Here is a 72089-nt window from a genome sequence, read left to right as displayed (position 1 = left end):
AATTCATTCCATGAGGTCAGCATTATTCTGATACCAAAACCAGATAAAGACACCAGAAAAAAAAAAAAAGGAAAGAAAAGAAAAGAAAACAGCAGGCTAATATCTCTGATGAATATCAGTTCAAAAAACTCAACAAAATTTCATAAAAACAAATTCAACAATATCTTAAATATCATTCACCACATTGAAGTGGGATTTATTCCAGGGATACAAGGATGGTTTGATACTTACAAAACAAAGTGATTTATCACATAAATGGAAAAAAAATTTAAAAAATCATATGATCATCTCAATAGATTCAGAAAAAGCAGTTGACAAAGTACAATATTCATTCATGATAAAAATTGACAAAAAAGTAGGTTTGAGGGAACATACCTTAGCATAATAAAGGCCATATATGAAAACTCATAATCAACATTATATTCAAGATGAAAAACTAAAAGCTTGCATTCTGGGATCAGGAACAAGACAAGGATACAATTCTCACCACTTTAACTCAACACAGTACTGAAAGTCCTAGCCATAAAAATATGACAAGAAAGAAAAGTCATCCAAAATGATAAGGAAGAAGTAAGCATGTCACTACTTGCAGATGACATGATACCACATACAGGAAACCCTAAAGTCTCCAACAAAAACCGCTAGGACTAATAAATGAATTCAGTAAAGTCACAGGATATGAGATCAATACACAGAAATATGTGACATTTCTATACACTAATAATGAAATAGCAGAAAGAGAAATTAAGAAAAACATCCCATTTACAATTGCACCAAAAAAAAAAAATCCACTAGGTATAAACTTAGCTAAGTAGTTAAAAAACCTGTACTCTCTGAAAACTACAAAATGTTAATAAAAATCACACAAAATATGGAAATATATGATGTGTTCATCAATTAGAAGACAATTATGTTTGAAATGTCCATACTACCCAAAGTAATCTACAGGTTTAATGCATGTCTCTCAACATGCCAACATTTTCACAGAACTAGAACAAATGATAATAACATCTGTGTTGGACTACAAAAGATTCCAAATACCTAAATCAATCTTGAACAAAATGAAGAAACATATTAAGATGGTGGAATAGTAGAGGACCTTTTGCTTCCCTTATCGCTCAAATACAGCTACATAAAAATCAAATCATTCTGAACAATGAATAAATCATTCTAAGGATTTTGATAAAATAAACTGCACATCTATAAATTGAAAAATGGCAATATTATGGAAGGAAGGAGCTCCAGAGGGTTGAATTATGGGATAAAAGATTTGTGGTTACTGTGGAGGGGAAGGATCCCTGATCATGGAGAAAGGAGAGAGCGGGAGAGAAAGAGGAAAACAACAATAACAACAACAACAACAACAAAACATGCAGGAGATTGCACAGGAAAAATATTTCCCCAAAATCAGAGACTAGGAAAAAGAGAGGGCTGATTATCAGAACTTTTTACAAGCAGGCTTAGCATTGCTCCTGTGAGGAAGATCGGAGGACTGGCCTCAGAAGAGTGTGAATCAGTGTGGAACTGTGCCATCCTGTGTCCCTAAAATCTGGAGTTCTGAAATTCAGTTGTGCGTCTAAATAAAGACATAGGACTCTCAAACAAAGGCTGTGGGAGTTCATCACCACTAGACCTGCCTGACAAGAAGAAAAGAGTTATTCATGCTGAAACAAAAGGACCCTAATAACTAATATGAAAGTATGACACACTGGAAGAGGTAAGTGCATAGTTAAATTCAGAATAATGTAATGTGATGCAGTAACATCATAATTCTAGTATAGAAATTAAAAGACAGAAGTATTAAAAATAACTAAAGCAACAATAATTTGTTAATGGACATGCTATATAGAGACATAAATTGTGACATCAAAAACAAAATTGTGGAAAGAGAAGTAAAAGGGCAGACTATTCATATGTGACTGAAGTTAAATTGTTATCAGCATAAAATAGACATATCTATAAGATGTTTTATGTAAGTCTCAAGGAAACCAAAAACCTGCCATATATATACAAAAGATATAAAGAAAAGAATCTAAGCCTACCACAATAGAAAGACAGCCATAAAAAAATAAAGGAAAAAGAAAACTACACAAAAGAGCTAGAAAACAATAAACAAGATGAGAATATTAAGTCCTTACTTATCAATAATTACTTTTAATATAAAAGACTTAAATTATCTAATCAAGAAGCATAGAGTGGCTGAATTGATTTTAAAAATTAGCTATATGCAACCCACAAGAAACTCATTTGAGGTTTAAGGGTATACAAGGCTCAAGTGAAATCTTTATATAATGTTAAAGGAACCAACTCATCAAGAGAATATAACAACTAAAAATAGATTCAGGTATCAAAGTAGCTCAATATATTAAGAAAAGTCTAATGATCCAAAAGGAGAAATAGACAATACAATAATAATAAATTACAGTATAGTATCTTATGTTTGATAATATGTGGATCATTGTACAGAAAATCAGTAATAGAACAAGATGGGACTGGGAGGGAGACAAACCATAAGTGACTCTTAATCTCACAAAACAAACTGTGGGTTGCTGGGGGGAGGGGGGTTGGGAGAAGGGGGGTGGGGTTACGGACCTTGGAGAGGGTATGTGCTTTGGTGAGTGCTGTGAAGTGTGTAAACCTGGCGATTCACAAACCTTTACCCCTGGGGATAAAAATATATGTTTATAAAAAATAAAAAAATTTAAAAAGAAAATTAGTAATAAAACTTTGAACTTAAACTATACTTTAGATAAAATAGGGCTAAAAGACATATACTATTTTTTTTTTCTTCTAACAGCAGCAGAAAAAAAATGTTTTCAAACAGACATGGAAAATTCTCCAGGTCTTCATTCATTGGGTCACAAACCAAATCCTAGCTATGTTAAGATTGAAATCATAGCAAGTATCTTTTCTGACCACAGTGGAATGAAACTAGAAATCAGTAATAAAAGGAAATTCACAAATATGTGGAAACTAACTGAATTTCTGAACAACCAATGGGTCAAACATAAAGTCAAAAGTGAAATTTAAAAAAAAATCTTAAAGAAGCTAAATCAGAAAGGATGAATATCCAACATTTGTATCAACATGGATGGGACTGACGGAGATTATGATAGTGAAATAGGCTGAGTGAAATAAGTCAAGCAGAGAAAGTCAATCATCATATGGTTTCACTTACTTGTGTAACATAAGGAATAACATGGAAGACATTAGAAGCATGAAAGGAAAAGTGAATTGAGGGAAACTGGAGGAGATGAACCATGAGTGACCATGGACTCTTGAGAAACTAACTGAGAGTTTTAGAAGGGAGGGGAGTACTGGGATGGATGAACCTCGTGGTGGGTATTAAGGAGGGCACATATTGCATGGAGGGCTGGGTGTGGTGCATAAACACTGAATCTTGGAACACTGAAAACATAAAATAAAATTTAAAAAAGAAATTGGGTTCCTGGGTCATTCAGATAGTTAAGTGTCTCTCTTTGGCTCAGGTCATAATCCTGGAGTCCTGGGATTGAGTCGGCATAGGGCTTCCTGCTTGGTGGGGAGCCTGCTTCTCCCTCTCCCTCTACTGCTCCCCCTGCTTGTGCTCTTTCTCTCTCTCTCTCTTTCTCAAATAAACAAAACCTTTAAAAAGATAAAAACATTTAAGAAAAGCTAAAATGGAAATACAACATACCAATTCTTAAGGGATATAGCAAAAGCAGTTCTAAGAGCAAAGTTTATAGTGATAAATGTGTATATTAAGAATGAAAAAAAGATCTCAAATAAGATGTGGAGAAAGGGGCACCCTCCTACACTGTTGGTGGGAATGCAAGCTGGTGCAGCCACTCTGGAAAACAGGATGGAGGTTCCTTAAAAAGTTGAAAATAGAGCTACCCTGTGACCCAGCAATCACACTACTAGGTATTTAGCCCAAAGATACAAATGTAGTGATACAAAGGGGCATGTGCACCCAAATGTTTATTGTAGCAATGTCCACAATAGCCAAAATATGGAAAGAACCTAGATATCCATAAAGAGATGAATGGATAAAGAAGAAGTGGTACATATCTACAATGGAATACTATGCAGCCATCAGAAGAAATAAAATCTTGCCATTTGCAATGACATGGATGGAATGAGAGAGTATTATGCTGAGTGAAATAAGTCCATCAGAGAAAGATAGTTATCATATGATCTCTCTGATAAAAGAATTTGAGAGGCAGGGCAGGGGGTTTGGGGGATAGGAAAGGAAAAAATGAAACAAGATGGGATCAGGAGGGAGGCAAACCATAAGGGACTCTTAATCTCACAAAACAAACTGTGATTACTGGGGGTAGGGGTATATGGAGAGGGTGGTTGGGTTATGGACATTGGGGAGGGTATGTGATATGGTGAGTGCTGTGAAATGTATAAGCCTGATGATTCACAGACCTGTACCGCTGGGGCAAATAATACATTATATGTTAATAAAAATAATAAAGTATAAAAAATATTTAAAAAAAAGAAAAAAGAAATATGATCTCAAATAAACAACCTAACTTTACACTTTCAGGGAACTGGCAAAAGAAGAACACACTGAGCCCAAAGTAGCAGAAGAAAAGAAATAACAAAGATCATAGAAAAAAAAAAAGTGGAATAGAAGCACAAGTGAAATAGAAATACAATAGAAAAGATCAATGAAACTAAGAACTGATTTTTTGAAATGATAAAATTGACAAAACATTATCTATATTAACTAAGAAACAAAAAGAAAAGACTCAGATAAAATCTGAAATGAAAGAGGAGACATATCTGATGTCATAGAAATACAAATCATCCCAAGAAACTAGTATAAACATTTAAATGCCAACAAGTTGGATAACCTAGAAGTAATGGATAAATTCCTAGAAACACACAACTGGCCACAGCTATATCATGGAAAAAAAAAAAAAAAGAAAATCTGAAAAGACCAATAGTGAATACGGAAATTGAACCAGTAATGAAAAACCTCCAACAAAGAAAAGCTCAGAATCAGATGATTCACTGGTGAATTCAACTAAACTTTTAAAGAAGAACTAATGTCAATCATTCTCAAATCCTGCCAAAAAATGAAGTACAAAACTGTCTCAAATTAATTTTATGAGACCAACATGACTTTGATACCAAAACTACATATGAACATACAAGAAAAGAAAGCTACATTCTTATAACCCTGGTGAGAGTAGTTGTGAAACTTATCAACAAAATACTAGCATACTGAATTCAACAGCACATTAAAAGGATCATGCAAACAATCAAGTGGGACTTGTATCTGGAATGTAAGGATGATTCAATAAATGAATATTAATAAATTTGATAAACCTCATTAATATAATGAAAGATAAATCATATGATCATCTGCATATATACAGAAAAATCATTCAACAAATTTCAACATATTTTAAGGGTAAAAACAATCATATAAGGAATGTAGTAAAACACAAAGGCTATATATGACAACACCACACCTAACATCATATTCAGTGATGAAATGTTGCCAGAGTTTTTTTTTTAATATTTTATTTATTTATTTGACAGGCAGAGATCACAAGTAGGCAGAGAGGCAGTTAGATAGAGAGAGAGGTGGAAGCAGGCTCCCTGCTGAGCAGAGAGCCTGATGAGGGGCTTGATCCCAGGACCCTGGGATCATGACATGAGCTGAAGGCAGAGGCTTAACCCACTGAGCCACCCAGGTGCCCCTGTTGCCAGAGTTTTATCTGAGATAGAGACAAGGATATATATGTGTAGATAGATAGATCGATCAACCAATTGAACTAGATCTATATCTATCTATATATCCAAATTGGAAATAAAGTAAACTTGTCATTGCTTGCAGATGACATGATCTTATATATAAAATCTTAAATTATTTACCAAGAAACTGTTAGATCTAATCAACAAATCTGGTAAAAATTCAGAATACAAAATCAATAAACAAGTAACTTAGCCAAGGAGGTTAAAAAGATGTTGATAAAGTAAGTGGAAAAAGGCACAAATAAATGGAAAGATTTTCAGTGTTCATGTTGTAGAAGAATATATATTGAAGTAATGTCAATAATAACCAAAACCATCTATAGATTCAATGCAATCCTTAACAATATTTTAATGGTATTTTTCAAACAAATTGAAAAAGACAGTCCTAAATTTTTTATGGAATTACAAAAATTCCCCAGTAGCTAAGGCAATATTGAGAAACAACAAAGCTAGATACTACACACACACACACACACACACATACATATTGGCTGTATATTTTACAAGGCAGCCAAAAACACTCAATTGAAAAGATAGTTCAGCAAATAGTACTGGGAAAACTGAAAAATCACATGAAAATAAATGGGTGCCCATCCTACACCAGTGACAAACTTTAGCTTAGAATGGATTAAATACTTAAATATAAGATCTGAAACCATAAACCAAATATAAGAAAACATAGGAGAAAATCTCCTTTGACATTGGACTCTTTCCAAATAATTTTTTGGATGTAAAACCAAAGCACAAACACAAAGCAAAATAAATAATTGGGACTACCTCAAACTAAAATGTTTCCACATAACAAAATTTTTTAAAAATACAGAACAAAAAGGCAACCTGTAGAATGGGAGAAAATATTGGCAACTGATATATCTAATACTAGGTAGATATTTAAAATATATAAAAAGCTCATACAGCTGTACAGTGACACTACAAATAATCTGATTACAAAATGGTTGAAAGACCTCAATGGAAAATTTTTGAAAGAGGATATACAAATGGTCAACAGGTACATGAAAAGATGCTCAGTGTCACCAATCATCAGAGGAATACAAATGAAAACCACAATGAGATATCTCACACCTATTAGAATGGCTGTTATCAAAAAAGACAAGAGATAACATGAGTTTATGAGGATGTGAATAAAATGAAACAATTGTGGGGTGCCTGGGAGGCTCAGTGAGATAAGCCTCTGCCTTCAGCTCAGGTCATGATCTCAGGGTCCTGGGATCAAGCCCTGCATCAGGCTTTCTGCTCAGTGGGGAGTCTGTTTCGCCTTCTCTCTCTACCTGCCTCTCTGCCTACTTGTGCTCTCTCTCTGTCAAACAAATAAATAAAACCTTAAAAAATAAAATGAAACATTTGTGTAAATTGGTATATCCATCATGGAAAATAATATGAAATTTTTCAAAAAGTTGTAAATGAAAGTAGCATATGTTTCAGCAATCCCACTTCTTTGTATATATCCAAAGAAATTGAAATCAGTATCTCATAGAGATATCTGCACTCTTATGTTCATTGCAACATTATTCACAAAGCCAATACATGAAAACAACTTAAGTATCCATTGATGAATGGATAAAGAAGATGTTATATATATATATATATATATATATATGATGTAGTATAAAGGATAAAGATGTTATATATACATATATATGCATATGTATATTATACATACATATTACATTTGTTTTCAAAACTTACTGCATTTTATATATAATTACATATAAATATATATAAATATAATCATATATAAATTTGTATATTATACCTATATGGTGATATTATTGAGCTAAAAAAACTCTTGCCTTTTGCAATGACATGAATGGCTCTGAGAGCATTATGCTAAGTAAAATAAGTATATGTGCTGCCGAAGCGAGCACTATGCTAAGTAAAATAAGACAGAGAAAGACAAATACTATATGATCTCACTTTTATGTGCAATCTAGAAAAATATAAACTCATAAAAACAGAGGGTAAAATGGTGATTTTGAGGAGCTAGAGGTTGGGGGAAATGGACAAATTTGGTCAAAGGGTACAAACATCCAATTATAAAATAAATAAGCTCTGGAAATCTAATATACATCCTGGTGACTATAATTAACAACATAGTACTGTGTATCTGAAAGTCGCTGAGATGGTAGATTTTAAATGTTCTCAGCACACACACACACACACACACACACGGTAATTTTGTAAGGTGATGGAGGCATTAACTAACCTTACTGGGGTGATCATTTTGAGATTTTATATATATATATATATATATATATATGCATCAAATCATGACATTATGTACTTACATTTTTTTAAAATCATTACATTATATACTGTAAAGGTATACAATGTTGTATGTCAATTATATGCCAATAAAGGTGGGGAGAAAATACATCATCACTGGTAATAATTCTGCTAATCTCCACTCACCAGATTAGTACTGGTGGATGTGAACATCCACCTAATTTCAAGTTAGGTTTGCCATGAGTCTATGATCATCAAGATTAATGACTGGATGCTCTTTCAAAGAAGAGATCAGCAGCTGAGACATCTCCTAAGCTTGACCTCATTCTTATGAGTAGAAATTTAAAAATCAAACTGGGGGTCTCTATATTAACAAGTTAACAGTAAATATTTCAGTCTGGATAATGGGATTGATAATGGTTTTATTTTGTCCTCTTGTTTGTCCATGTTTTCTAATTTTTTTGTAATAAAGGTAAATTACTTTAAAAGAGAAATATAGCATTTGATAAAACTCAACAATCATTTTTGGTAAGTCAAAAATGTTAGCAAAATGTGGCCTTAATTTCATAAAAGGCATCTATATAAAACCTACACCTCATTTATTTAATAATCCCATCTGAGATTTGAGGTGATAAATGGTACACACTGTTTCTACCTTCATTCAATGTTGTACTGAAAATCCTAAATAGTACACCATGACAAGGAAAAATATAATACAGTAAGTTTTGAAAATAAATATCTTCATATTTTATTTATAAATGCATAGAAAAACTGAAAGGATCTCCTCGCAACATGTTAGGATTAATTAGGATATATATTTTATATACAAAGTAAATAGAAAAAACTAATTTTATTTATATAAGCATAAAAAATACAAAATGAAGTTTAAAATTGATAGTAATTACATCATCAAAAACATCAAATATCCATAGGAGTGAATCTAATGATATCCAAAACCACTAGAAGAAAAAAAACTATACTGTAAAAACCATATTACTATATGTGATTTTAATCTCAATAAAGCTGTTTAAAAATAAGTAGTGCAGCCAAATTATTATGGATGTAGTTTAATCAAGAGTAATCACACTTTACCTCCTAAGTACAGAGGGGAACTCCATTTCCTTGAGAAGACTTTTTAACTACATTTATTCATAAACTCTTTAAGTCTGTTTATCCACTCCATCTTCAGGGAAGTGTAGTGATTCTTTTGATAAGTAAATTTGAGACTAATAATTAATAAGCATACTAGCTGGGATTAGATTTTCAAATGGACCAGATCATAGACAGCATTAGTTCTCTATGACTCCATGTCATCATACATAAAAAACAACTGTTTGAGTGGATGTCTTTCTAATATGGGATTTCATATTAGTAGTCACACTTGGCCAGAGGTATAATTAATCTGCCAACCTAGCCTCTATCAGTAATAAATGCTGAATTTTTATCTTTGTTTATTCTTTTTAAAATGTCTTTTTTTGGAGGGAGGAGTCAAGATGGCGGAGAAGTAGCAGGCTGAGACTACTTCAGCTAGCAGGAGATCAGCTAGAGAGCTTATCTAAGGTTGCAAACACCTGCAAATCCATCGGCAGATTGAAGAGAAGAAGAACAGCAATTCTAGAAATAGAAAAACAACCACTTTCTGAAAGGTAGGACTGGCGGAGAAGTGAATCCAAAGCGATGGGAAGATAGACCCCTGGGGGAGGGGCCGGCTCCCGGCAAGCGGCAGAGCAACGGAGCACAAAATCGGGACTTTTAAAAGTCTGTGCCGCTGAGAGACATCGCTCCAGAGGCTAAACCGGGGCGAAGCCCAGGCAGGGTCGGCGTGGCCTCGGGTCTTGCAGGGTCACAGAAGGATCGGGGGTGTCTGAATGTTGCAGAGCTTGCGAATATTGGAACGGGAAAGCTGGCTACAGAGACAGAGCCGACAGTAAGCTCGCAGCTCGGTGTTGCCTTGAACCGGCCGTAGGCTCGGTGAGCTCGGAGCGCGGCCGGAGGTCAGACAGACGGGAGTTACTGGGAGCTGTTCTCTGAGGGCGCACTGAGGAGAGGGGCCCCGGGCTCTCAACTCCTCTGGGCCGGAGACCAGGAGGCCGCCATTTGCATTCCCGTCCTCCGGAAATCTACGTAAAGCGCTCAGGGAACAAAAGCTCCTGAAAGCAAAGCCGAGCGGATCACTCAGCCCGGCCCCTGGTAAGGGCGGTGCAATTCCGCCTGGGGCAAAGACACTTGAGAATCACTACAACAGGCCCCTCCCCCAGAAGATCAACAAGAAATCCAGGCAAGACCAAGTTCACCTACCAAGGAGTGCAGTTTCAATACCAAGGAGAGCAGCAGAATTCCAGAAGAGGAGAAAACAATCCACGGAACTCATGGCTTTCTCCTGTGATTTTTTTGTCTTGCAGTTAATTTAATTTTTTTTTTCATTTTTTTTTCTCTTTTTCTGCTAAATTTTTTTTAAACTTTTACCCTTTTCTTTTTTAACGTTTTCTAACTAGTTTATCTAATATATATACATATATTTTTCTTTTTTATACTTTTCTTTATTCATTTTTTTAATTCTTTTTTCCTTTTTTTTCGTTCTTTCTTTTTGAACCTCTTTTTATCCCCAAATCAGAAGAGATCCTAATCTCTTCAATCTCTTTTTTTAATTCTTGATTGAATTTTTAATTCAATCTCTTTTTTTAATTCTTTTTTTTTCTTTTTTTTCTTTCTTTCTTTTTGAACCTCTTTTTATCCCCAAATCAGAAGAGATCCCAATCAGAAGAGATTGGGAGATCCCAATCAGAGGAGATCCCAATCAGAGGAGATCCCTCACCCAATCGTGAGGGGGGAGAAATCCCCCCTCACGATTTGGGATCTCTTCTGATTTGGTTAAAGCATATTTTCCTGGGATTGTTGCCACCCTTTTAGTATTTTACTTGCTCCTTCATATACTCTTAGCTGGACAAAATGACAAGGCGGAAAAATTCACAACAAAATAAAAGAACAAGAGGCAGTACCGAAGGCTAGGGACCTAATCAATGCAGACATTGGTAATATGTCAGATCTAGAGTTCAAAATGACAATTCTCAAGGTTCTAGCCGGGCTTGAAAAAAGCATGGAAGATATTAGAGAAACCCTCTCCAGAGATATAAAAGCCCTTTCTGGAGAAATAAAAGAACTAAAATCTAACCAAGTTGAAATCAAAAAAGCTATTAATGAGGTTCAATAAAAAATGGAGGCTCTCACTGCTAGGATAAATGAGGCAGAAGAAAGAATTAGTGATATAAAAGACCAAATGACAGAGAATAAAGAAGCTGAGCAAAAGAGGGACAAACAGCTAAAGGACCATGAGGGGAGAATTCGAGAGATAAGTGACACCATAAGATGAAACAACATTAGAATAATTGGGATTCTAGAAGAAGAAGAAAGAGAGAGGGGAGCAGAAGGTATACTGGAGAGAATTATTGGGGAGAATTTCCCCAATATGGCAAAGGGAACGAGCATCAAAATTCAGGAGGTTCAGAGAATGCCCCTCAAAAACAATAAGAATAGGCCCAAACCCCGTCACTTAATAGTAAAATTTACAAGCCTTAGTGACAAAGAGCAAATCCTGAAAGCAGCCCAGGAAAAGAAGTCTGTAACATACAATGGTAAAAGTATTAGATTGGCAGCTGACTTATCCACAGAGACCTGGCAGGCCAGAAAGAGCTGGCATGATATTTTCAGAACACTAAACGAGAAAAACATGCAGCCAAGAATACTATATCCAGCTAGGCTATCATTGAAAATAGAAGGAGAGATTAAAAGCTTCCAGGACAAACAAAAACTGAAAGAATTTGCAAACACCAAACCAGCTCTATAGGAAATACTGAAAGGGGTCACCTAAGCAAAGAGAGAGCCTACAAGTGGTACATCAGAAAGGAACAGAGACAATATACAGTAACAGTCACCTTACAGGCAATACAATGGCACTAAAATCATATCTCTCAATAGTTACCCTGAATGTTAATGGGCTAAATGCCCCAATCAAAAGATACAGGGTATCAGAATGGATAAAAAAACAAAACCCATCTATATGTTGCCTCCAAGAAACTCATTTTAAGCCAGAGGACACCTCCAGATTTAAAGTAAGGGGGTGGAAAAGAAGTTACCATGCTAATGGACATCAGAAAAAAGCAGGAGTGGCAATCCTTATATCAGATCAATTAGATTTTAAGCAAAAGACTATAATAAGAGATGAGGAAGGACACTATATCATACTCAAAGGGTGTTTCCAACAAGAAGATCTAACAATTTAAAATATCTATGCCCCCAACGTGGGAGCAGCCAACTATATAAACCAATTAATAACAAAATCAAAGAAACACATCAACAATAATACAATAATAGTAGGGGACTTTAACAACCCCCTCACTGAAATGGACAGATCATCCAAGCAAAAGATCAACAGGGAAATAAAGGCCTTAAATGATACACTGGATGAGATGGACATCACAGATATATTCAGAACATTTCATCCCAAAGCAACAGAATACACATTCTTCTCTAGTGCACATGGAACATTCTCCAGAATAGATCACATCCTCGGTCCTAAATCAGGACTCAACCGGTATCAAAAGATTGGGATCATTCCCTGCATATTTTCAGACCACAATGCTCTGAAGCTAGAACTCAACCACAAGAGGAAGTTTGGAAAGAACCCAAATACATGGAGACTAAACAGCATCCTTCTAAAGAATGAATGGGTCAACCGGGAAATTAAAGAAGAATTGAAAAAAAATCATGGAAACAAATGATAATGAAAATACAACGGTTCAAAATCTGTAGGACACAACAAAGGCAGTCCTGAGAGGAAAATATATAGCGGTACAAGCTTTTCTCAAGAAACAAGAAAGGTCTCAGGTACACAACCTAACCCTACACCTAAAGGAGCTGGAGATAGAACAAGAAAGAAACCCTAAGCCCAGCAGGAGAAGAGAAATCATAAAGATCAGCGCAGAAATCAATGAAATTGAAACCAAAAAAACAATAGAACAAATCAACGAAACTAGGAGCTGGTTCTTTGAAAGAATTAATAAAATTGATAAACCCCTAGCCAGACTTATCAAAGAGAAAAGAGAAAGGACCCAAATAAATAAAATCATGAATGAAAGAGCAGAGATCACAACGAACACCAAAGAAATACAAACTATTATAAGAACGTACTATGAGCAACTCTACGCCAACAAATTTGACAATCCAGAAGAAATGGATGCATTCCTAGAAACATATAAACTACCAAAATTGAACCAGGAAGAAATAGAAAGCCTGAACAGACCCATAACCAGTAAGGAGATTGAAACAGTCATTAAAAATCTCCAAACAAACAAAAGCCCAGGGCCAGATGGCTTCCCGGGGGAATTCTACCAAACATTTAAAGAAGAACTAATTCCTATTCTCCTGAAACTGTTCCAAAAAATAGAAATGGAAGGAAAACTTCCAAACTCATTTTATGAGGCCAACATCACCTGATCCCAAAACCAGACAAGGATCCCATCGAAAAAGAGAGCTATAGACCAATATCCTTGACGAACACAAATGCAAAAATTCTCACCAAAATACTAGCCAATAGGATTCAACAGTACATTAAAAGGATTATTTACCACGACCAAGTGGGATTTATCCCAGGGCTGCAAGGTTGGTTCAACATCTGCAAATCAGTCAATGTGATACAACACATCAATAAAAGAAAGAACAAGAACCATATGATACTCTCAATAGATGCTGAAAAAGCATTTGACAAAGTACAGCATCCCTTCCTGATCAAAACTCTTCAGAGTGTAGGGATAGAGGGCACATACCTCAATATCATCAAAGCCATCTATGAAAAACCCACTGCAAATATCATTCTCAATGGAGAAAAACTGAAAGCTTTTCCACTAGGGTCAGGAACACGGCAGGGATGTCCATTATCACCACTGCTATTCAACATAGTACTAGAAGTCCTAGCCTCAGCAATCAGACAACAAAAGGAAATTAAAGGCATCCAAATCGGCAAAGAAGAAGTCAAATTATCACTCTTCGCAGATGATATGATACTCTATGTGGAAAACCCAAAAGACTCCACTCCAAAACTGCTAGAACTTGTACAGGAATTCAGTAAAGTGTCAGGATATAAGATCAATGCACAGAAATCAGTTGCATTTCTCTACACCAACAACAAGACAGAAGAAAGAGAAATTAAGGAGTCCATCCCATTTACAATTGCACCCCAAACCATAAGATACCTAGGAATAAACCTAACCAAAGAGGCTAAGAATCTATACTCAGAAAACTATAAAGTACTCATGAAAGAAATTGAGGAAGACACAAAGAAATGGAAAAATGTTCCATGCTCCTGGATTGGAAGAATAAATATTGTGAAAATGTCTATGCTACCTAAAGCAATCTACACATTTAATGCAATTCCTATCAAAGTACCATCCATCTTTTTCAAAGAAATGGAACAAATAATTTTAAAATTTATATGGAACCAGAAAAGACCTCGAATAGCCAAAGGGATATTGACAAAGAAAGCCAAAGTTGGTGGCATCACAATTCCGGACTTCAAGCTTTATTACAAAGCTGTCATCATCAAGACAGCATGGTACTGGCACAAAAACAGACACATAGATCAATGGAACAGAATAGAGAGCCCAGAAATAAACCCTCAACTCTATGGTCAACTAATCTTCAACAAAGCAGGAAAGAATGTCCAATGGAAAAAAGACAGCCTCTTTAATAAATCGTGTTGGGAAAATTGGACAGCCACGTGTAGAAAAATGAAATTGGACAATTTCCTTACACCACACACAAAAATAGACTCAAAATGGATTAAGGATCTCAATGTGAGAAAGGAATCCATTAAAATCCTTGAGGAGAACACAGGCAGCAACCTCTTCGACCTCAGCCGCAGCAACATCTTCCTAGGAACATCGCCAAAGGCAAGGGAAGCAAAGGCAAAAATGAACTATTGGGATTTCATCAAGATCAAAAGCTTTTGCACAGCAAAGGAAACAGTTAACAAATTCAAAAGACAACTGACAGAATGGGAGAAGATATTTGCAAACCACATATCAGATAAAGGACTAGTGTCCAAAATCTATAAAGAACTTAACAAACTCAACACCCAAAGAACAAACAATCCAATCAAGAAATGGGCAGAGGACATGAACAGACGTTTCTGCAAAGAAGACATCCAGATGGCCAACACACACATGAAAAAGTGCTCCCTATCACTCGGCATCAGGGAAATACAAATCAAAACCACAATGAGATCACCTCACACCAGTCAGAATGGCTAAAATCAACAAGTCAGGAAATGACAGATGCTGGCGAGGATGCAGAGAAAGGGGAACCCTTCTACACTGTTGGTGGGAATGCAAGCTGGTGCAACCACTCTGGAAAACAGCATGGAGTTTCCTCAAAATGTTGAAAATATAACTGCCCTATGACTCAGCAATTGCACTACTGGGAATTTACCTTAAGGATACAAAAGTAGTGATCCTAAGGGGCACGTGCACCCGAATGTTTATAACAGCAATGTCCACAATAGCCAAACTATGGAAAGAACCTAGATGTCCATCAACAGACGAATGGATAAAGAAGATGTGGTATATATAAACAATGGAATACTATGCAGCCATCAAAAGAAACGAAATCTTGCCATTTGCGACAACATGGATGGAACTAGAGTGTATCATGCTTAGCGAAATAAGTCAAGCGGAGAAAGACAACTATCATATGATCTCCCTGATATGAGGAAGTGGTGATGCAACATGGGGGCTTAAGTGGGTAGGAGATGAATCCATGAAACAAGATGGGATAGGGAGGGAGACAAACCATAAGTGACTCTTAATCTCATGAAACAAACTGTGGGTTGCTGGGGGGAGGGGGGTTGGGAGAAGGGGGGTAGGGTTATGGACATTGGGGAGGGTATGTGCTTTTGGGTAAATTGGAAGGGGAGGTGAACCATGAGAGACTATGGACTCAGAAAAACAATCTGAAGGGTTTGAAGTGGCGGGGGGGTGGGAGGTTGGGGTACCAGGTGGTGGGTATTATAGAGGGCATGGCTTGCATGGAGCACTGGGTGTGGTGAAAAAATAATGAATACGGTTTTTCTGAAAATAAATAAATTGGAAAAAAAATGTCCTTTTTTTTGTTTGTTTGTATCTGGGCAAAGAATAGAGATGTTGCTAATTGCTTTTTTTTTCTCTCAGAGAAATAAATATATACTGTCATAAATGTAGTAGAACACATACAAATCATTTGTATTATAGAGAATCAGTAAATTTAAAATTATTTCCTACTCTATTGATGAGTGCAAAAAACGATGCTTAACATATGATAGCATTGCTAAAATATCCATAACAAGATTAACTACTTATTTATATGTAAAACTTTGAAATATATTTTACCCTTTATCAACTTCTAGAATTTCAAGCTCAATATTTGCCACATTAACACTTATAATTTACCAGAATTTCAAAAACTGTTTTTTAATATTTTATGGAAATTGATAACTTTTACAAATTATCAACTTATCTCACATATGATCCTTTAGCCAAATACTAAAATGAAACAAAAACAAAAGACCTCATTGTGAGACAGGAATCCATCAGAATCCTAGAGGAGAACATAGGCAGTAATCTCTTCGATATCAGCCACAGCAACTTCTTTCAACATATGTCTCCAAAGGCAAAGGAAACAAAAGTGAAGATGAACATTTGGGACTTCATCAAAATCAAAAGCTTCTGCACAGCGTATCATGCTTAGCGAAATAAGTCAAGCGGAGAAAGACAACTATCATATGATCTCCCTGATATGAGGGAGTGGTAATGCAACATGGGGGCTTAAGTGGGTAGGAGAAGAATCCATGAAACAAGATGGGATAGGGAGGGAGACAAACCATAAGTGACTCTTAATCTCACGAAACAATCTGTGGGTTGCTGGGGGGAGGGGGGTTGGAGAAGGGAGGTAGGGTTATGGACATTGGGGAGGGTATGTGCTTTTGGGTAAATTGGAAGGGGAGATGAACCATGAGAGACTATGGACTCTGAAAAACAATCTGAGGGGTTTGAAGTGGCGGGGGTGTGGGAGGTTGGGGTACCAGGTGGTGGGTATTATAGAGGGCACAGCTTGCATGGAGCACTGGGTGTGGTGAAAAATAATGAATACTGTTTTTCTGAAAATAAATAAATTGGAAAAAAAAATCTTCTGCACAGCAAAGGAAACAGTCAAAAAAACAAAGAGGCAACCCACAGAATGGGGGAAGATATTTGCAAATGACAGTACAGACAAAAGGTTGATATCCAGGATCTATAATGAACTCCTCAAACTCAACACACACTAAACAGACAATCATATCAAAAAATGGGCAGAAGATATGGACAGACACTTCTCCAATGAAGACATACAAATGGCTATCAGACACATAAAAAAATGTTCATCATCACTAGCCATCAGGGAGTTTCAAATTAAAACTACATTGAGATATCTCTTTACACCAGTTAGAATGGCCAAAATTAGCAAGACAGGAAACAACATGTGTTGGAGAGGATGTGGAGAAAGGGGAACCCTCTTACACTGTCTGTGGGAATGCAGGTTGGTGCAGCCTCTTTGGAGAACAGTGTAGAGATTCCTCAAGAAATTAAAAATAAAACTTCCCTATGACCCTGCCATTGCACTTCTGGGTATTTACCCCAAAGATACAGATGTCGTGAAAAGAAGGACCATCTGTACCCCAATGTTTATAGCAGCAATGGCCACGGTCGCTAAACTGTGGAAAGAACCAAGATGCCCTTCAACGGACGAATGGATAAGGAAGATGTGGTCTATATACACTATTGAGTATTATGCCTCCATCAGAAAGGATGAATACCCAACTTTTGTAGCAACATGGACGGGACAGGAAGAGATTATGCTGAGTGAAATAAGTCAAGCAGAGAGAGTCAATTATCATGTAGTTTCACTTATTTGTGGAGCATAACAAATAGCATAGAGGACATGGAGAGATGGATAGGAGAAGGGAGTTGGGGGAAATTGGAAGTGGAGGTGAACCATGAGAGACTATGGACTCTGGAAAACAATCTGAGGGTTTTGAAGGGGCAGGGGGTGGGAGGTCAGGGTACCAGGTGATGGGAATTATAGAGGGCACGGATTGCATGTAGCACTGGGTGTGGTGCAAAAATAGTGAATACTGTTATGCTGAAAATAAAAAATAAATTTAAAAAAAGAGAAAAAAACACACACTGGTCTTCAGTTGATCTGGGCTGAAGGAAGAAAGTTAAGCACCAAGGCAAAGAAGTGACACAAATTGTTAAGAATACAAAATAACAAAATCCAATAGGCTAGTGAGAGTGCTTCTTAAGTGCAGAATTTAACAAAACTGGAGAGTCATAAATGTATGACTTTAAAGAATGTATTACAGATGATTTTTTTTAATTTTAGGCACTTTAATGAATATTTTATTATGCACTTATGTAAATAAAAGTCACATCCTCAAACACTGTCAGTGTGTAGTCAGTGCTAAGATTGATTTATTCAAAGAGAGTTAATGCTTGGAGGAGAACTAAGAGCTACATAGTAGGAGGATCCTAGGCTCATCTCATCCCTCAAACACAATTAGATAACTATCAAATCTTTCTGAATACCAAAGAAATCGACCTAAGGTCTGACAGAAAAAACTGCACAATTAGAGGAGAGAAGACATCACATTGAGGAAGGTAGGAAGTGCAGAGACATGGTTTGTAGTAGAAGTGGATTATGGGTGATACAGAGAGGAGGAAGCCCTGGTCCTGGAGAAAGTCAAGAGATAGTGGATTACACAGGGATAAACATAAGGAGAACATACTTCCTAAGTCATTTTCTGGGAAAATGAGAGGGGCTGATTTTTGTGAGTTTTTCCAACCAGCCATCAGTGCTCCAAGACTGGAGTTTTAGAGGTCAGTGGGCTTGGCTATGATAGAGTCCTGAGGGCACTGCCCTATTCCTGGACAGAAGGCAGGCAAACACTCCTGGGACACACTGCATTGTTTGAGAATCTCATAAGGCACCCTGAGAGAGACTGTTGACTCTTCCTGGAGGGCATCTGTGGAGGTAACTTTCATAGAGATGCTTCTCTGGGGATAAAAGAGCTGATGTGCACTTGTTTTCTTCCCTCAACCTTCAGCATAGGCACAAAGACACTTGATGAGGTCCGCTAACCCAGATACTGACTGTTTAACTTGCTTAGCTCCAAATCCCATATCCCTGAGCTCTGGTGTGACTGCCTTGCTTGGGTCAAACCATCTATTGCAACATGGTGAGACCATCCCCCAGAAGACCAGCACAGTCCCTGACATAGCATGTCCCTAGAGTTTGGAGTTTGAAAGTCATCAGGCTTGGCTGAGACAAAGAGCAAAGTGCACTGTGCTGCTCCAGGCAGGCAAGCAACCCAGAGACAGAAAGCATGAGAACAGCAATCTGAAAACCATCTGGGATGCACCAGGGAAAATTTTCATTCTTCTGGGAGGAATTCCTTGAGGGCAATAAATTGAAAGATTCCTCTCCAGAGACAAAGGAGCTGATTGTTGCCTTTCCCCAGCCTAGCCCCTTAACATAAAGCAACTTCAGTAAACAGCATAGTAACAACACCGGCTGCCTTTGCTTAAACCAAGCCCCACCCCCTCTTTGCTCTACTACTACTGCTTTTCTTGGGCAAGTGTGCCTAAAATCCAGCACAGAGGGCCCTTTCCACAGAAGTCCAGCAAACTTACCCACACACGCAACATGTTTACTGACCAGAATGTTCTGCAAGGCTTCAGTTTAATGGAAGTAGAAAAGGTCTCATTTAACACTTAAGTAAAACTTGCCACACCCTGGCCCAGGTCCAAACAATGCCCAAAGCAGACAGGGAGAGCCCATGCAGATAAGTGGTAAGAAAGATAATGCAAACAAAACCCAGCAGCAGAGTGCATGCAGCACACACCAGAAATACTTCCAGAAATGTCAGGGCCTGGACACTATGTGACCTCTTCATAAACCATTAATTCAGAAGAAAAAAAATATAACAGTCTTTTCTAAAACACAGAAGACAGAAATTTAGGGGGAAAATGCTAAAACAGATTAATCCATCCCAAATGAAAGAACAGCAAAAAGTCACAGCCAGAGATCTAAATGGAACAGATATAAGTAATATGGCTGATGGATAATTTAAAGCAACAATCATAAGAATACTTTCTGGGCTTGAGAAAAGCATGGAAGACATGAGGACACCTTCACAATAGAGATAATAGAGTTAAAAACAGTCAGAAATGAAAAATGCAATTATGAGATTTGAGATAGTCTGGATGCAGCAACCATTAGGATGGTAGAAAAAGATGAATGAATAAGTTATATAGAAGATAGAATAATGGAAAGTAATGAAGCTGAACAAAAGAAAGAACTATGTATCATGAGAACAGACTTAGAGAACACAGTTACTTAAACAAATATAATAACATTTGTATCACAGAATTTCCAGAAGAAGAGATAGAAAGGTGTGCAGAAGGTTATTTGAGGGAATAATAGCTGAAAACTTACCTAATTTGAGGAAAGAAACAGTCATCCAAATCCAGGAGTCACAGAGAACTCCCATCAAACAACAAAAGCAGGCCAACATAAAAACATATTATAGTTAAATTTGCAAAATGTAGTAATTAAAAAAAAAACTGAACTAAAAGCAGCCAGACAAAAAAAGTCCCTAACTTACAAGAGAAGGTCCATAATGCCAGCTGCAGATTTCTGCACAGTAATGTGGCAAGTCATAAGGGACAGGCATGATATAATCAACATGCTGAAAAGTAAAATCTGTAGACAAGAATGTTTTGTGCAGCAAGGCTATCATTGAGTATTTCAAGTGCATATAGGATACTCTCAAGAACAAATCATATACTAAGTCACAAATCAGGCCTCGTTAAGTATAAGAAGATTGAGATCATCCAATGCATACATTCTGAACACAATGCTATGAAACCAGAAGTCAACCTCAAGAAAAAAAATTGTAAAGACCACAAATAAACGATGATAAAAAACATCTAGTAATGAATGAATGGGTCAATGAGGAATTCAGAGAAGAAATTAAAAAAAAAATACATGGAAAGAAGAGAAAATGAAAACAGGATAGTCCAAAACCTTTGGGATACAGCCAAAATGGTCATACAAAGGAAGTATATTAGCAATACAGGCCTAACTCAAGAAAAAAGAAAAATCATAAATAAATGGCCTAACCTTACACCTAATGGAGATAGAAAAAGAACAACAAATGGAGTCTTAAGGCCAGTAGAAGAAGGACAATATAAAAATTAGAGGAGAAATAAATGATATAGAAAGAAACAAACTTAAAGCCCAGTAGAACAGATCAATGAAACCAGGAGTTCATTCTTTGAAAAACATAGTAATATCAATAAACTCCTAGCCAGACTTATCAAAAAGAAGGAGAAAGGACTTAAATAAATAAAATCACAAATGAAAGGAGAAATAACAAGAAACACCAAAGAAATACAAAAATTATAGGAAAACATTATAAAAATATGTGCCAAAATATTAGACAGCCTAGAAGAAATGGACAAATCTGTAGAAATATATAAACTGAAATAGCAAGAAATAGAGAACTTGAATAGACTGATAATCAACAAAGACACTGAATCAGTAATCTTAAATCTCCCAACAAATTGAATGAATGGGCCAGATGGCTTCACATGGGAATTTTATTAAAACTTGAAAGATGAGATAATACCTAGTCTTTCAAAACTATTCAAAAAATTAAAGTGGAAGGAAAACTTCCAAAAACATTCTATGAGGCCTGTGTTACCCTGATTCCAAAATCAAAGATTCTACTAAAAAAGAGAATTATAGACTAATATCTCTAAAGAATATGAATGTAAAAATTCTCAACAAAATACTAGCAAATTGAATCCAACAGTCCATTAAAATATCCTTTACCACAATCAAGTGGGATTTATTCCTGTGATGCAAGGGTGGTTTTATATTTCTAAACAAATCAATGTGATATATGACCTTAATTAAAAAAATGTATAAGAAACATATGATCCTTTCAATAGATAGAGAAAAAAGTTATTAGGCAAAGCGCAATATCCATTCAATATAAAAATCCAAAACAAAGTAGGGAAAGAAGGAATCTACCTCAACAACATGAAGGCCATATATGAAAAACCCACAGCTAATATCATCCTCAATAGGAAAAAACTGAGAGCTTTTCCACTATGGTCAGTAACAAGATAGAGATATCCACTTTCACCACTGTTATTTAAAATATTCCTGGAAGACCTAGTCTCAGCAATCAGACAAGAAAAATAAAAGTCATCCAAGTCAGTAAGGAAGAAAGTCAAACTTCCACTATGCACAGAGGATATGATACTCTTTTTAAAAGCCCAAAAGACTCTACAAAAAATGTTTGGAACTGATGCAAAATTCAGTAGATTTACAGAATACAAGATCAATGTATAGAAATCTGCTGAATTTGCATACACCAATAATGAAGCAGCAGAATGAGAAATTAAGGAATTAATCCCTTTCACAATTGTCTCCTAAATTATAAGATGCCTAGGAATAAGTGTAACCAAAAACGCCAAATATCTGTATTCTAAAAACTATAAAACACTGATGAAAGAAATTAAAGATGGCACAAAGAAATATAGACATCCCATGCTCATGGATTAGAAGAACATATATTGTTTTACTTTCTAGATTGCCCAAAGCCACCTAGAAAGTAAAATAAAAATGATTTAATGCTCATATTTCTTCTTTAAAATAAGACCCCTCAACTGATTAAAAAAATAAACAACAATGTACTTCCTCTTCTATAATAATAGAGTGACACACTCTATTGAGTGTGTTTAGTTCATTTCACATGTATTACGTATTTCCTATGGTATGAGACATAAGACATATAAAGATTAATAAGAAATGTGTCTTATTCACAAGAGAATCATATACAGTTAGTTTATTGATATCAATATACGAAGAGATCAAGTAAGGCAAAATATATTTGTTCAACAAGTATCCACAGGGAAGGTCATGAGAAGGAATCGATAGGGTAGAGATGAAATGGAATAACTTTAGGTCTTTTGCTGCAGAAAAAAAGCATGAATAAGTATCAGTGGGTAGTCAATACACCTCATGTAGGAACTTGACTCTGTAGAGGATGGGTATCTATAGGATAGGATATCAAATAATGGATGAAGGCTAAATAAAAGGAGCTGTTAGGGAAGACAAAAAAATATTAACTGACTTTATAATTTTCCTTTTGTGTCTTAGTTTAGATTCCCCAAGAGAGACACTCTAGGGCAAGCTTTCCTAGTTGTGTTGTGAACCCTACTCATGGGAGCATGAAGAGATGTTCCAGTGAATCCATAAAATTTCATAAATATTGATCTCAATTTCCATCATATAGCAGTAATCTTATCTACTCAGAATGATCAAAGTGTATTGTCCTTAACTAAATGCAAATTTATTTCTTCAAATTGATGGTTCACTGAATTGAGAATCTTGAAGCAACCAAGTGGAAGCCATTAAGTTCAGTGGAACAGTTACTGCCATAGAGGAAGCATTGACTCTGGGAGCCAAGAGTTCCCAACCAGTAAAGCCATAGAGTTGCAGAAACAAGAAACACAATTTCTAGAAGCAAAAGAACAGAAGTGGTGGTAAGAAAGGTCAATCCTTTATCTATCCTTTGGTTTCTAGGTTAATGTGCTTTTAGTATTTGGCCACAGGCTCATGTCAGTCATTTGTTCAATGCACAAATTTAATTGGGTAAGCCATCACCTCACTTTTCCAAAAATGTTATCCATAAGCTCTTGTCCTAGCTGAGACTTTAATAATCCATTCAAAATTTCTACCAGGGGTTTATTATTCCCTTGGCTGTTACTCATTCATTGCACGGAGTAGGTAGATGTCATGTGACTTGTGGCATGGACTAATAGTTTGAACTGATTGCAGTCAGTTCTAGGAAAAAAAAAAAAAAGACTGACTTGCTGGGTGTCCTCATGGTGAGGTGTGGGAATCCAGTGGGGCACTCTGCTAATGTGGGTCTCCTTCCTGGTATAGTCCTTCCTGACCGCCCCACAACCTCATGCCTCTAGTCAGGTATGAATGTACCCAGAGTCCCCAACACAGGCACATGAGGTCTCACACTAGCCATCTGGAGGCCTCAATGCTGCCTTTCACCAGCCCCTCTGGCCCTGCCACCAACCAACACTGCTGCCTGGTATTTTTAACCCACCAACTTGCTTCTGGTTGGGGCACTGCTGGGTGGCCCTGCAGAGCTAGGCATTCGGGGCTCACCACTACTTCTAAATGAGGTGGACCCAGACCTGGGTCTGATTGTAGCTAAGTCCCACTTAGAACTTAGCCGATCACTCTAGAAGAGGCCTTTGTAGGAGGTCAGGCCCTTAACCTTGGAGAAGTCCGCATCCCCCCAACTCTAGGACTATGGAGCAACACTGTCATCTCCTGGGCTGTTCCAGAAGTACAGGCACTGGTCTGAGTGGGCAGCTATTAATAAAGACACTGGCCTTTGTTGACAAATACAGTGTACAATGCATATAACCAACAAGATATGTGCTAATTGGAAGCTTCTCCCACACGGAGTTGGGCTTCCCTCTTCAGCCTTTTCCACTGGGGCAGTGGTGACTTCCGATTGCTCCAAAGTGTTCCACGGTGCACCTTGCCTGGATTGTAGTTTATATATCCAGGCATACATCCCCTCAACCACCTCTCAACAAAATGACTAGGAGGAGGAACACCCAACAGAGGAAACATTCAGATACTGTGCCCTCTCCTTCAGAATTATTGGATATGGACATAAACCATATGTCATAAAGGGAATTCAGGCTAAAAATTACCCAGACAATGGCTAGGATGGAGAAAACCATTAGTGACAACATAGATTCTCTAAGGCAGAAGTGAAAGCTGCCTGGGAAGAAGTTAAAAATGCTATCAATGAGATCCAATCTAATCTAAATATTCTAACAGCTAGGGTAAGACAGAAGATAGAATTAGTGATCTAGAGGACAAAATGATAGAGAAAAATGATCATGAGGAGGCATGGAAAAAACAGTTTAGAAGCCATGAAAACAAAATTAGGGAAAAAATGATGCCATGAAACGTTCCAAAGTCAAAATTATAGGGATCGCTAAGGGGGGTGGAGAAAGAGAAAAGACTAGAAGATATAGTTGAACAAATTCTGGATGAAAATTTTCCCAATCTGGGGACTGGAGCCAGCATTCATGTCCTAGAGGCAGAAAGAACACCCCCCAAGATCAACAAATCTAGAAAGACCTCAAGACACATAATTATGAAACTGATTAATCATAATTTTACACAAGAGCTTCTGAGGGCAGCTAGGGGGAAAAGATTCCTTACATACAGAAGAAGGTCCATCCGAATAAGATCAGACCTGTCCACAGGTCTGGCAAGCCAGAAAGGGCTGGCAAGACATATCCAGGGCACTAAATCAGAAGAACATGCAGGCAAGAATACTTTATCTAGTAAGGTTGACATTCAAAATGGATGGAGAGAAAAAGAGATTCCAAGACCGTCAAGGTTTAAAAGAGTAAGTGACCACCAAGCCAGCACTATAAGAAATATTAAGGGTGGTTTTATAAAAGAAAAACGAATCCAAGAGTGAAATAGAACAGAAATTCACAGAGACAATCTATAGAAACGAGGACTTAACAGGCAACATGATGTCAATAAAAATGTATCTTTCAATAATCACGTTCAAAGTGAATGGCCTAAACACTCCCATAAAACTGCACAGGGGTGCAGATTGGATAAAACGACAGGACCCATCCATATGTCATCTACAAGAGACCCATTTGGAACTAAGGATACATCCAGACTATAAGTGAAGGGATGGAGAAGCATCTCTCATGCAAATGGGCCTCAAAATAAATCTGGGGGAGTGATTCTCATATCAAATAAATTAGATTTTAAACTAAAGACTGTAGTCAGAGATAAAGAAGGACACTACATTATTCTTAAAGGGTCTATCCACCAAGAAGATCTAACAATTGTAAATATTTATTCCCCCCAATATGGGAGCAATTAACCACATCAGACATCTATTAATCAAGATAAAGAATCATATTGATATGAATACATTAATAGTAGAGGATCTTAACACACCACTCTTAGTAATAGACAGATCATCCTAGCAGAAAATCAGTAAAGAAAATCATTGAATGACACTTTGGACAAGATGGACCTCATAGATATATACAGAACACTCCACCCTCAAACAACAGAATACTCATTCTTCTTGAGCTCACATGGAACTTACCCCAGAGCAGACCATATACCGTGTCATAAATCAGCGCTCTACTGATATCAAAAGACTGAGATTATTCCCTACATATTCTCAGACCACAATGCTTTGCAACTGGAACTCAAACAAAAGAAAAACTTTGGAAGAAATTCAAACACTTGGAAGCTAAACAACACCCTGCTTAAGAATGTATGGATCAACTAGGAAATCAAAGAAGAACTTAATTCATGGAAACCAATGAGAATGAAGACACCTCAGTCCAAAACCTTAGGAATAAGGCATAGGCAGTCCTAAGGGGGAAATACATAGCCATCCAAGCCTCACTCAAGAAAAATTGAAAAATCCAGAATACACTGGCTCTCCTTAAACCTTAAAGAACTGGAGAATCAACAACAAATTAAGCCAAACCCACACACAAAAAGGGAAACAATCAAGATTAGAGGAGAGATCAATGAGATAGAAACTAGAGGTACAGTAGAACACATCAACAAAACTAGATGCTGCTTTTTTTTTTTTTTAAAGAATCAATAACATCGATAAACCACTGGTCAAACTAATCCAAAAGAAAAGAGAAAGGAACCAAATTAATAAAATTATGAATGAAAAGGGAAAAAAATTACAACTAACACCAAGGAAATGGAACCAATCATCAGAAATTATTATCAACAGCTATACGTCAATAACTTAACCAACCTAGAAGAAATGGGTGCATTCCTGGAAACCTATAAAATTCCAAAACCGAATCAGGAAGAAACTGACAACCTAAATAGACCAATATCTAGTAATGAGTTTGAAGGAGTGATCAAAAACCTGCCAAAAAACTAGAGCCTGAGACCTGATGGATTCCCTAGAGAATTCTATCAAACATTCAAAGAAGAAATAATAACTATTCTCCTGAAGCTGTTTCAAAACATAGAAACAGAAGGAAAACTTTCAATATCCCTGTTGAATATGGATGCCAAGAACCTCAACAAGATCCTAGCTAATAGGATTGAACAGCACATTAAAAAGATTACCCAACATGACTAAGTGGAATTTATCCAATGGATGCAAGGATGGTTCAACATTCACAAATCAATCAATGTAATAGAACAAATCAATAAAAAAAAAAGAGAAGAACCACATGGTACTCTCAATTGATGCAGAAAAAGCATTTGACAAGATACAACATCTGTTCTTGATTAAAATGCTTCAAAGTATAGGGATAGAGGGGACATTCCTCAAGTTCATAAAGTCTATCTATGAAAAACCACAGCAAATGTCATCCTCAATGGGGAAAAGCTGACAGTCTTCCCTTTGAGATCAGGAACACGACAAGGATGCCCACTCAGGATGAACAAGGATGAATACTGCTGTTCAACATAGTACTAGAAGTCCTAGGAACAGCAATCAGACAATAAAAAGAAATAAAATATGTTCAAATTGGCAGAGAAGAAGTCAAACTCTCTCTCTTCACAGATTACATGATATTTTATTTCAAAAATCCAAGACTCCACCCCCAAACTACTAGAAGACATACAGCAATTCAGTAATGTGGTGGGATACAAAATCAATGTACAGAAATCAGTTGCTTTCTTATACACTAACAATGAAAATATAAAAAGAGAAATGAGAGACTCGATTCCATTTACTATAGCACCAAGAACCATAAGATACCTGGGAATAAACCTAACCAAAGAAGTAAAGTATCCATACTTGAGGAACTACAGAACACTCATGAAAGAAATTGAAGAAGATACAAAAAGATGGAAGACCATTCCATGCTCATGGACTGGACGAATAAACATTGTTAAAATGTCTATACTGCCTAGAACAATCTATACTTTCAATGCCATCCCAAATCAAAATTCCAACAGCACTTTTCAGAGAGCTGTAACAAACAATCCTAAAATTTATATGGAACCAGAAGAGACCCTGAATTGCTAAGGAAATGTTAAAAAAGAAAAACAAAACCAGGGGCATCACGTTGCCTGATTGTAAGTTTTCCTATAAAACTGTGATCACCAAGACAGCATGGTTCTGGCACAAAAACAGACACATAGACTGGTGGTACAGAGTAGAGAGCCCAGATATGGACCCACAACTCTATGGTCAAATAATATTTGACAAAGCAGGAAAAAAATATCCAGTAGAAAAAAAGACAGTCTCTTCAATAAATGGTGCTGGGATAATTGGACAGTTATTTATAGAAGAATGAAACTCGACTGTTCTCTTACACCACACACAAAGATAAACTCAAAATGGATAAAGGACCTCAACATGAGGCAGGAATCTATCAAAATTCTGGAGGAGCACATAGGCAGTTACTTCTTCAACATTGGCCACAGCAACTTCTTTCAGGACATGTCTCCAAAGGCAAAGGAAATGAAAGCAAAAATGAGCTTTTGGGACTTCATCAAGATCAAAAGCTTCTGCACAGCAATGGAAACAGTCAACAAAACAAGAGGCAACCCATGGAATGGGAGAATATATTCGCAAATGACACGACAAAGGGCTGATATCCAAGATCTATAAAGAACTCCTCAAACTCAACACAGATTAAACAGATAATCACATCAAGAAATGGGCAGGGGGGCACCTGGGTGGCTCAGTGGTTAAGGCCTCTGCTTTCGGCTCGGTTCATGATCCCGGGGTCCTGGGATTGAGCCCTGCATTGGGCTCTTTGCTCAGCAGGGAGCCTGCTTCCCCCCCCCCCCCGCCTGCCTCTCTGCCTACTTGTTATCTCTCTCTGTCAAATAAATAAATAAAATCTTAAAAAAAAGAAATGGGCAGAAGACATGAACAGACACTTCTCCAAAGAAGAAATACACATATCTAATGGACACATGAAAAAATGTTCATCATCATTAGCTACCAGGGAGATTCACATCATAACCACATCGATATACAACCTTACACCAGTTAGAATGGCCAAAATCAACAGGACAGGAAATAAAATGTGTTAGAGAGGATGTGGAGAAAGGAAAACTGTCTTACACTGTTGGTGGGAATGCAAGTTGGTGCAGCCACTTTGGAAAACAGTGTGGAGTTTCCTTAAGAAATTACAAATAGAGTTTCTCTATGACCTTGCAATTGCATTACTGGGTATTTACTGCAAAGATATAGATGTAGTGAAAAGAAGGGCCATCTGTACCCCAATTTCATAGAAGCAATAGCTACATTCGCGAAACTGTGGAAAGAGCTAAGATGCCCTTCAACAGATGAATGGATAAAGAAGATATGGTCCTTATATACAATAGAGTATTATGACTCCATCAGAAAGGATGAATGCCAAACTTTTGTATCAATATGGACAGGACTTGAGGAGATTATGCTGAGTGAAATAAGTCAAGCAGAGAGAGTCAGTTATCATATGGTTTCAGTTACTTGTGGAGCATAAGGAATAACTTAGAGGGCATGGGAGATGGAGAGGGGATGTAAGTTGGGGGAAATTAGAGGGTTAGACAAACCATGAGAGACTGTGGACTCTGAGAAACAAACAGAGGGTTTTGGAGTGGAAGGGGGGAGGGGATTGGGTGGTTCGGGGGTGGGTATTAAGGAGGGCATGTATTGCTTGGGGCACTGAGTGTGGTGCATGGTGGAAGTCTATACACCAGGTTTACCTCATTTTGCTGCTTAGAGCCTGGTAGACAATTCCCTTAATTAAATGCTGTATGAAAATAATATTTTCAACAAATGTGTGTGTGTGTGTGTGTGTGTGTGTGTGGCATCTTCTTTATTCATCATCTGTGGATGAACATTAGGTTTGCTTCCATATTTTGACTATTGTAAATATTGTTGCAGTAAACATAGAGGAGCATATATTTTTTTTCAAATTAGTGCTTTTGTTTTATTCTATTGAAATAAACCAGAGAATGAAAAATGCCATATGATTTCACTTATATATTGAATCTAGAAAACAAAACAAATGAACAAAAAAGTAAACAAAAAGCACACTCTTAAATTCAGAGAACAAACTGGTGAGTTTTAGAGAGAAGATGGGTGGAAGAAGGGGTAAAATAGATAAAGGAGACTATGAGGTACATACTTTCAGTTATGAAATAAATAATTCACAGATATTAAAAGTACAGCATAAGGAATGCAGTCAACAATATTGTAATAACACTGTTTGGTGAAAGATGGTGACTTACTTACTTTGGTGAGCACTGAGTAATGTATACAATTGCTGATTCAATATTTTTACACCTGAAACTAATATAACATTGTATGTTAATTATACTTCAATAAAAAAGAATATAATAAAAAGTATGTTTACTCTAAAAAAGACTCTATTCAATGATGAAAAGGTATGTTACAGAGTGGGAGAAAGTGTGTGCAATCTGTGTAGTGGACAAGGAACTATATCTAGAATACCTAAAATATTCTACAACTCAGCAGTGAAAAGAAAACAAAGAAGGAAAAAACAATTAAATTAGAAAATGGCAAAATATTTGATGAACCATTTCACAGAAAATTATATACAGATGGATATTGATGAAAAGAGGCTCATATTTACTAACTCTAACAGAAATACAAATTGATTCAGGGGTACCAGTCTGTGAATCATCAGTCTTACACAATTTGCAGACCTGTACCCCTGAAACAAATAATACATTATATGTTAATAAATTTTTAAAAATGCGTTTTGCAAAAAAAAGAACTCAGAAAAAAATACAAATTCATAGCACAATGAGATATCATATCACACCTATTAGAAAAGTGAAATAACACATTGTGACAATAGCAAATGCTGAGATGGATATATTGCTGGAGGGAATGTAAGTGAAATAGCCACACTGGAAAATAATGTTGCAATGCCCTTAAAAAAAATGCCCTATATTTGTGATATAACTCAGCATCCACATTTATTTCTCTTTTTCTTTTTTAAGAATTTATTTATTGAGGGGGGGACAAGATGACGGGGGAGTAGGAAGAGGCACCTTTTCAGCCGGTACCCCAAAGTGAGCTGATAACCTACCAAAGAACTCCGATCACCCATGAAATCATCCTGAGATCAGAATTATACATGTCTGGATCTCTACAGGGGCAGAAGACGCCAGTGGGCAGGTAAAGCGGAATGGGAACTGCGGACTGATATCAGAAGATAAACAAAAGGGGGAGGGAGACACCAGAGGCGACCGGTTGGAAAGTAATACCCCAATACGAGGGAGAGTGCCCTGCATCTGGGGACCAGCATTAACTTGGAGACTGGTTGAAAGCACTCCAAAAGAGCAAAGGATCGCAGGGGGAAATTGTGGGAATCAGGACGGCTAGGGACAGGGGCTTAAGTCCCCAGTCCCAGACAGCCTCCCTGGCGCTGAGGCAGAGAGAGTGCAGTGGAGAAACCGCTCTTGGTCCCTAAGCCGCCAGCGTGCCTCAGAATGGGTGGGTTCTGGCTCCTGTGAGGGGATGGGAGCCACGCCGGTCTGCAAAACGCGCGCTAGCCTTACCACAAAGCTCGAGATTCCCGCGCACGTCCCTCATGCTCCCCTGAGTTACAAAGGCCCGGCCAGCGCTCTTTGACCCGCGCCATTGTTTCAAAGCCTAAGTTGCGCGCCTGAAACTCTTCCTCTGACAGAGGCGCGCAAAAGCCCAGCCTGTCCCTCATGCTCCCCTGAGTTACAAAGGCCCGGCCGGTGCTCTTTGACCCGTGCCATTGTTTCAAAACCTAAGCCACGCGCCCGAAACTCTTCCCCTGACAGAGGCGTGCAAAAGCCCAGCCTGGGGCTTACGGACCAGTGCCCCGTCTCAGTGCTCCAGACGCCCGCCCTACCCATAGCCGCCTCTGAAAAGAGGTGCGCGTAAGCCGGGCACTCCCAGCCTGGGCCGGCGGCAAAATCTCAGTGTGCGATCGCTGCTTGGAAGCTCTCTGGCAGTCAGGAGCTCCCAGAGAGCCACCACTGCCTTGGCTTTGGGTACGAGCAAAAGATCCTGGGCCCCCAGGGTCTGCAACTTGGAACCTGCTCTGCCAGCGGCCAAGGGGGAACCTATTCAGCTTCTGCACCCAGACTGAGGCTTCTCTCTGAGAGGGAGATCAGGGTACGGTTTGATTTCTTCTAACACTACAAAAACCATCAAAGGCAGTCAAGGTGAGAGGAAAAAAGTGAACAAGCATAAAAACCGCCAGAGAACAAAAGCCTGAAAAAAAAAGTTTCCTCAGAGCCCACCCCCTTGCGGGGGGCGGGAGGACTCAACTCAGGAAACATCACTGACTGATAATCCACATGGCAGGCCCCTCCACCAGAAAACAAACCAAGAAAGAAAAAAAAAAAAAAAGGACTACAAGAGAACAACCACTACTTCATAGGAAAACGTGTATTGTTCACTCGTTCCCACTATTCCGGTTCATATTTTTTTTCTTTACACATACGTAATTTTTTTAACCTATTTACCATCACAGCGAGCTGTACAGTACATCAAATTCCATAATACCTTTCTAACCTGAAATTTTTGATACATACACCTATGGTTTTTTTTTTTGCATTTTTATTTTTTGAATTCCTTTTAGTTTAGTCTAGTTTATTCCTTTTTATTTTTATCCTCTAATATTCATATAGAGTTAAACTTCAAAGTAATCCCCTTTCCCCAATCAATACTACCCCTATAGGTAAACCAATTTTTAATCCCCTTTATCTTAGGAAAGTTGAGTCCTTTAACAAAGATATCAAGATATATCCAGGAAGAATCAAAATAACCTTCCTCACACACACTGAGAATTTATAAGAACTCTCCAATCTTCTTCCACCAGTGTTTCTGTAATTTTTGTGTTTGTCCTGATAGCATATAAATTTTACACTTGTGATTCTTTTTGACGAGGTTCTTTCTTTATCTGCATATATATATATATATTTTTTTTTTCTTGCCATTTACTTGTATCAGTCTTTTTATCTCTTTTTGTCTACTTCATAAATCTTACCATGGGGCCCATCTGGGCTGAAACTTCTTTTTCATCTTCCCTTTCCTTCCTGTCTCTCTTTCTCTCTTTTTTCTTTTTCTTTTTCTTCTTCTTCTTTTCTTTTTTGTTCTTTTTCTTTTTCTTTTCTTTTGTCTCTCGTTTGGGTGGGGAATCCTGATTGCTCAGAAGTGTTCCAGGGTGCACCTTGACTGCACCAGAGGTGATACATCCATCTACATCTGTTCAGTCATCTCCCACCAAAATGACTAGGAGGAGGAATGCCCAACAGAAGAAAAATACAGAGGATGGACCTTCTGCAACACAGCTAATGGCTATCAACACAGACAATATGTTGGAAAGAGAATTCAGGCTAACAATTATCCAGGCAATAGCTAGGTTGGAGAAAGCCATGGATGACCAAACAGAATTGATTAGGGCTGAACTGAAAGCGACCAGACAGGATGTTCACAATGTTAGGACAGAGCTTACAGCTACCAGGGAGGAGGTTGACGATGCTCTCAATGAGTTCCAATCTAATCTAAACTCTCTCAAAGCTAGGGTAACTGAGACAGAAGATAGAATTAGTGATCTGGAAGACAAACAGAGAGAGAAAGGATCAGGAGGAAGCCTGGAACAAACAGCTTAGAAACCATGAAAACAGAATCAGGGAAATAAATGATGCCATGAAGTGTTCCAACGTCAGAATTATTGGAATCCTTGAAGGGGAGGAGAAAGAAAGAAGTCTAGAAGATACAGTGGAACAAGTCCTTCATGAAAATTTTCCCAATCTCGTGACTGGAACCAGTGTTCATGTACTAGAGGCTGAACGGTCTCCACCCGATTATACATTCCAAAAAAAACATCACGACACCTGATAGTCAAATTGAGGAATTATAATTGTAGGTATAATCTCTTGAAAGCCACCAGAGCAAAGAGGCTCCTTACTTACAGAGGGAAGCCCATCAGAATAACGTCAGACCTGTCCACAGAGACCTGGCAAGCCAGAAGAGGCTGGCAAGATATATTCAGGGCACTAAATGAGAAGAACATACAGCCAAGAATACTTTATCCAGCAAGACTGACATTCAAAATGGATGGAGAGATAAAGAGTTTCCAAGACCGGCAAGGCTTAAAAGACTATGCAACCACCAAACCGACACTGCAGGAAATATTAAGGGGGGTTCTATAAAGGAGGAAAAATCCCAAGAATAGCATTGAACAGAAATATAGAGACAGTCTACAGAAAGAAAGTCTTCAAAGGTAACTCGATGTCAATAAAAATGTATCTATCAATAATCACTCTCAATGTGAATGGCCTAAATGCACCCATAAAACAGCACAGGGTTGCAGATTGGATAAAACGACAGGACCCATCCATATGTTGTCTACAAGAGACCCATTTTGAATCTAAAGATACACGCAGACTGAAAGTGAAGGTGTGGAGAAGCATCTTTCATGCCAATGGGCCTCAAAAGAAGGCTGGGGTAGTGATTCTCATATCAGATAAATTGGACTTCAAACTAAAGACTGTAGTCAGAGATACAGAAGGACACTACGTAATCCTTAAAGGGACTATCCACCAAGATGATCTAACAATTGTAAATATCTATGCTCCCAATATGGGAGCAACCAATTACTTAAGAAAACTGTTAATCAAGATAAAGAGTCATATTGATATGAATACACTAATTGTAGGAGATCTTAACACGCCTCTCTCAGAATTAGACAGATCGTCAAAGCAGAAAATCAATAAAGAAACAAGAGCATTGAATGACACATCGGATCAGATGGACCTCATAGATATATATAGAACATTCCACCCCAAAACAACAGAATACTCATTCTTCTCAAGTGCACATGGAACCTTCTCCAGAACAGACCACATATTGGGTCACAAATCAGGACTCAACCGATACCAAAAGACTGAGATTATTCCCTGCATATTCTCAGATCACAATGCTTTGAAACTGGAGCTCAATCACAAGGAAAAGTTCAGAAGGAACTCAAACACCTGGAAGCTAAAGACCACCTTGCTTAAGAATGCTTGGATCAACCAGGAGATCATAGAAGAACTGAAACAATTCATGGAAGCCAATGAGAATGAAGACACTTTGGTACAAAACCTATGGGACAGCAAAGGCAGTCCTAAGGGGGAAATATGTAGCCATCCAAGCCTCCCTCAAAAAATTGAAAAACCCAGAACACACCAGATGTCTCTGTACCTTAAAGAACAGGAGAATCAACAACAAATCAAACCAACTCCACACATAAGAAGGGAAATCATCAAGACTAGAGCTGAGATCAATGAGGTAGAAGCCAGAGATACAGTAGAATGTATCAATGAACCTAGAAGAAGGTTTTTTGAAAGAATCAATAAGATCGATAAACCATTGGCCACACTAATCCAAAAGAAAAGAGAGAAAACCCAAATTCATAAAATTATGAATGAAAAGGGAGAGATCACAACTAACACCAAGGAAGTAGAAACAATCATCAGAAGTTATTATCAACAGTTATATGTCAATAAACTAAGCAACCTAGATGAAATGGATGCATTCCTGGAAAAATATAAACTACCAAAATTGAACCAGGAAGAAATCGACAATCTGAATAGACCAATATCTAATAACGAGAGTGAAGCAGTGATCAAAAACCTCCCAAAAAACAAGAGCCCAGGACCTGTCAGATTCCCTGGGGAATTCTACCAAACCTTCCAAGAAGAAATAACACCTATTCTCCTGAAGCTGTTTCCAAAAATTCAAGCAGAAGGAAAACTTCCAGACTCTTTTTATGAAGCCAACATTACCCTGATCCCCAAACCAGGCAAGGACCCTACCAAAAAGGAGAATTTTAGACCAATATCACTGATGAATATGGATGCTAAGATTCTCAACAAGATCCTAGCCAACAGGATCCAACAGCACATTAAAAAGATTATGCACCATGATCACGTGGGATTCATCCCTGGGCTACAAGGATGGTTCAACATTTTCAAATCAATCAATGTGATACAACAAATTAATATGAGAAGAGAGAAGAACCACATGGTCCTCTCAACTGATGCAGAAAAAGCATTTGACAAAATCCAGCATCCGTTCCTGATTAAAACGCTTCAAAGTATATGGATAGAGGGAACATTCCTGAACCTCATCAAATCTATCTATGAAAGACCCATAGCAAATATCATCCTCAATGGGAAAAAGCTTGCAGCCTTCCCATTGAGATCAGGAACAAGACAAGGATGCCCACTTGCACCACTCTTGTTCAACATAGTATTAGAAGTCCTAGCAACAGCAATCAGACAACAGAGAGAAATAAAAGGTATCCAAATTGGTAATGAAGAAGTCAAACTCTCTCTCTTCGCAGATGACATGATTCTTTATATGGAAAACCCAAAAGACTCCACCCCAAAACTACTAGAACTCATACAGCAATTCAGTAACGTGGCAGGATACAAAGTCAATGTGCAGAAATCAGTGGCTTTCTTATACACTAACAATGAAAATACAGAAAGGGAAATTAGAGAATCGATTCCATTTACTCTAGCACCAAGAACCATAAGATACCTCGGAATAAACCTAACCAAAGAGGTAAAGGATCTGTACTTGAGGAACTATAGAACACTCATGAAAGAAATTGAAGAAGACACAAATAGATAGAAGATTATTCCATGCTCTTGGATCGGAAGAATAAACATTGTTAAAATGTCTATACTGCCTAGAGCAATCTATACTTTTAATGCCATTCCGATCAAAATTCCACTGGCATTCTTCAAAGAGCTGGAGCTAATAATCCTAAAATTTGTATGGAATCAGAAGAGACCCCGAATCGCTAAGGAAATGTTGAAAAACAAAAATAAAGCTGGAGGCATCACGTTACCTGATTTCAAGCTTTATTACAAAGTTGTGATCACCAAGACAGCATGGTACTGGCATAAAAACAGAATAAAAACAGACACATAGACCAGTGGAACAGAGTAGAGAGCCCAGATATGGACCCTCAACTCTATGGTCAGTTAATCTTCGACAAAACAGGAAAAAATATACAGTGGAAAAAAGACAGTCTCTTCAATAAATGGTGCTGGGAAAACTGGCCAGCTATATGTAGAAGAATGAAACTCGACCATTCTCTTACACCGTACACAAAGATCAACTCAAAATGGATAAAAGACCTCAACGTGAGACAGGAATCCATCAGAATCGTAGAGGAGAACATAGGCAGTAATCTCTTTGATATCAGCCACAGCAACTTATTTCAAGATATGTCTCCAAAGGCAAAGGAAACAAAAGCGATCACAAACTTTTGGGACTTCCTCAAAATCAAAAGCTTCTGCACAGCAAAGGAAACAGTCAAAAAAACAAAGAGGCAACCCACGGAATGGGAGAAGATATTTGCAAATGACAGTACAGACAAAACGTTGATATCCAGGATCTATAATGAACTCCTCAAACTCAACACACACGAAACAGGCAAACATATCAAAAAATGGGCAGAAGATATAACAGAAACTTCTCCAATGAAGACATAAAAATGGCTATCATACACATGAAAAAATGTTCATCATCATTAGCCCTCAGGGAGATTCAAATTAAAACCACATTGAGATATCACCTTACACCAGTTAGAATGGCAAAAATTAGCAAGACAGGACACAACATGTGTTGGAGAGGATGTGGAGAAAGGGGAACCCTCCTCCACTCTTGGTGGGAATGCAAGTTGGTGCAGCCTCTTTGGAGAACAGTGTGGAGATTCCTCAAGAAATTAAAAATACAACTTCCCTATGACCCTGCAATTGCACTCCTGGGTATTTACCCCAAAGACACAGATGTCATGAAATGAAGGGCCATCTGTACCCCAATGTTTATAGCAGCAATGGCCACGGTCACCAAACTATGGAAAGAACCAAGATGCCCTTCAAAGGATGAATGGATAAGGAAGATGTGGTCCATGTACACTATGGAGTATTATGCCTCCATCAGAAAGGATGAATAAAGGATGAATACCCAACTTTTGTAGCAACATGGACGGGACTGGAAGAGATTATGCTGAGTGAAATAAGTCAAGCAGAGAGAGTCAATTATCTTATAATTTCACTTATTTGTGGAGCATAACAAATATCATAGCGGACAAGGAGTGTTAGAGAGAAGGGAGTTGGGGGAAATTGGAAGGGGAGGTGAATCATGAGAGACTATGGACTCTGAAAAACAATCTGAGGGGTTTGAAGTGGCGTGGGGGGAGAGGTTGGGGTACCAGGTGGTGGGTATTATAGAGGGCACGGATTGCATGGAGCACTGGTGTGTTGAAAAAATAATAAATACTGTTTTTCTAAAATAAATAAATTTTAAAAAAGAATTTATTTATTTATTTAACAGAGAGAGAGAAAGATCACAAGAAGGCAGAGGCAGGTGGCAGAAAGAGACCCACTGAGCAGAGGGCCTCATATGGGGCTCGATCCCAGGATCCTCAGACCATGACCTGAGCTGAAGGCTTAACCCACTGAGCCACCCAGGCATCCCTCCACGTTTTTTTCTTATATCTCAAAGAAATGAAAAATTTATACTAACATAAAAATGCATACATTATTGTTCTCTTTAGCTTTGTTCATATTTTCTTTACATTGAAAAACAAAAGCAAAAAGAATTGTCCCACAAATGATAAATAGTGGTATACCATCTTATACTACTTGGAAATAAAAAGGAACCAATGATTGATATAGGCAACAACTTTGATGAATCCCAAAAGTTATTATGCGGAGTGGGGAAAAAAAATAAAAGATCAATCCAAAAAGTTCACACACTATTAACATGCATGTAACATTCTCAAAATGACAAAAATTATGGTGCTAGACAATACATTAGTGGTCAGGAGTTGTTAAGGAGACTTTGAAAAAAAGGTGTGGGTGTAACTAAAGGGGATAAACTGAGAGATAACTTTTAACTTTTTGGTGATGGTGCAGTTCTGTATTTTGATTTTGGTGGTAGATACATGAATGTAAACATTGGATGAAATATCATAGAACTCTACACACTTATGCTGTAGCAAAGTAAAATTCCTGGTGTTGTTACAATAGTTATATAAGACGTAACCATTAGGAGAAACTCGAAAAGTATCAAGGACCTATCTTTACTCTCTTTGTGACTTTCTGTGAATCTATTTTTACCAAATGGTGGGTTCTTTCCTTATGCAATACCATTCACCAAATAGCCAAATAACAAGACAGTATTTTTTTTAAGATTTTATTTATTTATTTGACAGACAGAGATCACAAGTAGACAGAGAGGCAGGCAAAGAGAGAGGAGGAAGCAGGCTCCCCGCTGAGCAGAGAGCCCGATATGGGGCTCGATCCCAGGACCCTGAGATCATGACCCGAGCCGAAGGCAGAGGCTTTAACCCACTGAGCCACTCAGGCACCCCACAAGACAGTATTTGATAGTAATCAGGTAATTTATTCAATGGCCAGATAATGAGGAAGGAGATCTCATGCTCTAAAGGCACTTTGACTTTAAGTCTAATGGTCAGAGTTTTATGAAATTCAGGTAATTAAGGGGTTATAAAGCAAGCTTATATCAGGCCATTGGGGTGAAGAGAAAAGAGACTTCTCAGATTCAGAGTGCCACCTCTTCTCTTCCTTTAAATGGTGAAGTCAGATCTATCATGACATTGGTAGGTATTTTTTTCCCTTATGGTAATGATCTTGAGGTCATCTGAAGAACTAGCATGCTATCTGCACTGGCTCAAACTAGTTGAAAACTAGGTCATGGGGACCTGTTTGGACCTTGTGGCTTCTGTCGCTTGACTGAATTTATGGTTTATGGTGGCAAGCAGCACCTGTAAGTAGGACTAGAAAACTGGGTTGTGGCTAGTTATTGAATCCTGGGTGACAAAATCTCTTCTCTATTTGCTCCTCGTTCTTGAGGCTCTTGGTGGGTGGAAGCCCATCTTTCACTTCTTCTTGCTGACATTGGACAACATATATCCTAGGGTAGAGGAGCAAAGTCGTTTCCTGGCTATCTTAAAGTAAGTTCGGTTGTCACCAGGATATAACCCCAAATGTTTATACCCTTGAGTATTTACCATCTGTAGTTTAACTGCCTCTAGTCTTTTGATAACAAAGCTTACCAAAAGAGCTCAAGAATGCAAGACCAAAAAGCAGGAAAATCAGGATTGTCACCAATGGGCCAAGAAAGGAAAGAGTCCAGGTAAAATCAGGTAAGACGTTTCTTACTTTGTCTTGGACTTTATTGGAACTGACCTTGGCTTTTCCAAAATAGTAGAGCTTTTTGGCTTGATTGTAAAATTTACAGATATTAACTTTTACCTGGCCTGTGGTGTGATTATGAATTAACATTTCCTCCTTAAGTGATCCCAAGTCAAAATAATGGGAGAAAACTGTAACCTTAGTTTGGAAAATCATAGCTAGATATTCTAGGAAACTGGAAAAAATTAAGATCCAGCCCAGCTTTATAGGTGAACAACAAACACTCAATAAATTAGAACTAGAATCTAACATCTGCAAAAGTGTGCTACTGAAACACTTTTTTTTCTCTAAAGTCACCCTCATTTCCAAGAAGGAAATTAAGACTAATTATTCATAAAATCCAGTATTAACAAAAGAGGTCTAATTATTTATATACGTGCAGCAAAAATGGTGATTGCCCGTGCTCACTTTGGCAGCACATATACTAAAATTGGAACGATACAGAGAAAATTAGCTTGGCCCCTATGCATGGGTGACATGCAAATTCATGAAGTATTCCATATTTTAAAAAAATGTAACTGCCCATATAGTGTCTTTTAAATATTTATTTATTTTAGAGAGTGAGAAAGAGAGAGCAGGGGAGGGAGAGAATCTCAAGAATACTCCCTGCTGAGTGCACAGCCCAATGTGGGCCTCAGTCTCACCACTGTAAAATTATGGCCTGAGCAGAAATCAAGAGTTGGACATTCAATTGACAGAGTCATTCAGGCACACCTAGGGTCTTTTACATCTGCTCTGCTGGAACTTTTTATGAGCATTTTTAGAATTAACCTTTAAATATTCCCTTTTTGATCAGGTTTACCTATACTACCTATAGATTTGGGTTACTTCCCTTCTTTTTGAGGTCCCCAAAATATCTTGAGTTTCCTGAGCCTGCCAGGAAGTGATCTTACTTGCTCTTCTGATAAGGCTCTTGGGAATTCTGTAAACAAGGTACGAGGCTGATTCTTAAAAAAGGGCTTTATTTGCACCATGAAGTCAGTCTTAGTTCCTTAAAGCTATCTGGTCACATTTGATTCTATACGTGTCCCTCTCAAATATAACATTCTACTCAAAGCCTTGATAATATGACAAATATTTCTATAATGGTGTCTTATTATAGGCAAAACAGATTCTTACTGAAATTATGAAATAATCCTAATCACCATTAGTATAAGAATACTTACTGAGAGCTTTTAAATTCTGGAGTCATCAGGAAGAAAAAGATAAATTTGATATATTTCTTTATAAATAGATTTCTTAAGTTATAGAAAAGAGAAAAAAATAATTTGGAAGAACAAACATAGTGAACTAGTAATATTTTTAAAAAGAGCCATAAAACTGTAATTACCTTTTAAAAATTTTATTTAGTATTATGCTACTAATTTTTGCTTTGTTTGAATGTAGTGTTTTTCTTTCATTAGTTCTAGAGATTATTACTCAGTTTAGTTTCATGATCCTAAGAGTAATAGAAACCTGTATTCATCAAAAGTCCTTCCCATGAATCTTTTTAAAGATGAAACACATTTTACAAGATCATCAAAGCAATAGCTCTAAAAGACAAGACTCAAAATGCCCATGGTTGAAGATCTGGTCAGAGTATATTACAATGTAGTTGACAAGGAAATTTTGTTATTTGTATGACATATAACATTTTAATAATTAGAATTACGTGGGGTGTGCTTGTGTGACTCAGTTGTTTAAGTATCTGGCATCAGCTCAGGTCATGACCTCAGGGTCCTCGGAATCAGCCCTTTGTTGGACTACCTACTTGGTGAGGAGTCTGCTTTTCCCTCTCTCTCTCCCTCTACCCCCACTTGTGTGTTCTCTCTCTCAAATAAACAATTATTTTTAAAAAAAAAGAATTACAGGTGATTACATTATGGAACAACATATTAAAATTTCAGGAATTTATGGACTGTTAAAGCATTTACCTATATAATAAAACCAAAGAAAAATTATCATTAGTACATTGACAATGGTTCCCATGCTCCTTATCATAGCACATGAATAAATCTAATTTGTCAAAAATGCTTCATTTAGAGTTTGAATTTTGTGAAAGTTTGTTAAAATCTCCAGAAGGTTTTTTTTGTGTGTGAGAGGTATATTAGTTTTTATTGCCAAGGTGTGCTTCCTTATTATTATTATTATTATTATTATTATTTTATGTTATGTTAGTCACCTTACAGTATGTCATTAGTTTTCAATGTAGTGCTTTAAGTTTCATTATTTGTGTATAACACCCAGTGCTCCATGCAATATATGCCCTCCTTAATACCCATCACCAGGGGTGCCTGGGTGGCTCAGTGGGTTAAAGCCTCTGCCTTCGGCTCAGGTCATGATCCCAGGGTCCTGGGATCGAGCCCCACATTGGGCTCGATGCTCTGCAGGGAGCCTGCTTCCTCTCTCTCTCTCTGTCTGCCTTTCTGCCTACTTGTGATCTCTGTAAAAAACAAACAAACAAACAAACAAAAAAACCATCACCAGACCAACCCATTTCCCCCAAACCTCTCCCTTCTAAAACCCTCAGTTTGTTTCTCAGAGACTGAGAATGTTTTAAAGCTCATGTTTAAGTAGGATTACAGATCGCTGTATAATACTGTATCTATGTAACTAAGATGACAATAAGAGAGTCTACAGAAGGTTAAATAGTTATTAGCAAGACTTATCTTTCTTAATATTGAGAAGATTTAATTCTTTAATTAATTGAAGACCTGATAAAAGTAAAACAAAGAAACTGTTTTTGTTTTTGCTTTGAGACAGATGAAGGGAAAAAATTGTTTATATATATTTAAAGTAGACCGACAATATAAGCAAATCTTGTTATCTTTTAACAGAGAGAAAAAACAGTTTAATCTCCGTCCAGTGTATCTATTTCTTTTAATCTTCATCCTGACCATGCATAAAATGTTTTAAAGATTCTTCTTTACAACTTCGTTAAAAATTTGCATTTAGGGATGCCTGGGTGGCTCAGTGGGTTAAGCCTCTGCCTTTGGCCCAGGTCATGGTCTCAGGGTCCTGGGATCGAGCCCCACATCAGGCTCTCTGCTCAGCAGGAAGCCTGCTTCCCCCTCTCTCTCTCTGTCTGCTGCTCTGCCTACCAGTGGTCTCTCTCTCTCTGTCTAATAAATAAAATCTTTAAAAAAAATTGCATTTAGGGGTGCCTGGGTGGCTCAGTGGGTTAAAGCCTCTGCTTTTGGCTTGGGTCATGATCCCAGGATCCTGGGATGGAGCTCCGCATCGGGCTCTCTGCTCAGCATGGAGCCTGCTTCCTCCTCTCTCTCTGCCTGCCTCTCTGCCGGCTTGTGATCTCTGTCTGTCAAATAAATAAAATCTTTTAAAAAATTGCATTTATATTTTGTCCTAAGGTTTTCCTCTTTATACCAGTCTTATTTTAGGATAAAATTATATTTTTTTCTTAACAAAAATATATTCCCAACCCTCATAACATTTTTACCAAAACAACTACTTCATTTTATTTGCATACAGAGTTGTTTTCCTTATTATTTCCAATAGTCTTAATTACATATGTTAGAATGTTTAATGCTTTAAAGCCTTAATCTCTAGTAGAAAGTATATAATAATTGTGAACTGTCATACCAGAAATTTTTTAGATCAGCAACTTTATTAATATATAATTTTTAGAAACATGTGTTTTCTATAGTATAATCTTTTAATAAAGCTTATTTATTAACAGACCCAAAATTATCTTCAGTTTTTTCTGTAATAATAAGATGAAAGTAGACAAACTTATGATTAGTAATCAATGTTTTGCTATTTTATCACATTTGGAAAAGACTTAGATGTTCAATTAGTTTAACTCAATTTATCATTTAACCTAGAAAAACTTTAAAGTTGCAGGTTCCCAAAGATTTTGGAAGTGACTTAAAAGTATACCTATAGAGTTAAGATGGCAGATAGTGGAAGGACCCTATGTTTCCCTCATCCCTCCAACATAGCCAGATGAATATCAAGTCATTATGGACACTGAAGAAATTGATTTGAGAACTGGGAGAACAAACTGCAGATCTAGAGTGAGAAAAACAGCCACATCATGGAATGTAGGGGCTGCAGATAGTTGATTTGGGGGAGAAAAGAATTGCTGGTGCTGTGGAGCAGAGGGAGCCCTGACTGCAGAGGGGTGAGAGAGAAAGAGAGATAGGGAGAGAGATAGATAAAGGTAGAGAGAGTGAGACAGGGGGAGAGAGAGAGCAAGTGATAGAGCAGCAAGCAGGGGATTGCACAAGAAAAACTCTTGCTTCACCCTGCGGCACCTGGGTGGCTCAGTGGGTTAAGCCTCTGCCTTTGGATTAGGTCATGACCTCAGGGTCCTGGGATGGAGCCCCACATTGGGCTTTCTTCTCAGCAGGGAGCCTGCTTCCCCCTCTTCCTCTGCCTGCCTCTCTGCCTATTTGTGATCTCTGTAAAACAAACAAACAAACAAACAAAAAAACCTCTTCCCCAAAATCATGCACAGGGAAAAGTTGAGGAGCTGGCTACCTCAAAGTCTGAAGTATGGAGGTCTACACCATCAGCAGAACCCTGCCTGTTGGACTTAATTGTGATCCTGTGGGAAAGGACAGAGGCCTGGGAGTGGGAAGTGTGGTCTGAGGATCCCTTGGGTTGCATGGAAAGAAGTGGTTCCCCTTCTTGTAGTGCATTTGGGAAAAGTGGCACAACTATTACAGGGAAAAAGAGAACAAGTAGGGAATAATATACTGCCCTCTTCCTTAGCATAGGAACAAAGACACCTGCTGAGGGCAGCAAAACTTGGTGCCAGCTTTTTGTTGTGTTTTACCATGAAATTTAAACTGTTGCATGGTTGTGCAACTGCTTTTCAGGGACAAACCAGTACCAGCCACAGTGTGGTGACACCCTACCCCAGAGGATCAGTGTAGTCCTGTGCCATACCAGGTCCCTAAAATTTGGAATTTTGAAACCCAACTATATCCTTGAGATAAAACACAAGAATGCAGTGCAACCTGGGAGGCAGACAGTTTAGACATAGATAGGGTGAAGGCAGGGATCTGACAGAGACCAGGGACACAAGAGAGGAGTTCATTCTTCTGTGAGGGCTTCCTGAAGGGTGGCAGTTATGAACTTCCAACTCTGAGTATAAGAGAATGTCAGACATGACACCATTTCCCCCCTACCCCACCCATCAATAATGACAGACTTCAGTGAGCAACACAGAGCCTCCAGTGGAGGCTGGAGCTGCTTACATCAAGCCCCACCCCCCTGCGCCCTGCAGGTGCATTCTCACAAGGGCAAGTACACCTGAAAAACAATGCAGCAGGCCAATCCCCCAGAAAAACAGCACAAACCCCTCACATGCACCAAGTCTACTGATCACAGTAGTTATGAGACTTCAGTTCTAGGTGAAATAGGATCTAACTTCTTTTATTTTATTTTAGACAAACAGCATGAAAAAGGGGGTTCAGAGCACAGGGAGAGAATCTTAAGCAGGTTCCATGTCCAAAATGAAGCCAGACACAGTGTTTGATCACATGGCATTGAGATCATGATCTGAACTGAAATCAAGAGTTGGATACTTAACTGATGGAGCCACCCAGACCCCCTGAAAATCTAGTTTCTTTTAATAAGCAAACAAAAACACACCTAATTAAAACTTACTACACAGTAGACAAAGCCCAAACACTTCCAACTGGAGACAAGGAGAGACTTTGAAGAAGACTGATCTGAGGGTAGGAGTAGATAAAACACAATAGCAGGGTCTGAACTGAAATACTTACTGAAACACCAGGTCCAAGACAGTATAGGATCTCTTCTTAATATAGCCATTACTGTCAGGAGCAGAAATATAGCAGGCTTTCCTAACATACACCCCCCCCCAAAACAAACAAACAAAAACAGTGATCTAAATAAAATGACAAGATGGAGGAATTCACCCAAAAAGAAAGAACAAGAAGAAGTCATGGCCAGGGATTTTATAAAAACAAATATAATTAAAGTACCTGAGGCAGAATTTAAAACAATAATCATAAGAATAATAACGGGGCTTGAGAAAAGCATAGAAGACACTAGAGAATCCCTTACTCCAGAGATAAAAGAGATAAAAACTTGACAAACTAAAAAAAAATAAAAATAAAAACAAAAAACAAAAACAAAACCCACAAAACAAACAAACCAAAAAAACTAAAAAACAAAAAACAAAAGAACAAACAAACAAAACAAACAAACAAAAAAACCCCTGTAACCAAGATGGAGAATTGGATGCAATAGCAATGAGGATGGACAAATCAGAACAAATCAGTGATATAGATCATAAAATTATGGAGTATGATGAAGCTGAAAAGAAAAGAGAAAGAAAAGCATTGTATCATGAAAGTAGACTTAGGGAATTCAGTGACTCCTGAAAGTGTAATAATATTTGTATCATAGGAGTCCAGCAGAAGAGAAGGAAAGAGGGATATAGGGTTGAACAAATTATAGCTGAAAATTTTCCTAATCTGGGAAGGAAACTGACATCAAAATCCAAGAGGTACAGAGAAATCCCACCAAATTCAACAAAAGCCAGAAAACACTAAAACATATCATAGTCAAATAACAAAATACACAGACAAGGACAGAATTCTGAAAGCAACAAGGAGAACAAGTCCTTAACCTACAAGAGAAGACAAATCAGGTTCACAGCAGATCTGTCCACAGATAAATGGTAGGCCAGAAGACAGTGGCATGATATATTCAATGTGCTGAATGGGAAAAAACATGCAGCCAATAATACTTTATCCACCAAGGCTGTCATTAAGACTAGAAGATAAAGAGCTTCCCAGACAAACAAAAACTAAAACAGTTCATGACCACTAAACCAGCCCTGCAAGAGATAATAAAGGGGACTCTGAGTGGGAAGGAAAGAACAAAATTAACAAAGACTAAAAAAAGAAAAAAGAACATCACCATAAACACCAAATTTACAGGAAACACACTGGCACTAACTTCATATCTATCAATAATTATTCTAAATGTAAATGGGCTAAATGCTTCAATAAAAAGGCATAGGGTATCAGAAGGGGTTAAAAAAAAGATCCATCTATATGCTGCCTACAAAGAAACTCTTTTTAGAGCTAAAGGCACCTAAAGATTGAAATTGAGGGGATGGAGAACAATGTATCATGCTAATGGACACCAAAAGAAAACTGGAGTAGTCACACTTATATCAGACAAACTAGATTTTAAAACAAAGACTGTAACAAGAGATGAAGAAGGGAACTCTAACATAATTAAGGAGTGTATCCAACAAGAAAATTTAACAAATGTAAATGCTTGTTTCCAACTTGGAGTACACAAATATATAAATCAATTAATAACAAACATGAAGAAACTAATTGATAGTAATACAAGAATAATAGGGGACTTTAACATACCACATACAGAAATGGAGAGACAGCTAAGCAGAAAACCAACAAGGACACAATGGCTTTGAATAACATACTGAACCAGATGGACTGAACAGATATATTCAGAACATTTCATCCTAAAGCAGTAGAATGTATGTTGTTTTTAAATACGTATAGAACATTTCCAAAAGGGATCACTTACTGGATCACAAGTCAGGCCTCACCGAATACAAAAAGAATGAAATCATATCATCCATATTTTCAAAACACAGCACTATGAAGCTTGAAGTAAACCACAAGATAAAATTTGGGAAAACCACAAACATATGGAAGTTAAAGTACATCCTACTAAAGAATGAATGGGCGAACCAGGAAATTAAAGAAGAAGAAAGAAAATACACAGATGGAAATGAAATGCCAAAACAATTGTCCAGAACATTTTGGGATACAGCAAAGGTAGTACTAAGGTGGAAATACATTGCAATACAACTATCTCAAAACAAGAAATCCTCAAATACACAATCTAACTTTTCACTTAAAGGAACTTGAAAAAGATAAGCAAATAAAACCTAAACCAGAAGAAGAAGAGAAATAATAAAGGTTAGAGCAGAATAAATGATAGAGAAAAAGACAAACAAAAATCAACAGAACAAATCAATAAAACCAAAGAATTAGTTCTTTGAAAGAATTTAAAAAATTGATAAACCCGAGGTCAAACTTAACAAGAAGAAAAGAGAAAGGACCCAAATAAGTAAAATCACGAACAAAAGATTAGAGATCACAATCAACACCACAGAAATACAATCATTAGAGAATATTATGAAAAATTATACATCAAGAAACTGGGCAATCTGGAAGAAATTCCTAGAAGCATATGAATTATGAAAACTGAAACAGGAGGAAATAGAAAATTTGAACAGGCCCATAGCCAGCAAAGAAATGGAATCAGTAATAAAAAAATCTCCCAAAAAACAAGAGTCCAGATCTGGATGGATTCCCAGGGGAATTCTACCAATAATTTAAAGAAGAGTTGATACCTATTCTTCTGAGACTGTAACAAAAAAAAATAGAAATGGAAGGAAAACTTCCAAATTTATTCTATGAGACCAGCATTACATTGGTTCCAAACCCACACAAAGACCCCACTAAAAAGAAGAATTGCAGACCAATAGTTCTGATGAAAATAGGTGGAAAAGTTCTCAACAAGGTATAAACTAATTGAATCCCAGAATATGTTAAACATTTAATTCACCATGATCAAGTGGTATTTATTCCTGGCCTGCTGGGGTAGTTTAATATCTGCAAATCAATCAATGTGATACATCACATTAATAAAAGAAAGAATAAGGACCATATGGTCCTCTCAATAGATGCAGAAAAAGCATTTGACAAAACACAGCATCCTTTCTTGATAATAACCCTCAAGAAAGTAAGGATAGAAGGAACATACCTCAACATGATAAAGGCCATACATGAAAGACCCACAGCTAATATCCTCGATGGAGAAAAAACTGAAAGATTTTCCTCTATGGTCAGGAACAAGACAAGGATGTCCATCCTCACATGGGTTGTAGCAACTTCTTACTAGATATGTCTCCAGAGGCAAGGGAACAAAAAAACTGTTAGGACATCCCCAAGACAAAATGCTTCTTCAAGTGCAGGAAACAATCAACAAAACTAGAAGGTGACCTACAGAATAGGAGAAGATATTTGCACATGACATATAAGATAAAGTATCCAAAATCTATAAAAATACTTACCAGACTCAACACCCAAAAAGTGAATAATCCAGTTAAGAAATGGACAGAAGACATGAACAGATATTTCTCCAAAGAAGACATATAGCAGGCCAACAGATACATGAAAGAAAAAAATGCTCAACTCACTCATCATCAGAGAAATACAAATCAAAACCACCTGAGATACCACCTCACACCTGTCAGAATGGCTAAAATTAACAGCTCAAGAAATAACAGATGTTGACAAGAATGCAGATAAAGGGGAACCCTCTTACACTGTTGGTGAGACTGCAAACTAATGTAGCTACTTGGAAAAGCAGTATGGAGATTCCTCAAAAAGTTAAAAATAGAACTACCCTATGACCCGTCAATCACGTTACTAGGTATTTATCCAAAGGTTACAAAAATACTAATCAAAAGGAGCATATGCACCCTGTGTTTATAGCAGCACTATCAACTACAACCAAATTATGGAAAGAGCCCAAATGTCCATCAACTGATAAATGGATACAGAAGATGTGGGGTGTGTGTGTGTGTGTGTGTGTGCATATACACATATATATGTACGTATACAAAAGATGTGGTGTATGTGTATATTACACACACACACCATACATATACACACACACATGCACACACAGACAGTGGAATATTATCTAGCCATCAAAAGGAATGGTATCTTGCCATTTGTGATGATGTGGATGGAGCTACAGTGTATTATGCTAAATGAAATATATCAGTCAGAGAAAGACAAATATATTATTTCACTCATATGTGGAATTTAAGAAACAAAACAAATGAATATAGGGAAGGGAAGGAAAAACAAGATAAAAACAGAGAGGGAAGCAAACGAAAAACAGACTTAAAAAATTATTTATTTCTTTGAGATACAGAGACAGAGTTAGCAAGAGAGACCATGAGCAGAGCAGAGAAGGAGAATCAGACTCCTTGATGAGCAGGGAGCTGAATGAGGGGCTCAATCCCAGGACTCTGGGTCATGACTGGAGCTAAAGATGGACACTTAACTGACTGAGCTACACAGGCACCCCCACAAAAAAGAATCTTAATTATAGAGAGCAAGCTGAGGGTTGCTGGGGGGAGGTGTGAGGGGGGATGAGCTAAATGGGTGATGAGGTCAATTTTGTCATGAGCACTGGGTGTTGTATGTAAGTGATGAATCACTAAATTCTATTCCTGAAATTAAAACTACACTATATGTTAAATAACTTGAATTTAAATAAAATCTTGGGAAGAAAAAATATATGAAGAACATAAACAACTAAACACCCCAAAAACAAAGAGTCTAATTAAAAATGGGCAGAGACATGGATAGACATTTCTCCAAATGAGACATCCAAATGACCAACAGACACATGAAAAGATGCACAACATCATTCATTATCATGGAAATGCAAAGCAAAACTACCATGAAATATCACCTCACACCTGTCAGAAGGTTTAAAATCAAAAACACAAGAATCAACTCTTGTTTAATAAATAGGATGTAGACAAATAGGAACCCATTGCACACTGTCGGTAGGAGCACAAACTGGCGAGGCCACTAGGGTAACAGTATGGAATTTCCTCAAAAATCGAAAAACAGAACTATCATATGATCCAGTAATTGCACTACTGAGTATTTACCACGAAAATACAAAACCACTAATTGAAAGCATCTTGACATTTATAGCAGCATTATCTATAATAACCAAATTATGGAATCATCTCAAGTGTTCAGTGATAAATGAATACATAAAATAGATTTTATATATATATAAATGAAATATTATTCAGCCATAAAAAGAGTAAACTCTTTGCATTTGCAACATGGGTGGAGCTATAAAGTATAATGATAAGTGAAATAATTCAATCAGAGAAAGAGAAATACCATATGATTTCACTCACATATGGATTTTTAGAAACAAATGAAGAGAATAAAAGGAGAGAATAAAACCAAGAAACGGACTCCCAACTATAAAGAACAAACTGATGGTTACTAGAAGGTAAATGGATGGGGGATGGATGAAATTGTTGATGGGGATTAAAAAGTATCATTGATGAGCAACAAGTAATGTATGGAATTGTTGAATCACTGTATTGAACAACTGAAACAAATGTAACACTGTGTTTTAATTATACTGAAATTAAAATAAAAACTTTGAAGATTGGGAAGAAGTTGAAGTAGGACACCCAACTCACTCTGTCCCATGTTTACAACTACATATCATCCACATTCAATTCAATAAGCCGGAGAGTGATTGAAAGACTGCCATGACAAACTCCATGAGTAAATACAGAGAAGAAACTGCATTTTAAAAGTTTGAGAAGTCAGAAAGGCAGGGGGAGGTTGCTGGCAGGTGGGAGAGAATAGCAAACTGAAGAGAGCTTCCCATGAGAGAGCACATAAGAGGAAAGCTGGTCTCCATAATATTTGACTCTGAGAAGCAAAGGAACTGAATTCCATGAGTTTGTATAACCAACGTGACTTAGAGCCTAGAATGTTAAAAAGCACTTGTCTCAGCACTGTGCCAGCAGGAGAGTGAGTGATAGTTGGGTTGCTGCCCTTAAACAGACAGCAGCTCACAAAGAGGGGCAACATAAAAACTGAAGTTTACACAATGTTCCCAGGGAAATAACAGAAGACTGATCTGGGGACGCCTGGGTGGCTCAGTTGGTTAAGCAGCTGCCTTCGGCTCAGGTCATGATCCCAGCATCCTGGGATCAAGTCCCACATTGGGCTCTTTGCTCGGCAGGGAGCCTGCTTCTCCCTCTGCCTCTAGCCTGCCACTCTGTCTGCCTGTGCTTACTCTCTCTCTCTCTGTTAGAGATAATAAATAAAATCTTAATAAAAATCTTAAATAAATCTTAAAAAAAATAAAAAGAAGACTGATCTGTTCATAGTGACTTTGGCACATGTTGTGGGACTTCTCCTAAAGTGAAGAAGCTGGCAGGTGCCAATAAACACAAATACCTGGAGAGCTGCAAAGACACTTGCTAACTAACCTGTTAGCAGTGTGTCACACCCATGAGTTCTTACCAACTCCAAGCCTGCTATCCCTGGCCCTGGACTCAGAGCAAACTTTGCTAAGGGTACAGACCAAATTTTGTTAAAGCCTCATGCTCACCCTGCCCAGCAACCTGATGCATACTGCTGCCCCATACCAACCACAACGAGCCATTACACAGTTCCCAGCCATTGTGCTGCTCCAGGCTGTGTGTCTCCAGCCACCATCCCATATAGGACCCAGATGTACTTGGCCATTACCACATGCTGTGCCCAGTCTTATACACCTGCCTACTATAGGCCATGAGCCTAAGCTACCACAAGTCTTTGCATATCTGGCATAGGACTGGTAGCCCAGTGTACATGTTGCTAAAACCACCACCCTGCTTCCAAGTTCCCCAAGAGCATACTCGCCCAGAGTTGGTCTGCCTGGGTCCAACTAACACCACAAAAAGCAAGAAAAGCCCACAACAGGCATAGAGTCAATGAAGATGATGCACTAAAAGAAAAAAAAAATGATTCAGACACAACAGCAGGAAATAGCAATACATAGGACACTCCTGAAGTACCAGGTTCTCATGAAAAGGGATATTGAACTGCAAGGCACTCCAGTAGCTCATCATCATAGAGTCATTACTTTCAAGACCTGAAGACGCAACTGACTTCCTTAACACACAGAAACAGACACAGAGAAACAGACAAAATGAGGAGACAGAGAAATTTGTCCCAAATTAAAGAATAAGACAAGGGCATGGACTGGATCTAAGTGAAACAGATATCAGCAACTTGCCTGATAGAGACTTTAAGGCAATAATCATAAAGATACTCACTGGACTTGTGCAAAGAGTAAAAAGGATGAGTGAGATTCAACACAGAGATAAGGAATAACATAGTGGAAATGAAGGGCACAAAAAAATGAAATGAGAAATACTTCATGGACTGATTGTCGGGATGAAAGAGGCAGAAGAACAAATTAGTGACCTAGAAGACATAGTGAAGAAAAGTAATTAAGGTGAAGAAAAGAGAGAAAAAGAATTGTGCAAAATGAGAATAGATTTTGGGAACTCAGTGGCTTTATCAAACATTATAACATTCGTATTAGAGGAGTCATGGTAGAATAAGAGAGAGAAAAGGGGGCAGAAAAATATATTGGAAGAGATAATAGATGAAAACCTTCCTACTCTGGGGAAGAGAACAGATATCTGGATCCAGAAGGCACAGAGAACTTCCATCAAAATCAACAAAAGAAGTACCCCACCAAGATATATTTGAAAAATATAATTATAAAGACAAAAATTAAAAAGGAGAAAGATAAAAGACAGCAATAAGTTCAGTGTCCCTTTTCATGACAAGGGGAAACCTAAAAGGCTAGCAGGAGATTTTTCAACAGAAATTGCAAGGCAAAGGGAGTGGCATGATATATTCAAAGTGTTGAATGGGAAAAATCTGAAGCCAAGAGTACTCTTTCTGGCAAGGCTATCATTCAAAATATAGAAATAGAATTTCTGAAAAGAAAAATAAAGGAATTCATGACCACTAAACTAGCCCTGAAAGAAATATTAAAAGGGATTGTTTGGGCGGAAAGGAGAGACCAAGTGGTATAGAGAGGTAGGAAATACAAAAGCAGTAAAAATGAATATTTCTATAAAAAAACAGTAAAGAAACCCACAAAAAAGATATAAAATATAATAACATATACCTAACATGCAGGGAGGAAAGGGGATAAGAATACATTCAATTGTAAATGACCATCAACTTAATATAGATAGCTATATGCAGAAGAGATTATATACAAACCTAATGGTAATCATACAAAAACACCACTAATAATTATGTAAACTGTAAAGAGAAATAAATCCAAATATATCAATAAAACATAAAAGAGAGAAAGAAAAGAAAGATCAGAGAAAATCTTCAGAAACAACCACAAAACAAGTAAAATGGCAATAAGTATGTACCTATCAACTATTACTTTGAATGCAAATGGACTAAATGCTCTAATCCAAAGACATAGTGAGGGAGAATGGATAAGAAAACAAGACTCATCTATATGCTGCCTACAAGAGACTCATTTTGGACCTAGAGTCACCTGCATATTGAAAGGTAGGGAATGGAAAAATATCTAGCATGCAAATGGATGTCACAAGAAAGTCTGCAATATTTATATTGGACAAATTAGATTTCAAAGCAAAGAATGTAACAAGAAACAAAGAAGGATATCATATAATACTGAAGGAGACAATCCAACAAGAAAATATAACAATTGTAAATATTTATGCACCTAACATAGGAGCACCCAAATATACAAAACATTTAATAACAAACATAATGGAACAAATTGACAGTAATACTTTGATAGCAGGGAACTTTAACAACCACTTAAATCAATGAACATATCATCCAAAAAAAAATTCAAGAAGGAAAAATTGATCTGAATGCCATACTGCAACATATGGATTTAATAGATATATTCAGAATATTCCATCCTAAAACAGCAGACTATACATTGTTATCTAGTACTCATGGAACATTCTCCAGAATAGATCATATATTAGTCCACAAAACAAGCCTTAACAAATTCAAGAAGATCAAAACCATACTATGCATCTTTTCTGACCACAACACTGTGAAACTAAAACACACTAAAATACTAAAACACACACACAAAATGTGGAAAGACCAGAAACATATAGAGTTTAAATAACATACTAATAAACAATGAATTAGTTAACCACAAAATCAAAAAGGAAATTAAAAACTACTTGGAAACAAATTAAAATGAAAACACCACAGACTAAAATAAGAATGGGGTAAAAGCAGTCAAAAGAGGGAAGTATATAGTAATGCAGGCCTATCTCAAGAAGCAAGAAAAATCTGATAAATAATCTAACCTTAAACCTAAAGAAGCTAGAAAAAGAAAAAAATAAACTAAACCTAAAAGAAGCAGAAGGAAGAACATAACAAAAATTAAAGCAGAAATAAGTTATTAGAAACTAAAAGCAAAAAACAATGACCGGGTAATGAGAATTATTGTGAAGGCCATGTGATGTTATGAGCACTGAGTATTATATGCAACTAATGAATCATTGAACACCACACCAAAAACTAATGATGTACTATATGTTGGCTAGCTTAATTTAAATTAAAAAAATAAACAAACACAATGAAACAGATCGATGAAACCAAAACTGGTTCTTTGAAAAAAAAATCAATAAATTTATAAATTTTTAGCCAGATCTATCAAGAATACAGAAGAAAGGACTCAAATAAATAATAACAAAACCAAGAGAGGAGAAATAACAGTCAGAAATCATAATCAATACCACAGAAATGAATACAATCATAAGAAAATATTATGAAAAACTGTATGCCAAATACTTGGACAACCTAGAAGAAATATACAAATTTCTAGAACATATAAACTATTAAAACTGAAACAGGAATAAATAGACAACTTGAAGAAAACAATAACAGCAAAGAAATTGAATTAGTAATTAAAAAACTCCAACAAACAAATTGCATGATCAGATGATTTCACAGGTAAATTCTATAAACATTAAAGAAGAATTAATACCTATTATTCTCAAACTACTCCAAAAAATAGAAAAGTTGGGAAAACTCTCAAATTCATACTGTGGGACCAGTATTACCCTGATACCCAAACCACATAAACACATTAAAAAACAAAACAAAACAAAACAAAAACTACAAGACAATATTCTTGATGAATATAGATGTAAAAATCCTCAACTAAATATTAACAAACTGAATTTAACAATACATTAAAAAATTTCAACATGATCAAGTGGGATTTATTCCCAAGTTGCAACTCTGGTTCAATGTTCACAAATCAATCAACATGATACATCATCTAAAAAGAAAGTATAAGAACCATATGATCATTTGAATAGATGTACAAAAAACTTTTGATAAAGTACAACATGAATTCATGATAAAAGCTCTTAACAAAATGGGGATAGAGGAAATATACCTCAACATAATGAAGACCATATATATGAAAAATTCACAGTAAGCATCATCCTCAATGTAGAAAAACAGAGCTTTTCCCCTAGGATAAGAACAACACAAGGATGCACACTCTCACTACTTTTATTGAACATAGTACAGGAAGTGTTAGCCACAGTGATTTAAAATAAATAAAAGGCATAGAATTTGGCTAAGAAGTCATATTTTCACTATTTGCAGGTGGCATAATAGTATATAGAGAGAACCAGAAAGACTATGCCAAAAAAACTGTCAGAACCGATTAATTAATTCAATAAAATTGCAGGATACAAAATCAATGTACAGAAATGTGTTGCATTTCTATACACCACTACCAAAACAGCAGAATGAGAAATTAAGAAAGCAATCACATTAATAATTACACCAATAAGAATAAATACCTACAAATAAACCTAACTAAAGAGGTGAAAGACCTGAAATCCAAAAGTTATAAAAAACTGATGGAAGAAACTAAAGCGGACACAAAGAAATGGAAGGGCATCCCATGGTCACAGATTAGAAGAGCAAATCTTGTTAAAGTGTCTATATAACCCAAAGCAATCTACACATATAATGGCATCCCTATTAAAATGCCACCAGCATTTTTCACAGAGCTAGTATAAACAATCTTAAAATTTGTATGGAACCACAAAAGACCCCAAATAGTTAAAGCAATCTTGTAAAAGAAAAGCAAAACTGGAGGCATCACAATTCTGGACTTGACGTTATATTACAATGCTATAGTGATCAAAACAACATGGTACTGACACAAAAACAGGCACATGGATCCATGAAACAGAACAGAAAACCCAGAAAATAACCCACAATTATATGGTCAATTAATCTTCAACAAAACAGGAAGGAGTATCCAGTGTGAAAGGCAGTCTCTTCAACAAATGGTGTTGGAAAAACTGGACAGAATCATACAAAAGAATGAAACTGGACCACTTTCTTACACCACACAAAAATAAACTTGAAGTGGATTAAAGATCTAAATGTGAGACCTGAACCCATAAAAATCCTAGAAGAGGACACAGCTAGTAACCTCTCTGACATCAGCTATAGCAGCTTCTTTCTAGATATGTCTCCTGAGGCAAGGAAACAAAAGCAAATAAACAAACAAAAAATCTACTGGGACTTCATCAAGATAAAAATGTTCTGCAGAGTGAAGGAATCAATAAAACTAAAAGCCAACCTATGGAATGGAAGAAGATATTTGCAAATAACATATGATAAAGGGTTAGTATGCAAAATCCATAAAGAATTTATAAAACTGGACACACAAAAATCAAATAATCCAGTTAAAATATTGGTGGAATACTTGAAGAGACATTTCTCTAAATACGATGTACAGACGTCCAACAGACACATGAAAAGATGTTCATCATCACTTACCATCACAGAAATGCAAATCAAAACTACAATGAAGTATCATCTCATACCTGTCAGAATGGTTAAAATAAACCACACAAGAAAGAACAGGTGTTGGTGAGGATGTTGAGGAAAAGGAACCCTCATGCACTGTTAGTGGGAATGCAAACTGGTACAGCCACCTTGGAAAATAGTATGGGGATTGTTCAAAAAGTGTATAATACAATAACACTATAATCTCTCAATCACACTACTGGATATATCCAAAGAATACAAAAGCAGTAATTCAAAGGGATACATGATCTTCTATGTTTATATCAGTTTTATGCACAATATGCAAGATTTGGAAGCAGCTGTTTATATATATATATATATATATATATATATATATAGTTAACATTCAGTATTTTTTATATATATATAGTTTGCTTAGCATCAAAACCCTCTAGCTCAAGTCATATCACTGCAAATAGAATATTTCATTCTTTTTATGGCTGAATAATAGTATTATAAGTCAGTCAGAGAAAGACAAATGCCATGTGATATCACTCATTTGTGGAATGTAAGAAATAACAAAAACAATCAAAGGAAAGGAAGAAGAAGAAGAAAGGGAGAAATCAAGAAAGACTCTTAATTTTAAAGAACAAATTGGTGGTTACTAGAGAGAAGATGGGGGGAATGCATTATGTAGATGATGGGGATTAAGGAGTACACTTATCTTTATGAGCATCTGGTGTTTATGAAGCTGTTGAATCACTATATTGTACACCAGAAACTAATATAATACTGAATGTTAACTGTACATAATTAAAACAAAACATTTAAAAAAGAAAAGACAAAAAAAGATGATAGATGATGATAGATAGATGAAGATAGATAGATAGGTGATAGATAGATCAGATCAAAGGAGATGGCACCATGTAAGAATAAATGTAGTGAAGAGACAGTCTAGAAAAGATCATAGAGAAAAAAAATAAATCTGTGAAAGAATATGAAGAATATGGTATGAACTCAACCTATTCAGGCTGACTGAAATTGAAAACTACTATTCTATATGTTATTGTGTAATTTACATATATGAATAATATAATACTACCATGTAAGACATTCTATTAATGAGAAATATTTTTTACATATTGTATTTACATCTGAAATAATTGTGCACACTTCCTCATGGGTCACATATTGTACCTCAAGTTTAGAGACTTCTGGGACTTGGGTTGAGTCTAGAAGCAAATAGGTCTAGAAGCAAATAAGGGGGATTTGAGGGTATGCCCTGAGGTAAATCAGTGGCATCTTTCAAGGCAAATACCTCAGGGGAAACCATTACCATGTTTTCAGTCATAGCCAGGTTAATCTACTCAGATGGAATTGGAGATACTGCTTCTACTTGCAAAAGAGACTAATCAGAGTTTTGAGGTTCAACATCCACAGCATCATCAATACCTCCCCGTATATACCCATTTTAATTTTCAGGATCCCATTTCTTTTTAATCAATACCCTTACTTTAGCAACAGACACCGTGAAAGTTGGGAATTCAATTTATGTCATCATTTGTCGACACACAAGAAGAGTCTGGGTATTTTTTTTTTCAGGACAGACATTAAATTTTTTATTTTTGCAGAATTTGAGTTGGGATTTAGAATCATTGAGCTCATCATTTCCTTTCTCTACTTACTCCATTTCAATTAGGAGTAACCAAGAAATTTCACTATACACATGAGTTTGAAAAAATATACTCAGAAATATCAAATATGAGGCCACTTAGAACATTGTGTCTTGTAAGTGTTTGATTAGAAGTATTCTATAATGACATTTTGAACACTCAATTGCTCTCTTAGTGGAAATAGAATCATTACTGCTTTGAATCAAATCACATTATAAAACAATTTCTGGAAACCCAAGAATCTATTCAAAAGATTCATCCTTAAGTTTCAGTTTTCCCCAACAGTAATAATATTATGAAAGAATCATTTTCTCTATGGAAAATTGTAATGCAATCCCTGGTCTTGTGGCAAATAACTGAAAACTGTGGCCACTTATGACTCTACAAATCATCTCTGCATGCTGACATTTTTGAGTTATAATGTAGTTAGTAAAAATTTATTCTAAAGCACCACAGGAATCTTGTTTTCATGGTTTATGTGGACTATAATTCATATAGTATGTATTAATTAGAACATTTTTATGACAAAATTTTTCAATATAATTAACATCACCTTACTGGTGAATTCATAACAGTGTATGTACAGTTGAGTGGTTGACCTTGGTCATGGATTTCATCTTACTTTCATTGCACAAGAAAGTTGATAATAACACTAAAAATATAATTGTGTATGCATTAATGTAGCCATGTCTATTAACCTATATTTTAAATATGACTACACTAGATCTGAAGATACAGAATTGGTGGGTATAATGGCACCTAGGCTCAGGAAAATATCAAATGTAATGACTGCTTTCAAATTTCCACAAAAAAAGATTTGTGGGTTTTTTTCTAATTTATTAACATATAATGTATTATTTGTTTCAGGGATACAGGTCAGTGATTCATCAGTCTTACACAATTCACAGCACTCACCATAGCATATACCCTTCCCGTTGCCCATACCTCAATATCATAAATTTCCACAAAAAATTTACAGTCCTATAATTCCTTGTTGCTTTACAACTATTCTGTAACAGATTTCTTTATTCATAACACAAAGAAATGGAAAAATGTTCCATGCTCCTGGACTAGAAGAACAAATATTGTGAAAATGTCTATGCTACCTAAAGCAATCTACACACTCAATGCAATCCCTATCAAAATCCCATCCATTTTTTTTCAAAGAAATAGAACAAATAATCCTAAAATTTATATGGAATCAGAAAAAAAAACCTTGAATAGCCAAAGGAATATTGAAAAAGAAAGCCAAAGTTGGTGGCATCACAATTCCAGACTTCAAGCTCTATTACAAAGCTGTCATCATCAAGACAGTATGGTACTGGCACAAAAACAGACATATAGATCAATGGAACAGAATAGAGAGCCCAGAAATAGTTCCTCAACTCTATGGTCAAGTAATCTTTGACAAAGCAGGAAGGAATGTCCAAAGGAAAAAAGATAGCCTCTTCAACAAATGGTGTTAGGAAAATTGGACAGCCACATGCAGAAAAATGAAATTGGACCATTTCCTTATACCACACATGAAAATAGACTCAGAATGTATGAAGGACCTCAATATGAGGAAAGAATCCATCAAAATCCTTGAGGAGAAAACAGGCAGCAAACTCTTTGACCTCAGCCTCAACAACATCTTCCTAGGAACATTGCCAAAGGCAAGGGAAGCAAGGGCACAAATGAACTATTGGGATTTCATCAAGATCAAAAATTTTTGCACAGGAAAGGAAACAATTACCAAAACCAAAAGACAACTGACAGAATGGGAGAAAATATTTGCAAACGACATATCAGACAAAGGGCTAGTATCCAAAATCTATAAAGGGTTCAGGAAACTCAACACCCAAAGGACAAATAATCCAATCAAGAAATGGGCAGAATTCTTAGAAACATATAAACTACCAAAATTGAACCAGGAAGAAATAGAAAGCCTGAACAGACCCATAACCAGTAAGGAGATTGAAACAGTCATTAAAAATCTCCAAACAAACAAAAGCCCAGGGCCAGATGGCTTCCCGGGGGAATTCTACCAAACATTTAAAGAAGAACTAATTCATATTCTCCTGAAACTGTTCCAAAAAATAGAAATGGAAGGAAAACTCCCAAACTCATTTTATGAGTCCAGCATCACCTTAATCCCAAAACCAGACAAGGATCCCATCAAAAAAGAGAGCTATAGACCAATATCCTTGATGAACACAGATGCAAAAATTCTCACCAAAATACTAGCCAATAGGATTCAACAGTACATTAAAAGGATTACTTACCATGACCAAGTGGGATTTATCCCAGGGCTGCACGGTTGGTTCAACATCTGCAAATCAGTCAATGTGATACAACACATCAATAAAAGAAAGAACAAGAACCATATGATACTCTCAATAGATGCTGAAAAAGCATTTGACAAAGTACAGCATCCCTTCCTGATCAAAACTCTTCAAAGTGTAGGGATAGAGGGCACATACCTCAATATCATCAAAGCCATCTATGAAAAACCCACTGCAAATATCATTCTCAATGGAGAAAAACTGAAAGCTTTTCCACTAAGGTCAGGAACACGGCAGGGATGTCCATTATCACCACTGCTATTCAACATAGTACTAGAAGTCCTAGCCTCAGCAATCAGACAACAAAAGGAAATTAAAGGCATCCAAATCGGCAAAGAAGAAGTCAAATTATCACTCTTCGCAGATGATATGATACTCTATGTGGAAAACCCAAAAGACTCCACTCCAAAACTGCTAGAACTTATACAGGAATTCAGTAAAGTGTCAGGATATAAGATCAATGCACAGAAATCAGTTGCATTTCTCTACACCAACAACAAGACAGAAGAAAGAGAAATTAAGGAGTCAATCCCATTTACAATTGCACCCCAAACCATAAGATACCTAGGAATAAACCTAACCAAAGAGGCTAAGAATCTATACTCAGAAAACTATAAAGTACTCATGAAAGAAATTGAGGAAGACACAAAGAAATGGAAAAATGTTCCATGCTCCTGGATTGGAAGAATAAATATTGTGAAAATGTCTATGCTACCTAAAGCAATCTACACATTTAATGCAATTCCTATCAAAGTACCATCCATCTTTTTCAAAGAAATGGAACAAATAATTTTAAAATTTATATGGAACCAGAAAAGACCTCGAATAGCCAAAGGGATATTGAAAAAGAAAGCCAAAGTTGGTGGCATCACAATTCCGGACTTCAAGCTTTATTACAAAGCTGTCATCATCAAGACAGCATGGTACTGGCACAAAAACAGACACATAGATCAATGGAACAGAATAGAGAGCCCAGAAATAGACCCTCAACTCTATGGTCAACTAATCTTCGACAAAGCAGGAAAGAATGTCCAATGGAAAAAAGACAGCCTCTTCAATAAATGGTGTTGGGAAAATTGGACAGCCACGTGCAGAAAAATGAAATTGGACCATTTCCTTACACCACACACAAAAATAGATTCAAAATGGATTAAGGACCTCAATGTGAGAAAGGAATCCATCAAAATCCTTGAGGAGAACACAGGCAGCAACCTCTTCGACCTCAGCCGCAGCAACATCTTCCTAGGAACATCGCCAAAGGCAAGGGAAGCAAGGGCAAAAATGAACTTTTGGGATTTCATCAAAATCAAAAGCTTTTGCACAGCAAAGGAAACAGTGAACAAAACCAAAAGACAACTGACAGAATGGGAGAAGATATTTGCAAACGACATATCAGATAAAGGACTAGTGTCCAAAATCTATAAAGAACTTAACAAACTCAACACCCAAAGAACAAATAATCCAATCAAGAAATGGGCAGAGGACATGAACAGACGTTTCTGCAAAGAAGACATCCAGATGGCCAACAGACACATGAAAAAGTGCTCCATATCACTCGGCATCAGGGAAATACAAATCAAAACCACAATGAGATATCACCTCACACCAGTCAGAATGGCTAAAATCAACAAGTCAGGAAATGACAGATGCTGGCGAGGATGCGGAGAAAGGGGAACCCTCCTACACTGTTGGTGGGAATGCAAGCTGGTGCAACCACTCTGGAAAACAGCATGGAGGTTCCTCAAAATGTTGAAAATAGAACTGCCCTATGACCCAGCAATTGCACTACTGGGAATTTACCCTAAAGATACAAACGTAGTGATCCAAAGGGGCACGTGCACCCGAATGTTTATAGCAGCAATGTCCACAATAGCCAAACTATGGAAAGAACCTAGATGTCCATCAACAGATGAATGGATCAAGAAGATGTGGTATATATACACAATGGAATACTATGCAGCCATCAAAAGAAACTAAATCTTGCCATTTGCGACAACATGGATGGAACTAGAGCGTATCATGCTTAGCGAAATAAGTCAAGCGGAGAAAGACAAATATCATATGATCTCCCTGATATGAGGAAGTGGTGATGCAACATGGGGGCTTAAGTGGGTAGGAGAAGAATCCATGAAACAAGATGGGATAGGGAGGGAGACAAACCATAAGTGACTCTTAATCTCACGAAACAAACTGTGGGTTGCTGGAGGGAGGGGGGTTGGGAGAAGGGGGGTAGGGTTATGGACATTGGGGAGGGTATGTGCTTTTGGGTAAATTGGAAGGGGAGGTGAACCATGAGAGACTATGGACTCTGAAAAACAATATGAGGGGTTTGAAGTGGTGGGGGGGTGGGAGGTTGGGGTACCAGGTGGTGGGTATTATAGAGGGCACAGCTTGCATGGAGCACTGGGTGTGGTGAAAAAATAATGAATACTGTTTTTCTGAAAATAAATAAATTGGAAAAAAAAATAAAACATGCATTGCTTACAATGTAAAAAAAAAAAAAAAAAAGAAATGGGCAGAAGACATGAACAGATATTTCTGCAAAGAAGACATCCAGATGCCTACAAACACATGAAAAAATGGTCCACATCACTCGGCATCGGGGAAATACAAATCAAAACCACAATGAGATATCACCTCACACCAGTCAGAATGGCTACAATTAACAAGTCAGGAAATGACAGATGCTGGCGAGGATGTGGTGAAAGGGGAACCCTCCTACACTGTTGGTGGGAATGCAAGCTGGTGCAACCACTCTGGAAACAGCATGGAGATTCCTCAGAAAGCTGAAAATAGAGCTACCCTATGACCCAGCGATTGCACTACTGGGCATATACCCTAAAGATACAAACGTGGTGCTCCGAAGGGGCACATGTGCCCAAATGTTTATAGCAGCAATGTCCACAATAGCCAAACTACAGAAAGAACCTAGATGTCCATCAACAGATATATATATATATATATATATATATATATATACTGTGTATATATATATACAGGAATACTATGTATATATAGGAATACTATATATATATATATATATATATGAATACTATGCAGCCATCAAAAGAAATGAAATCTTGCCATTTGTGATGACGTGTATGGAACTAGAGGGTATTATACTTAGTGAAATAAGTCAATCAGAGAAAGACAACTATTATATGATCTCCCTGATATGAGAACGTGGAGATGCAATGTGAGGGGTTGGGGGGGGTAAGAAAAGAATAAGTGAAAGAAGATGGGATCGGGAGGGAGATAAACCATAAAAGACTCAATCTCACAAAACAGGCTGAGAGTTGCTGGAGGGAGGGCGTCGGGAGAGGGTGGTGGGATTATGGACACTGGGGAGTGTATGCGCTATGCTGAGTACTGTGAAATGTGTAAACCTGGCGATTCACAGACCTGTACCCTTGTGGATAAAAAAAAATTATATGTTTATAAAAAAATTTAAAAATTAAATTAAAAAAAAGACCAGGCCTAGAGCTTGTCCAAACCCACAGTTGATGAAGAAAAACAATTCCAGTGTTACTGTAGAAAAACATTATATATCCTTCTCCTTTTCCTAGGAATTAAGGAAAATTCTGTTTTGGGAACATATTATCCACTGAATCTGAATTAAAGTTGTTTTAAAAAAAAAAGTTGCTGCAAGCCAGACTAGTTGACTCTATCACTCTCACAGTTAGAAAATACATTTCAATGATAGAAACATCACCTTCTTATTATCTCACAGTTTCCATTCATGGTTCAGCAGTCTGAGCAGGGCTTAGCTGGATTTTTGGCTTAGAGTCTCACAAGACTGGTGTTGGCTAAGCTGTATTTCTTTCTGGAGTTTGGCATCCTCTTCTAAACCCACTTAATTTCCCCTCATGATTATAAGACAGATTCTTATTTTCTTCCAGACTGCCACCCAGCTCTTAGATGCCATTCACCCGCATTTGCCACATAGCTCTATCACAAATTGGTGCCTTAGTTTTTAAGCTTGGCCAGGAAATTTTTCACTTTAATTTGCTAAAATGGAGACTCATATAATGTAATAATAATAAAAAAAAACACCCCATCACATTTGCCATATACTATTGCTAGAAGCACATCACAGACTCTACCCAAAATCTAGGGGAAGGGAATGTAGAAGAGTGTAGCTCATTAGGGGTCACTTTCATGTATTTCTGCCCATAACATATTTTTTCCAACATTATAAAGGTTACAATGGATTATATATATATATGAATAGAGTAAAAGCAGATGCACCCTAATGTCTAGAAAATAGACATGATGATTTTTAACACAATTTGCAGAAGTCCTCCATTTTCCTAAAAGATAACTTCTAAATACTGTTACTTTTCCCACATTTGCACTACAGAATTATCACTAAGTCAAATATATTAAGTTATCTGTGGAAGAGTAAACTAAATTCATAGACTTCCATCTCATTATAGCTATATTGCATTATCAGATTTCAACTATCAAAAAATATTTTCTCTCATGCATATTCCTATTGCATATTAGCATCCTAAATAAGGGTTTTGCTGTGGGAAGAGCCAAGATGCCCTTAAACAGACAAAAAGATAAAGAAGATATGGTCCATGGGGTGCCTGAATGGCTCAATGGGTTGGGCCTCTGCCTTCAGCTCAGGTCGTGATCCCAGGGTCCTGGGATCAAGCTCCACATCAGGCTCCCTGTTTGGCAGAGAGCCTGCTTCCTCCTCTCTCTCTGCCTGCCTTTCTGCCTACTTGTGATCTGTCTGTCAAAAAAATAAGTAAAATTAAAAAAAAAAGAAGACATGGTCCATATATACAATGGAATATTATGCCTCCATCAGAAAGGATGAATATCCAACATTTGTATCAACAGGGACGGGACTGGAGGAGATTGTGCTGAGTGAAATAAGTCAAACAGAGATAATCAATTATCATATGATTTTGATTATTTATGGAGCATAAGGAATAACATGGAGGACATGGGGAGACAGAGAGGAGATGGTAGTTGGGGGAAATTGGAAGGGGAGAGGAACCATGAGAGACTGTGGACTCTGAGAAACAAACTGAGGGTTTTGGAGGGGAGGAGGATGGAGGGTTAGGTGAACCTGGTGGTGGGTATTAAGGAGGGCACATATTACATGGAGCACTGTGTGTGGTGCATAAACAATGGATCTTGGAACACTCAAAAAACTAAATTAAGTTTAAAATAAAATAAGAGTCTTGATTCATAATAGTCATTTCGCTTTTAACAACAGGAAAGAGAAATGTAAAGTTCTCTGAAACATAGACAGTATTTGGTTTATAGATAACCTACCTCTTAAAATAGCCAGTGCAATATCAGTCATGGAAACTCAGCAGATGGAGGGCATATGGATGGGCAACACAGCAGCAGCCATTCATCTGCAGGCAGAAAAACTACACCTTAAGGTTTGCCTTGTCAGACTCCGTGACATACTCCCTACAGAATTTAAGATGTTTGTTCTTTCACATGCCAAGATAATTGCTGTCCATTGCTCTGTTATGAACTATATGGTTTAAGTTTTTTTTCTACTGTCTAAATTCCACCTCTGATTAAAACTACCATTGAAGAATAAAACTCTTTGTTGCTTTTGAATACATAATGTTCTTTATTTCCTTCTTTACTGGTTATATTAATAAAATTATACACCAATTATGAAATGTACTTTTCTAATTATGTAAAAGTTAACTTTTATTAAAGTGTAAAATTGATTCCCATTTTTCTCTGTTGTCAAGTCTATAACCATTATTTTGAAAACTGACCTATTTTTTTCCTAAGGGTTTCCCTTTATCTTCTCTTATTTTACATGGAAGTATTTTAATGTAAAACCAAAAGGGAAGGTAACTATATTAATTTAAGTTTTAAAACAATGGGCCTTAAAATTTTGTATGCTTATGAATTAACTAGGATGATTGATGAAAATATAGATCCTTGGGTTCAACTGAACATCTTTATCTTGTGTGTTTTGGGTTGCATTCCCACCAACAGTGGAAGAGGGTTCCCCTTTCTCCACATCCTCTCCAACACATGTTGTTTCCTGTCTTGCTAATTTTGGCCATTCTAACTGGTGTAAGGTGATATCTCAATGTAGTTTTAATTTGAATCTCCCTGATGGCTAATGATGATGAACATTTTTTCATGTGTCTGATAGCCATTTGTATGTCTTTATTGGAGAAGTGTGTCCATATCTTCTACCCATTTTTTGATATGATTGTCTGTTTTGTGTGTGTTGAGTTTGAGGAGTTCTTTATAGATCCTGGATATCAATCTTTTGTCTGTACTGTCATTTGCAAATATCTTCTCCCATTCCGTGGGTTGCCTCTTTGTTTTCTTGACTGTTTCCTTTGCTGTGCAGAAGCTTTTGATTTTGAGGAAGTCCCAAAAGTTCATCTTCGCTTTTGTTTCCTTTGCCTTTGGAGACATATCTTGAAAGAACCTGCTGTGGCTGATATCGAAGAGATTACTGCCTATGTTCCCCTCTGGGTTCTGATGGATTCCTGTCTCATATTGAGGTCTTTAATCCATTTTGAGTTTATTTTTGTGTATGGTGTAAGAGAATGGTCGAGTTTCATTCTTCTACATATAGCTGCCCAGTTTTCCCAGCACCATTTATTGAAGAGACTGTCTTTTTTCCACTGTATATGTTTTCCTGTTTTTTCAAAGATTAATTGACCATAGAGTTGAGGGTCCATATCTGGGCGCTCTAATCTGTTCCACTGGTCTATGTGTCTGTTTTATCAATGTTTAGTCTTCTGATCCAAGAGCATGGAATGGTCTTCCATATGTTGTCAACAAGAGACCCATTTTGAACATAAAGATACACCCAGACTGAAGGTGAAGGGATGGAGAAATATCTTTCATGCCAATGGGCCTCAAAAAAAGGCTGGGGTAGCGATTCTCATATCAGACAAATTAGATCTTAAACTAAAGACTGTATTCAGAGATCCAGAAGGACACTACATTATTCGTAAAGGCATTATCCACCAAGATGATCTAACAATTGTAAATATCTATGCCCCCAATATGGGAGCAGCCAATTACATAAGGAAACTGTTAATCAAGATAAAGAGTCATATTGATATGAATACACTAATCGTTGGAGATCTTAACACACCTCTCTAAGAAATAGATCATTGAAGCAGAAAATCAATAAAGAAACAAGAGCATTGAATGACACATTGGACTAGATGGACCTCATAGATATATACAGAACATTCCACCCTGAATACTCATTCTTCTCAAGAGCACATGGAACCTTCTCCAGAATAGACCACATACTGGGTCACAAATCAGGACTCAACCAATACCAAAAGACTGAGATGATTCCCTGCACATTCTCAGATCACAATGCTTTGAAACTGGAACTCAATCACAAGGAAAAGTTCCGAAGGAACTCAAACACCTGGAAGCTAAAGACCACCTTGCTTAAGAATGCTTGGATCAACCAGGAGATCAAGGAAGAACTGAAACAATTCATGGAAGCCAATGAGAATGAAGACACTTCGGTCCAAAACCTATGGGATACAGCAAAGGCGGTCCTAAGGGGGAAATACATAACCATCCAAGCCTCCCTCAAAAAAATTGAAAAATCCAGAACACAGCAGCTGTCTCCACACCTTAAAGAACTGGAGAACCAACAACAAATCAAACCAACTCCACACATAAGAAGGGAAATAATCAATATTAGAGCTGAGATCGATGAGGTAGAAACCAGAGATACAGTGGAACGTATCAATGAAACTAGAAGCTGGTTTTTTGAAAGAATCAATAAGATTGATAAACCATTGGCCACACTAATCCAAAAGAAAAGAGAGAAAGCTCAAATACATAAAATTATGAATGAAAAGGGAGAGATCACAACTAACACCAAGGAAGTAGAAACAATCATCAGAAGTTATTATCAACAGTTATATGTCAATAAACTAAGCAACCTAGATGAAATGGATGCATTCCTGGAAAACTATAAACTCCCAAAATTGAACCAGGAAGAAATTGACAACCTGAATAGACCAATATCTAGTAACGAGATTGAAGCGGTGATCAAAAACCTCCCAAAAAACAAGAGCCCAGGACCTGACAGAATCCATAGGGAATTCTACCAAACTTTCAAAGAGGAAATAACACCTATTCTCCTGAAGCTGTTTCCAAAAATTCAAGCAGAAGGAAAACTTCCAGACTCTTTCTATGAAGCCAGCATTACCTTGATCCTCAAACCAGGCAAAGACCCTACTAAAAGGAGAATTTCAGACCAACATCACTGATGAATATGGATGCTAAGATTCTCAACAAGATCCTAGCAAACAGGATCCAACAACACATTAAAAAGATTATCCACCATATCAGGTGGGATTCATCCCTGGGCTACAAGGATGGTTCAACATTCTCAAATCAACCAATGTGATAGAACAAATTAATATGAGAAGAGAGAAGAACCACATGGTCCTCTCAATTGATGCAGAAAAAGCATTTGACAAAATCCAGCATCCGTTCCTGATTAAAACGCTTCAAAGTATAGGGATAGAGGGAACATTCCTGAACTCCATCAAATCTATCTATGAAAGACCCACAACAAATATCATCCTCAATGGGAAAAAGCTTGCGTCCTTCCCGTTGAGATCAGGAACATGACAAGGATGCTGACTCTCACCACTCTTGTTCAACATAGTATTAGAAGTCCTAGCAACAGCAATCAGACAACAAAGGGAAATAAAAGGTATCCAAATTGGTAATGAAGAAGTCAAACTCTCTCTCTTTGCAGATGACATGATTCTTTATATGGAAAACCCAAAAGACTCCACCCCCAAACTACTAGAACTCATATAGCAATTCAGCAATGTGGCAGGATACAACGTCAATGTACAGAAATCAGTGGCTTTCTTATACACTAACAATGAAAATACAGAAAGGGAAATTAGAGAATCGATTCCATTTACTATAGCACCAAGAACCATAAGATACCTGGGAATAAACCTAACCAAAGAGGTAAAGGATCTGTACTCAAGGAACTACAGAACACTCATGAAAGAAATTGAAGAAGACACAAAAAGATGGAAGACCATTTTTACTTTTTCTTACTCCACTCCTTCTTCAGTGTGAGGTGGCAGAGATCTAGAGGAAGTGGCCTGATTTCTGTTTCCCTTTCTTGGGCCAGAAAAAAAAATCAGAATTCAGATTGCTTGCAATATTCTGCCATATGTGTGGATTGATAGGCTAAGTTGTATCTGTTTTCCTTGGGGCACAGATAGTAATGACAGGATACTTTGGCTGTCAGGATAGAAGCTTCAGAGGCAGTAGCAGTTTCTATAATGAATGGAAACTACAGGAGCACGGCAGACCTACAGATTTCTGGGACAAAGTATTACAGGAAAGGAAAGCATTGACTAAGATGGAGGAATTGGAAGTCTCAATCCTCATTCTCCCACAGTACCTCCAATTTAACAATGATACGCACACCAAAATGCTTTTATGAGAAGTTGAGCATCCAGTTAGGAAACTGCAGTAGTCCAGGTGAACACAAAATTCAGAACAACAGTATTGGAAAAGTAAGTGTAATTTCACTTTACCCACATCAATGTCTCCCTTCAAACTGACATAGCCCAACACCAAGAGATATCACCTCCGGTCATTACTTCTTCAGGTAAAAGAGAAAATGGATCACAACTTCAGTGTCCTGGCCTTTCAGTGCACTGACAGAGGGGTTGGTTTCTATCTCACCTTACATGGAGTGCTGGTAGAACCGGTATATGTCTGTGGGCGGTTGAAAACAAAGGAAGGTTAGGAAATCAAAGTGATAGCCTACTGCCACTGGCACAGCTCTGCAAGACTGAGAGAATCTGAAACATCTTCTCCAGGAGGGAGGGAGATGGATTAAGTGTTTCTCCAGCTTTCAGGGTGCTGCCTGAGGGGCTGGTTTCTGTCTCTTCCCAAAGAACATTGATGGAACCAGCATAGTTCAGACACCTAGTGCCAGTTGGGGGTGGGGGGAGGAGCAGGGCATTGGTGCAGCCAGCACTGTTCTCTAATGTTGAGAAGATACAGAGTTCAAGGTTGCTCCATGGAGAATGGGGGAGATGAATGGAGTGTATCTCCAAAATCCTGACCCATAATACAACAGTTAGTATATGACAGCATGTTAAACTATAACACTACTAGGAAATGTAAAATAGATTAATACAGAATACTGTAATACTGTAAGGTGGAATGTAAAT

At 37.2% G+C, this 72089-nt stretch overlaps 1 non-coding gene across 1 annotated transcript; it reads left to right on the top strand.

Annotated features, from left to right (window-relative positions):
- Nucleotides 1-40837: 40837 nt before the first annotated feature.
- On the top strand, nucleotides 40838-40944 carry LOC122897791. Its single transcript, XR_006382632.1, has one exon. It is a non-coding gene; the product is annotated as a U6 spliceosomal RNA (small nuclear RNA).
- The last annotated feature ends 31145 nt before the right edge of the window (nucleotides 40945-72089 follow it).

Source organism: Neovison vison, chromosome X (assembly GCF_020171115.1).
Source record: "Neovison vison isolate M4711 chromosome X, ASM_NN_V1, whole genome shotgun sequence".
NCBI classification, from domain to species: domain Eukaryota; kingdom Metazoa; phylum Chordata; class Mammalia; order Carnivora; family Mustelidae; genus Neogale; species Neogale vison.
Note: the sequence above shows the minus strand (reverse complement) of the source record. Positions and strands in the feature narration are given on the sequence as shown.